This window comes from Triticum aestivum, chromosome 7B (genome assembly GCF_018294505.1).
Source record: "Triticum aestivum cultivar Chinese Spring chromosome 7B, IWGSC CS RefSeq v2.1, whole genome shotgun sequence".
Lineage (NCBI taxonomy): Eukaryota > Viridiplantae > Streptophyta > Magnoliopsida > Poales > Poaceae > Triticum > Triticum aestivum.
Window position 1 is genome coordinate 171,423,898 of NC_057813.1, and position 72,089 is coordinate 171,495,986.

A 72,089-nucleotide genomic window follows, 5' to 3' on the forward strand; every position below is an offset into this window, starting at 1 on the left:
GGTCACATCGCAACAAGCACAAGCGCCGCATTAACGGCCACAGTACTGAGGATACGACAGTTAATGCCGGATTCAGAGGCTCTAAACCCGGTCAATAGAAGAAGCCATTCAGAAGAAACCCTCCGGGCCCATCCAGTTTAGACCGGATACTCGATCGCTCGTGCCAGATACACGGCACCCCTGAACAACTGGCCAACCACACCAACAGGGATTGTTGGGTGTTCAAGCAGGCAGACAAGTTAAGTGCCAAAACCAGAGACAAGGGGCTGCATAGCGATGACGAGGAGGAGCCCCGGCCGCTGAACAACAGAGGACAGAAGGGCTTCCCCCCGCAAGTGCGGATGGTGAACATGATATACGCAACCCATATCCCCAAAAGGGAGCGGAAGCATGCTCTCAAGGACGTCTATGTGTTGGAGCCAGTCGCCCCAAAGTTCAACCCATGGTCCTCCTGCCCGATCACTTTTGATCGAAGGGACCACCGCACTAGCATTCGTCACGGCGGATTCGCCGCATTGGTCCTAGACCCAATCATTGACAGATTTCACCTCACTAGAGTCCTCAAGGACGGCGGCAGCAGCCTGAACCTGCTTTATCAGGATACAGTGCGAAAAATGGGTATAGATCCGTCAAGGATTAAACCCACAAAGACAACCTTTAAAGGCGTCATACCAGGTGTAGAAGCCAGCTGTACAGGCTCGGTTACACTCGAACTGGTCTTCGGATCCCTGGATAATTTCCGAAGCGAAGAGTTAATCTTCGACATAGTCCCATTCCGCAGTGGCTATCACGCCCTGCTTGGATGAACCGCATTCACAAAATTCAATGCAGTGCCGCACTACGCATATCTCAAGCTCAAGATGCCAGGCCCTCACGGAGTCATTACGGTAAATGGAAACACCAAACGCTCTCTCCGAACAGAGGAGCACATAGCGGCCCTGGCGGCGGAAGTATAGAGTAGCCTCTCAAGGCAATTCTCCAATCCGGGTGTTAAACGTCCGGACAACGTCAAGCGCGCCTGAAGTAACCTACAACAAAACCGGCTAGCACGTTCCGAGCAAGCATAGCTGTGCGGCCCCAACCCCAGCCCTCGCCAGATGGTGATATTGGTAATACGATGGGCATGAGGGGAGGGGCACAACCACGGCACGCCCAGAATGCGGCTCAACCGCACTTAGGGGCTCCCTATTCTGCCGTTTCCTTTTTTATATACTTTTAGGACCCAACTATTCGGAAGGCATGTCCGACAATACGCTCGCCGAACACACGATGCAACAGCCAGGGAGAGAACAAGCCGCGTCAAATGTCCAGGTGGTCTCTATAACGAGCTAAATACCTGTTTTACTTAAAGTCCCGCAGCTTGCCCCTGGAGGGGGACATGTCAAATAACCCCATCTCTTTCTTATCGCACTATTTGTATCGTTCTTCTTTCATAGCAGCCCTTTTTAATAAACAATACATAGCTCTTATCTATTATTGTTTTCATCTATTTTTATACAAATATGTTCAGTCATGACATTATGCAACCGTACACTTTGGTACGACCAATACACCAGGGGCTTAAGCACCCCATAACATGGTGTGAGAAGACCGAACAGTCTCATGAGTGTGGCACCCCGAACATACAACACTATATGCATCGGCTCCGTATCATGTCTTGGGTCAATAGTTGGGTTTGCCCGGCTCCCATGTTTTGGTACCTTACGTTCCGCAATGTTGGCTAAGGTAGCGCTGGGAGAACTACTGCGATTGTGCGCCAGTTGAGCTGGGTTAACACCTCAGTAGAGAAAGCTAAAACTGACCGTCATGATAGTGCGAGAGACCGGTCGCTGTTCGTGAGGTTTTTCGAGTCCGTAAAGACTTATGCCGCTTAGAGCGAGGAGCCGGATTTATCTGGCCTAGGCATGGATAGCGCCCCGAACTTGGTCTTCCGAATACTAGGGGCTTCGCCAAAATTTAAAATTATAGAATTCTATGGCTAAATGAGAGTGATAAAGCATTATAAGTCGGATGGCCTTGTTCGTTGTGTTGAGCGCCTCCCTAGATGGACCCAAGAATGGGAACAAGAGTGCTCAGGTTTATCCCGAACACCCCAGCACTCATGGCATGGGGGTAGAAGCCGACGACTTGCATCTCTCAGATTTGATAAACGGCCGCACAGAAGGTAATATTTTAAATTAACAAGCATTGCTTAGCGCATATGAACAAAGTTTTCAGCGTACAGGATAACAGATGCGAGTCTACTCAAAAATTACATCTTTGGAGCATTCACCCGCTATAAGGCGGGCACCCTTCAGGACGCCCTTATAATACATCTTGGGTGTACGATACTCCTTGCCCGGCGGTGGCGCGTCCGTCAAAAGCTTCTCAGCGTCCAGCTTGCCCCAGTGCACTTTAGCACGGGCAAGGGCCCGACGGGCACCTTCAATACAGACGGAGCGCTTGATGACTTCAATCCATGGACAAGCGTCCACTAGCCGCCGCACCAAACCGAAGTAGCTCCCAGGCATGGCTTCTCTAGGCCACAGCCGAACTATGAGGGCCTTCATGGCCTGTTCAGCAACCTTGTGGAGCTCGACCAGCTGCTTCAGCTGGTCGCTCAGGGGCACCAGATGTCCGGCCTCAGCATATTGAGACCAGAACACCTTTTCCATCGAGCTCCCCTCCTCGGCTCGGTAGAACGCGGCTACATCAGACACACTACGGGGCAGATCGGCGAACGCTCCTGGAGAGCTCCGGATTCGGGTAAGTAATAGATAATTTACTTTTATATTCTTGCTTTTCATAAAGAATGCCTTACCCGCCGCTATCTTGTTTATCGCCTCGATCTCCTGGAGGGCCTTCTGGGCTTTGGCCTTAGCGGTTTTGGCACTCTCAAGAGCCAAGGCGAGCTCGGACTCTCGAGTCTTCGAGTCACGCTCCAAACTCTCGTGTTTCTCCACGAGAGCCTGGAGCTCTTGCCACACCTCCGCCACCCGCACCTCCTGCTTATCTCGCTCGGTGCGCTCCAAGGCCGCACTGCTTTCGGCCTTGGACACCGCCTCCTTCAGGGTCACCACCTCGGTCGTGGCCCCTGCAACATTCACGTTAGTCCTGTCATTATTTGCAACCAGGTATTTCTATATACATTTACATACGGTATTACATACCCTCCTTGTCCTCGAGCTGCTTCTTGGCACGGCTGAACTCGTTCTCGGACCGCTCGAGGCTCCCCTTCAATGCACTGACCTCCGCAGTCAGTGCGGCAGAGGTCAGCACTGAATGGAAAGGGTAGATCCTTATCCCCTTATATGGGCGGCCGAAACTACAAGCCCCCACCGGCCTAATAAAACTCGCTTATCTCCCAAGTGCCACGGTTAATGGCGCGGTTGGGTTACCCACGCCCATATTGATGAGAATCCCAGAATAAGGGGACACGATCTCTGCTTTGACAAGACGTGCCAAGGAAACTGCCTCGCTAAACGCGCCGAGGAGGAACAGTAAAATGATTTGAATAAAGGCTTGGCCGTGGCGTGATGTCACACCGCAGAATACATCAGCAAATTAGATTTGTGCAAATATTATTCTCTCTACGGTGGTATGTGGAACTTATTTTGCAGAGCCGGAGACTATCCTTGTGTTCAACATCTTCTATGAAGTATTCGGAGGAGGAACCTGCCTTGCAATGCCGAAGACAACTTGCACGCCGGACTCATTGTCATTGAAGCCTGGTTCAGGGGCTACTGAGGGAGTCCTAGATTAGGGGGTGTCCGGATGGCCGGACTATGACCTTTGGCCGGACTCCCGGACTATGAAGATACAAGATTGAAGACTTCGTCCCGTGTCCGGATAGGACTTTCCTTGGCGTGGAAGGCAAGCTTGGCGATATGATATGAAGATCTCCTCCCATTGTAACTGACTCTGTGTAACCCTAGCCCTCTCCGGTGTCTATATAAACCGGAGAGTTTTAGTCTGTAGGACGAAGAACAATGATACCATAGGCTAGCTTCTAGGGTTTAGCCTCTCTGATCTCGTGGTAGATCAACTCTTGTACTACCCATATCATCAATATTCATCAAGTAGGAGTAGGGTTTTACCTCCATCGAGAGGGCCCGAACCTGGGTAAAAACATCGTGTCCCTTGTCTCCTGTTACCATCCGCCTAGACGGACAGTTCGGGACCCCCTACCCGAGATCCACCGGTTTTGACACCGACAATCCCTCTACATCATGTCGTCTTGCCTAATGCGTTACTCCGTTCTTATGAACTTAATACTCTAGGTGCATGCTGGATAGCGGTCGTTGTGTGGAGTAATAGTAGTAGATGCAGAATCGTTTCGGTCTACTTGACACGGACGTGATGCCTATATTCATGATCATTGCCTTAGATATCATCATAACTATGCAATTTTATATCAATTGCTCAGCAGTAATTTGTTCACCCACCGTAATACATGCTATCATGAGAGAAGCCACTAGTGAAATCTATGGCCCCCGGGTCTACTTTATATCATATAAGTTTCCAATCTACAATTCTAGTTTACTATTTATTTTGCAATCTTTATTTTACAATATATACAACAAAAATACCAAAAATATTTATCTTATTATCTTTATGAGATCTCACTTTTGCAAGTGGCCGTGAAGGGATTGACAACCATTTATCGCATTGGTTGCAAGGTTCTTGATTGTTTGTGCAGGTACTAGGCGACTTGCATGTAGTCTCCTACTGGATTGATACCTTGATTCTCAAAATTGAGGTAAATACTTACGCTACTTTGCTGCATCACCCTTTTCTCTTCAAGGGAAAACCAACGCATGCTCAAGATGTAGCAAGAAGGATTTCTGGCGCTGTTGCCGGGGAGATCTACGCCAAGTCAAGACATACCAGGTCCCCATCACAAATTCTTATCCCTCACATTACATTATTTATCATTTGCCTCTCGTTTTCCTCTCCCCCACTTCACCTTTGCCATTTTATTCGCACTTTTTCTTTCACCTCTTTTCGCTTGCCTCTTGTGTGTTCGTGTGTTAGATCATTTATTTCGCCGTCATGGCTAGCTCCTTCTCCCTTCCTTCGTCCCCCGATTTTGAAGTCCTCCACTTCAAACAAAGACAAGGAGAAAACTTAAAAGATGCTTGGTATAGGATGATAGAATCCTATCATAGTTGCACTATAGAGGGAGATTTCAAGATTTTACTTCGCAAATTTTATGTTGGGCTAACCATATCCCATAGACAACTCCTTGATTTTGCCGCTAAAGGGAATTTTATTGAAGTTGATCCTAGTATTGCTTATGAAATTATAGATGGGATGGTAGGAGTACTTCCCCCACAAAAGGGACCTCACCATACTCAAGAAGGAACCCGAATCTTAGAGAAATTATGCGAATTGCAAAAATCTATTGAACCTCTTAAAAATGTTGGTGGGAACCTTAACCGCATGAATACATTGATTACACTTTGCAATAAGCGGTTGGATGATCTAGATCTAAAAATCTCTGAGCATGATGGAAAACGTAAGGAACCTCCCGGATCCGAGCATAACTCCATTAAAAAGATAAACACCAAAGATGACAATACCTAGATCTATTCTTGTTTTTATGCCTAGCTAGGGGCGTTAAACGATAGCGCATGTTGGGAGGCAACCCAATTTTATTTTTGTTCCTTGCTTTTTGTTCCTGTTTAGTAATAAATAATTCATCTATCCTCGGTTTAGATGTGGTTTTATGTTTTAATTAATGTTTGTGCCAAGTAGAACCGTTGGGAAGACTTGGGTGAAGTCTTTGCGATCTTGCTGTAAAAAACAGAAACTTTTGCGCTCACGAGATTAGATGCCATTTTTTTTACTGGAGAGTGATTTTAGGTTGATTCTTTTTGCAGATGATGAATATAAAAATTCTTCAGGTCAACCATTTTATTTCAGATTTTTTGGAGTTACAGAAGTATACATCTGATACAGATTGATACAGACTGTTCTGTTTTTGACATATTCTGTTTTTCGAGTGTTGTTTGCTTATTTTGATGAATCTATGGCTAGTATCGGGGGGTATGAACCATAGAGAAGTCGGAATACAGTAGGTTTAACACCAATATAAATAAAGAATGAGTTAATTACAGTACCTTAAGGTGGTGATTCCTTTTCTTATACTAACGGAGCTCATGAGATTTTCTGTTTGAGTTTTGTGTTGTGAAGTTTTCAAGTTTTTGGGTAAAGATTTGATGGATTTTGGAACAAGGAGTGGAAAGAGCCTAATATTGGGGGTGCCCAAGGCACCCCAAGGTAAAATTCAGGGACAACCAAAAGCCTAAGCTTGGGGATGCCCCGGAAGGCATCCCCTCTTTCGTCTTCGTCTATCGGTAACTTTACTTGAGGCTATATTTTTATTCACCACATGATATGTGTTTTGCTTGGAGCGTCTTGTATGATTTGAGTCTTTTCTTTTTAGTTTACCACAATCATCCTTGCTGTACACACCTTTTGGGAGAGACACACATGAATCGAAATTTATTAGAATACTCTATGTGCTTCACTTATATCTTTTGAGCTAGATAATTTTGCTCTGGTGCTTCACTTATACCTTTTTAGAGCACGGTTGTGGTTTTATTTTATAGAAATTATTGATCTCTCATGCTTCACTTATATTATTTTGAGAGTCTTTTAGAACAGCATGGTAATTTGCTTTGGCTATGAAATTAGTCCTAATATGATATGCATCCAAGATGGGTATAGTAAAAACTTTCATATAGAGTGCATTAAATACTATGAGATGTTTGATACTTGATAGTTGTTTTGAGATATAAAGGTCGTAATATTAGAGTCATGCTAGTTGGGTAATTATGGAATTGAGAAATACTTGTGTTGAGGATTGCAAGTCCCGTAGCATGCATGTATGGTAAACGTTGTGTGACAAATTTGATGCATGGGGTGTTCCTTGATTGCTTTCCTTATGAGTGGTGGTCGGGGACGAGCGATGGTCTTCTCCTACCAATCTATCCCTCTAGGAGCATGCGCATAGTGCTTTGTTTTGATGACTTGTAGATTTTTGTAATAAGTATGTGAGTTCTTTATGACTAATGTTGAGTCCATGGACTATACGCACTCTCACCCTTTCATCATTGCCAGCCTCTTCGGTACCGTGTGAGGGAGTCCTGTATTAGGGGGTATCCGGACAGCCGGACTATATACATCGTCCGGACTATTGAAGCATGAAGATACAAGATTCAAGACTCTGGCCCGTGTCCGGATGGGACTCTCCTTTGCGTGGGAGAAAGCTTGGCGATCCGGATATTATATTTCCTTCCTTGTAACCGACTCCATGTAAACCCTAGCCCTCTCCGGTGTCTATATAAACCGGAGAGGATGGTCCTTAGAAGGCCGATCACATTTACAATCATACCTTCATAGGCTAGCTTCTAGGGTTTAGCCTCTATGATCTCGTGGTAGATCTACTCTTGTAATACTCATATCTTCAATATTAATCAAGCAGGAAGTAGGGTTTTACCTCCATCGAGAGGGCCCGAACCTGGGTAAACATTGTGTCCCTTGCTTCCTGTTACCATCGGCCTAAGACGCACAGACCGGGACCCCCTACCCGAGATCCGCCGATATTGACACCGACACAGACACCATGCATTGCCCTTTCTCACCTTGAGAGTTGTTGCAAACTTCGCCGGTGCATCCAAACCCCGTGATATGATATACTATATCACACATAAGCCTCCTTATATCTTCCTAAAAACATCCACCATACCTTCCTATTATGGCATTTCCATAGCAATTCTGAGATATATTGCCATGCAACTTTCCACTGATCCGTTTATTATGGTAGATCTACTCTTGTATTACTCATATCTTCAATATTAATCAAGCAAGAAGTAGGGTTTTACCTCCATCGAGAGGTCCCAAACCTAGGTAAACATTTTGTCCCTTGCTTCCTGTTACCATCAGCCTAAGACGCACAGATCGGGACCCCCTACCCGAGATCCGCCGGTTTTCACACAGACATTGGTTCTTTCATTGAGAGCTCCTCTGTGTCGTCGTTTCGAGGCCTAATGGCATCTTTAATTGCCAACAACACGGTTGGCGAGACTTTTCACCCCGAACAGATCTTTTTGTTCGACGGCTTCGCACTGCGGGCCAATTCGCTTGGTCATCTGGAGCAGATCGACAGCTACGCCCCTGGCCACCAGATCAGGTTCAGAAACTTGAAGTACACGGCAGACATTCGCGGAGACTTGATCTTCGACGGATTCGGGCCTGTGCCAGGAGTGCCAGACAGTCACGACGAGCACGGCCTAGACCTGCTGTCGAACAATGCTCGGGACATCATCCCTGCAGTAGCCCCGGATCTAAATCCAGAACAGGTTGTGTTGCCCAAGGACGGAGGGGTGGACCCCACCCCGCAGGCCACATACTCATCGGCGGTGGAGCCGAACACAGGTCTCACCTCCGCGGAGGCCTGCTACCCCGCCCCCCCAGACTCGTATCCGGTTGTTGGTTCCGGTCCGCATACCCTCGAGCCAGCCAAGCCAGGTTGGGCTCCGGTAATGGAGTTTACCGCTGCGGACATCTTTCAGCACTCGCCCTTTGGCGACATGCTGAACTCATTAAAGTCTCTCTCTTTGTCAGGAGGCTCTGGGCCGAACTATGTCCGGCTTTCGTGGGAAGCAGGCGACGAAGGAATTTGCTGCCCACCCACCACCCACTTCATTGCCACGGTCGATGATTTAACCGACGTGCTTGACTTCGACTCCAAAGACATCGACGGTATGGACGACAATGCAGGAGACACACAGGAGCCACCGCCCACAGGGCGGTGGACAGCCACCTCTTCATACGATATATATATGGTGGACACTCCGAAAGAAACAAATGGCGATGAGGCAATGGAGGATAACCCCTCCAAGAAGAAAGCAAAACATGGGTGTCACCAGCGCCCCACCAAGCCCCGCCAAGGCAATACCGGCACCTGAGAGGAAAACAATCCGGATGGTGCCGAAGATGAATACAACCCCGATCAGCCCGCCTTCGAGCAGGCCGAGCAAGAGGATGGGCAGGACAGCCCAGATGAACAGGCGACGGGCGGGTATCCGAAGGAAGACAACTACATGCCCCCCTCTGAAGACGAGATTAGCCTCAGCGACAACGAGTTCGGCGTGCTTGAGGACCCCGCGGAGCAGGAGCGCTTCAAGCGTCGGCTTATTGCCACTTCGAGGAGCCTGAAGAAGAAGCAGCAACAGCTTCAAGCTGATCAAGATCTGCTCACAGACAGATGGACGGAAGTCCTGACAGCCGAGGAATATGGACTCGAGCGCCACACGGCCGACTGGCCGCCTCGAGGTCGGGATAAAACGGCATATCAGCCCGAATACCAGCCTGCACCCCCGCGCCAGTTTACTACGGCCCGGGGCAATACTCAGGACCTGCGTGATAGATTGGATAGCACTGTAGGACAACCAAGATCGATCTACGGATCACGGGGGCGCGCTGCAGCACATGACGATGACCGTCATACAAGATACACTAACAGTAAATCCGGCAGGCCCGAACACAACCAGCCAGATTTGGCCGGACTGCGTCACGACATAGCCCAGCACAAAGGCACCACACACCCCCTATGCTTCACTGATGAAGTGATGGATCATGAATTCCCAGAAGGGTTCGAACCCGTAAACATCGAATCATATGATGGCACAACAGACCCCGCGGTATGGATTGAAGACTTCCTTCTCCACATCCACATGGCCCGTGGAGATGATCTACATGCCATCAAGTATCTTCCCCTTAAGCTCAAGGGACCCACCCGACACTGGCTTAACAGCCTGCCAGCAAATTCCATTGGCAGTTGGGAAAACCTGGAAGACGCATTCCTTGACAACTTCCAAGGCACATATGTGCGACCTCCGGACGCCGATGACTTGAGCCACATCACTCAACAGCCCAGAGAATCAACCAGGAAATTCTGGACCCGGTTCCTAACTAAAAAGAACCAAATAGTTGACTGTCTGGACGCCGAATCCCTGGCGGCCTTCAAGCATAATATTCGCGATGAGTGGCTCGCCCGACACCTCAGCCAACAGAAACCCAAGTCCAGGGCAGCTCTCACGACACTAATGACCCGCTTTTGCACGGGTGAGGACAGCTGGTTGGCTCGCAGCAGCACTACGCCACATTCTGGCACGTCAGATGTCCGTGACAATAATGGCAAGCTACGGCGCAACAAACACAAGCGACGAAACAATGGCGACAACACCAAAGACACGGCAGTCAATGCCGGATTCAGTGGATCTAAATCCGGTCAGTGGAAGAAGCCATTCAAAAGAAACAATCAGGGACCGTCTAGTCTAGATCGTATACTGGAGCGCTCGTGCCAAATTCATGGCACCCCGGACAAGACAGCCAACCACACCAATAGAGACTGCTGGGTATTTAAACAGGGCGGCAAAATAAACACCGAAAACAAGGACAAGGGGCTGCACATCGACGATGACGAGGAGCCCCGGCGTCCGAACACGGGGGGACAGAAGAAATCCCCCCCCAAGGTGAAAACGGTCAACATGTTCTACGCCACTCACATCCCCAAGCGGGAACGGAAGCGAGCACTATGGGACGTCTATGCGATGGAGCCAGTCGTCCCCAAACTCAACCCATGGTCAGCTTGTCCGATCACCTTTGATCGTAGGGATCATCCTACTAGCATCCATCACGGCGGCTCGGCCGCATTGGTCTTAGACCCAATCATCGACAGATTCCACCTCACGCGAGTCCTTATGGACGGCGGCAGCAGCCTGAACCTACTTTACCAGGACACAGTGTGCAAAATGGGCATCGATCCTTCAAGGATCAAGCCCACCAAAACCACCTTTAAAGGTGTAATTCCTGGAGTAGAGGCCCGTTGTACAGGCTCTATAACATTGGAAGTGGTCTTCGGATCTCCGGACAACTTCCGAAGCAAGGAGTTAATCTTCGATATCGTCCCTTTCCGTAGTGGTTACCACGCACTGCTCGGGAGAACCGCATTTGCTAGATTCAATGCGGTACCACACTATGCATACCTCAAGCTCAAGATGCCAGGCCCGCGCGGGGTTATAACAGTCAACGGAAACATGGACTGCTCTCTCCGTACAGAAGAGCATACTGCAACCCTCACGGCAGAAGTACAATGCGGCCTCCTCCGGCAAACCTCCAATCCGGCGATGACAACCTCAAGCACCATCAAGCGAGTCCGGAGCACCCCGCAACAGGACCACCAGGCACGCCAAGAGCACGACTAGCAGTCCGGCCTCCGCTCAAAGCCCATCAAAGAAGCATTTGTGCCACGCGTACACAATTACGCACTTAAAATACCATGGGCACACGCAGAGGCGCATCAGTGGCTCAGTCAATAGTACAGTATCACCGCCACGTACCTTCGTAACCTTTCCTTTCACCTTTCAGGACATTGCTTTAGTGCAGCCTCTCCAGAAGAGCCGGATTGTCGAACTTACATAGGAGAGAAAATCAAAGAGGCAACAGGCTTTGCACACAGAAGGAAATACCCAGGTGAAATCTATTTACGATTGTTATACCTGCTTTATCTATCTGTACGTAGCCTGCCCCCGGATAGGGTATGTCAAATAATCCTATTTATCTCCGCTTAATGCAGTCATTGTAAACATACACTTAAACATATTATTCATCAATGGGAGATCATATATAGCGTCAGCTTATTATTCTTATTTGAGCATTTTTTTCTTACAAATGTATTTTTAATATTGCATCCGTACACCTTGGTACGTTCAGTTTGCCAGGGGCTTCTTATGGCACCCCATAATACGGCACAAGTCCCAACACTTTCAACAGTGCGACACCCCGAACTTATAGCATTATATGCATCAGCTCCGAATCATGTCTTGGGTCTACAATTGGGATAGCCCGGCTCCCTTGTTTTGGTGCCTTATGTTCCGTTATATCGGCTAAGGAAGCGCAGGGAGAACTACTGCGATTGTGTCCCGGTTCTTCCGGATGAGCACCTCAGTAGAGAAAGCCGAAAACTGATCCACGTGATGTGGCGAGAGTTGGTCGCTGTTCTAGAGGTCTTAAAATCCTTAAAGATTTTTCCGCTTTAGGCGATAATTCGGCTTCGTCCGATCTAGGCGTATATAGCGCTCCAATTCGGCCTTCCGGATTCTAGGGGCTTCGCCGAAATTTAAAATTGAAGACTTCTATGGCTAAGTGAAGATTATAAAGCCGCATAGTCCGATTGCCTTGTTCGCTACGCCGGACACCTCCTTAAGGGACCAAACATTTGGATAAAGAGTGTCCGGGTTTTCCACGAACACCCCAGTACTAGTTACATGGGGGCGGAAGCCGACGACTGGCCTACTTTCAGAATTTTATAAACAGCCGCACAGAAGGTAATATTTTAAATAACAAAAGTGCTACATAGTGCAAGTAACTTCGTCCTTAAATTACAAACATGACAGAAGTGAATTCATTGTAAAATTATGTCCTTAGTACATTCATCGGCCATGAGGCGAGCGCCCTTCATAACGCCATCATAATACTTCTCCAGATAGCGATGCGCCTTGCCCTCCGACGGCCCGTCCTTCACCAGCTTCTCCGCATCCAGCTTGTCCCAATGCACCTTCGCACGGGCAAAGGCCCGGCGGGCACCCTCAATGCAAACGGATCGCTTGATGACTTCCAGTCACGCATAGGCATTCACCATCTGCTTGATCAGGCCGAAGTAGCTGGTGGGCAGGGGCTCACCAGGCCACATCCGGACTATGAAATCCTTCATAGCCACTTCGGCCGCCCTGTGGAGTTCGACCAACTGCTTCAGTTGGTCACTCAAAGGCGTTCGATGTTAGGCCCCAGCATACTGGGACCAGAACAGCTTCTCCGTTGAGCTCCCATCTTGAGCACGGTAGAACTCCGCGGCGTCTGATATGCTGCATGGCAGATCTGTGAATGCCCCTGGAGAGCTCTGGACTCGGGTAAGTAAAAGAAACGCCTCCTCCACATGTTTGCTTTGCATAAAGAGTTTCTTACCCGCCGCTATCTTTTTGGCCTCCTGGATCTCCTGCTGTGCCTTATCAGCTTCGGCCTTGGAGTCTTTTATACTTGCAAGGGCCTTCATAAGCTCGCCCTCTTTCGCCTTAAGCTCATGCTCCACGGCCTCGAACCTCTTGCTGAGATCCTAGAGCTCTTGTTGTACCTCTCCCACTCTCGCATCTTGCTTTTCGCGCTCTTTGCATTCTAAGGCCGCCTTGTGTTCGGCCTCGGACAACGCTTTCTTGAGAGACGCCACTTCGGTGGTGGCCTCTGTTATCAAATCACGATGCTTCATTGTTAGAATAACCAATTTTATCTATCCTTAATTATATGAGAAAGGGGAATCATTCACCTTTGCTCTCTTCGAGCTGCCTCCGCGTGAGGTCGAGCTCTCCCTGCGCCTGCTCCAGGTCCTGTTTTAGTCTGGCGATCTAGGCCGTACGGACCGCAGCGGCAAGCAGCACAGCCTGCCTATTCACATTCAAACTTATTGTTAGACTCCTGCGGATTATAATTGACCCTCCATTTGGTTTTTCCTTCCGAACACCAAATAGAGTATCAGGGGCTACTACCTATCGGGTGGTAATTTCACACATTTTTATTACTTACCTCAAAGCCTGTCAGGAGGCTGGTGCAGGCTTCGGTTAGTCCGCTCTTGGCGGACGAAACCTTCTGAATCACCGCACTCATAAGAGTACGGTGCTCTTCATCTATGGAAGCGCCGCGAAGCGCTTCCAGCAGACAATTCGGTGCCTCGGGCGCAACGGAAGTCCTCGACACAGATGGCTCTCCCTCCCTAATGAGGGGCTGCCCGCCTGAGTCCGGAACCATTGAAGGCTCCAAAACAGTGTTCGGTTGAGAGCCCGGCCTACTGTGGCTCTCATCAACACGGTCCGCGGGGATCTTGAACCCCGCATGTCCGACGTCTGGAATGCCGCCTTGGGACGCCTCCAGAGCCACCTCCCCCGCTCTGGGAGCCTTTGGGATAACACCTCCGTGTCATTTGCAGGCTGAGAAGTAGTGGCTGTCGGGAGCGAGTTCATCGCCGAATCGCTCAAGGACCCATCCGAAGACGACGCCTCGGGATGGACCCTGGCCAGACTGCATACAAGTTCGGCATTATAACAAAACTATGAAGCAAAATTACGATAGAGTGCGGATACTTACGATCGCACTACGTGCTTCTTCCTGGGCAGCCACCCCTCCTCGCTATCAGCAGCCGTGGCAGAGTAGTCCGGAAGGGACGCCTTTCCCTTCTTGGACGTCCCAGCCTCCCCCTCCAGGGCAGCCTTCCTCTTTTTCTCCCCCCCAATACGGGGAGGTGGAGTTTCTTCTTGTTTCCCCCCACCTCCGTGGGAGGAATTTGCCTCATCGTTATCGGACGACGAGGGTATGACGGCCTTGCGCCGGGGGGCCTCTCTTGGCCCCCTGGTCCGCCCTCTCAGGCCCCTCGTCCTTTCCGAATGGGGCGGCCTCCTCTTCTTCTTCTTCCCCTTCGGGGAGGAGTGTGCCTTGTCGTCTTTGGACGAGGCTTTTGGCGCAACCTTACATCGGAGACCCTTTTGGATCCCCGGGGCCTTCTTATCGGCCTTCTTCTCCGGCCCCTTGTAGGGCGCCGGGACCAGCATCTCCGTCAGGAGAGCATTAGCTGGGCTTTCTGGCAGCGGAGCCGGACAGTCAATCTGCTCCGCTGTCTCCACATAATCCTGAACAAATATGAACAATTACTTAAGGTTCCCCCATGAATATATTGGGAAGAACCGAATCCGGTGGCAGCCTGAGAACCCACCTGACTAGGAGGCCGCGCGACATGGAGCCCACGGTCCTCAGATATGGGAGAGGTACTTCGGAGGCCTTGAAAAACGCCTTCCATAGGTTTTTGTGCTTCATGCCGTAGAGCGTCTGAAGCGTCTGGTGTTCGGCCGAGACGAACTCCCACAGATTGAATGCCCGCCTTTGGCATGGCAGAATTCGGCAAATGAGCATGACCTGGATCACGTTGACAAGCTTGATGGTCTTGTCCTTCATGCCCTTGATGCAGTTTTGGAGTCCGGTCAGCTCTGTAGATTCGCCCCAGGACAGGCCCTTCTGTTCCCAGGAGGTGAGCCGCATGGGGGTTCCGGATCGGAACTCGGGGGCCGCCGCCCAGTTGGCGTCGCGTGGCTCGATGATGTAGAACCACCCCGACTGCCACCCTTCACGGTTTCCGCAAAGGATCTGTCAAGCCAGGTAACATTGGGCATCTTGCCCACCATGGCTCCTCCGCACTCCGCTTGCTGGCCGCTTACGATCTTCGGCTTCACGCAGAAGATTTGTAGCCACAAGACGAAATGGGGCTTGATGCGGAGCAAGGCCTCGCATACGACGATGAACGCCGAGATGTTGAGGACGAAGTTCGGGGCTAGATCATGGAAAGCTAGCCCGTAGTAGAACATGAGCCCGCGGACGAAGGGGTGCAGTGGAAACCCCAGTCCACGGACGAAGTGGGCGAGAAACACGCCCCTGTCGTGGGGTCCTGGAGTTAGAATGACCTGCCCATCGTTTGGTAGCCGGTGCGCTATGTCTGCGGCCAAGTATTCGGCCGCCCAAAGATTCGCGATATTCTTCTCCTTCACAGTGGAAGCCACCCACTTACCTCCTGCTCCGGACATGTTTAACTGTGCGGAGAAGACTTGGACTAGGGCGATGCAGCTCGAGGAGGCAAGAGTGGGCAAAGAAGGAAGAAGGTGTGGGTAAAAATGGGGAACTCTTATTCCTTTATAGAGGCGACGGAAGCGGTGTGCCTCCCCACTTGCCCGTTGGGAATCGCCTACTTCCCAAGCGCCACGATTGATGGCACGGTGGGATTACCCATACCCGTATTGACGAGAATCCCGTGATAAGGGGACACGATCTCTGCTTTGACAAGATGTGTCAAGGAAACCGCCTCGCAATACGCGTTGTGGTTGGTTGTGGGAAAACGGTTCGAATAACGACCTGACCGTAATGACATATCACGTCGTCTAAAAAGTTGTCAGTGGAAGTATCATTCTCTCTATGGTGGTATGTGAAGATCATTTTGCAGATCCGGACACGGTCTACGTGTTCCATAACACAACCTTGGAGTATTCGGAAGGAGGAACCCGCCTTGCAATGTCGAAGACAAGACTGCGCGCCGGACTCATCGTCATTGAAGCCTAGTTCAGGGGCTACTGAGGCAGTCCTGGATTAGGGGGTATCCAGACAGCCGGACTATATACATCATCCAGACTATTGAAGCGTGAAGATACAAGATTCAAGACTCTGGCCCGTGTCCAGATGGGACTCTCCTTTGTGTGGGAGACAAGCTTGGCGATTCAGATATTATATTTCCTTCCTTGTAACCGACTCCATGTAAACCCTAGCCCTCTCCGGTGTCTATATAAACCGGAGAGGATGGTCCTTAGAAGACCGATCACATTTACAATCATACCTTCATAGGCTAGCTTCTAGGGTTTAGCCTCTATGATCTCGTGGTAGATCTACTCTTGTAATACTCATATCTTCAATATTAATCAAGCAGGAAGTAGGGTTTTACCTCCATCGAGAGGGCCCGAACCTGGGTAAACATTGTGTCCCTTGCTTCCTGTTACCATCGGCCTAAGACGCACAGACCGGGACCCCCTACCCGAGATCCGCCGATATTGACACCGACACCGACACCATGCATTGCCCTTTCTCACCTTGAGAGTTGTTGCAAACTTCGCCGGTGCATCCAAACCCCGTGATATGATATACTATATCACACATAAGCCTCCTTATATCTTCCTAAAAACATCCACCATACCTTCCTATTATGGCATTTCCATAGCAATTCTGAGATATATTGCCATGCAACTTTCCACCGATCCGTTTATTATGACACGATCCATCATTGTCATATTGCTTTGCATGATCATGTAGTTGACATCGTATTTGTGTCAAAGCCACGTTCATAATTCTTTCATACATGTCACTCTTGATTCATTGCACATCCCAGTACACCTCCGGAGGCATTCACATAGAGTCATATTTTGTTCTAAGTATCGAGTTGTAATTATTGATTTGTAAGTAAATAAAAGTGTGATGATTTTCATTATTAGAGCATTTTCCCATGTGAGGAAAGTATGATGGAGACTATGATTCCCACACAAGTCAATATGAGACTCCGGACGAAAAAAGAGAGGCCAAAGAAGCCCCCCAAAAAAGGGAGGCCAAAGAAGCCCAAATAAAAGAAATGAGAGAAAAAGAGAGAAGGGACAATGTTACTATCCTTTTTCCACACTTGTGCTTCAAAGTAGCACCATGAGCTTCATGATAGAAAGTCTCTTATTTTGCCACTTTCATATACTAGTGGGAATTTTTCATTATAGAACTTGGCTTGTATATTCTAATGATGGGCTTCCTCAAAATTCATTAGGTCTTCATGCGCAAGCAAGTTGGATGCACGCCCACTTAGTTTCTTTTGTTGAGCTTTCATATATTTATAGCTCTAGTGCATCCGTTGCATGGCAATCCCTACTCCTCGCATTGACATCAATTGATGGGCATCTCCATAGCCCATTGATTAGCCGCGTCAATGTAAGACTTTCTCTTTTTTTTGATCTTCTCACACAACCTCCATCATCATATGCTATTCCACCCATATTGCTATGTCCATGGCTCGCGCTCATATATTGCGTGAAAGTTGAAAAGGTTTGAAAAGGCTAAGTATGAAACACTTGCTTGGCTTGTCATTGGGGTTGTGCATGATGGGAGCATTTTGTGTGACGAAAATGAAGCATGGCCAAACTATATGATTTTGTAGGGATAAGCTTTCTTTGGCTATGTTATTTTGATAAGACATAGTTGCTTGGTTAGCATGCTTAAGTATTATTATTTTTATGTCAATATTAAACTTTTGTCTAGAATCTTTTGGATCTAAACATTCATGCCACAATAAAGAGAATTAAATTGAAAATTATGTTAGGTAGCATTCCACATCAAAAATTCTGTTTTTATCATTTACCTAATCGAGGACGAGCAGGAATTAAGCTTGCAGATGCTTGATACGTCTCCAACGTATCTATAATTTTTGATTGTTCCATGCTATTATATTATCAATTTTGGATGTTTAATGGGCTTTAATATGCTATTTTATATTATTTTTGGGACTAACCTATTCACCGAAGGCCGAGTGCAAATTGCTGTTTTTTTGCCTATTTCAGTGTTTCGCAGAAAAGGAATATCAAATGGAATCCAAACAGAATGAAACCTTCGCGCGGATCTTTCTTGAAACAAACACAATCCAGGAGACTTGGAGTGGAAGTCAGAGACGCAACAAGGCGGCCACGAGGCAGGAGACTGCACCCAGGGGTTAGGCGCGCCCCCACCCTCATGGCCCCCTTGTAGCTCCACCCTACTTCTTTCGCCTATATATACTCTTATACCCTGAAAACATCGAGGGGAGCCACAAAACCACTTTTCCACTGCCGCAACCTTTTGTACCCATGAGATCCCATCTTGGGGCCTTTTCCGATGATCTTCCGGAGGGGGATTCGATCACGAAGGGCTTCTACATCAACACCATAGCCTCTCCGATGATGTGTGAGTAGTTTACCATAGACCTTCGGGTCCACAGTTATTAGCTAGATGGCTTCTTCTCTCTCTTTGGATCTCAATACAAAGTTCTCCTCGATGTTCTTGGAGATCTATTCGTTGTAATACTCTTTTTCCGTGTGTTTGCCAAGATCCGATGAATTGTGGGTTTATGAATTTGATTATCTATGAATATTATTTGGTTCTTCTCTGAATTATTATATGCATGATTTGATATCTTTGCAAGTCTCTTCGAATTACCGGTTTAGTTTGGCCTACTAGATTGATCTTTCTTGCAATAGGAGAAGTGCTTAGCTTTGGGTTCAATCTTGCGGTGCTAGATCCGAGTGACAGAAAGGGAACCGACACGTATTGTATTGTTGCCATCGAGGATAAAAAGATGGGGTTTATATCATATTGCTTGAGTTTATCCCTCTACATCATGTCATCTTGCCTAATGCGTTACTCCGTTCTTATGAACTTAATACTCTAGATGCATGTGGATAGCGGTCGACGTGTGGAGTAATAGTAGTAGATGCAGAATCGTTTCAGTCTACTTGACACAGACATGATGCCTATATTCATGACCATTGCCTTAGATATCATCATAACTATTCACTTTTCTATCAATTGCTCGGCAGTAATTTGTTCACCCACCGTTATACATGCTATCATGAGAGAAGACACTAGTGAAACCTATGGCCCCGAGTCTACTTTATATCATATAAGTTTCCAATCTACAATTCTAGTTTACTATTTATTTTCAATCTTTATTTTCCAATCTATACAAAAAAATACCAAAAATATTTATCTTATTATCTTTATGAGATCTCACTTTTGCAAGTGGCCGTGAAGGGATTGATAACCCCTTTATCGCATTGGTTGCAAGGTTCTTGATTATTTGTGCAGGTACTAGGCAACTTGCGTGTAGTCTCCTACTGGATTGATACCATGTTCTCAAAACTGAGGGAAATACTTACGCTACTTTGCTGCATCACCCTTTCCTCTTCAAGGGAAAACCAATGCATGCTCAAGAGGTAGCACTCCCCCTCTACCTTCTTGTAATGGATTGAGTTTTCCCTTTAAAGTTACCTTATCAGATTGAGTCTTTAAGGATTTGAGAACACTTGATGTATGTCTTGCGTGGGATACTTGTGGTGACAATGGGGTATTCTATTGATTCACTTGGTGAATGTTTTGGTGATCAACTTGCGGGTTCCGTGACCTTGGAAACTATGCTAGGGGTTGGCACACGTTTTCGTCTTGACTCTCTGGTAGAAACTTTGGGGCACTCTTTGAAGTTCTTTGTGTTGGTTGAATAGATGAATCTGAGATTGTGTGATGCATATCGTATAATCATACCCGCGGATACTTGTGGTGACATTAGGGTTTTGGTTGATTTGTGTCTTAAGGTGTTATTTTACTACGAACTCTAGGGCTGTTTGTGACATTTATAGGAATAGCCCAATGGATTGATTGGAAAGAATAAGTTTGAGGTGGTTTCATACCCTACAATAATCTGTTTGTTTGTTCTCCACTATTAGTGACTTTGGAGTGACTCTTTGTTGCATGTTGAGGGATAGTTATATGATGTAACGATGTTATCCCTGTTGAGAGAACTTGCACTAGTGAAAGTATGAACCCTAGGCCTTGTTTCGAAGCATTGCAATACCGTTTGTGCTCACTTTTATTATTAGTTACCTTGCTGTTTTTATATTTTCAGATTACAAAAACCTATTGATGACCCACAAGTATATGGGATCTATCGTAGTCCTTTCGATAAGTAAGAGTGTCGAACCCAACGAGGAGCAGAAGGAAATGGCAAGCGGTTTTCAGTAGGTATTCTCTGCAAGCACTGAAATTGTAGGTAACAGATAGTTTTGTGATAAGATAATTTGTAACGGGTAACAAGCAATGAAAGTAAATAAGGTGCAGAAAGGTGGCCCAATCCTTTTTGTAGCAAAGGATAAGCCTGGACAATTTATTATAATGGGAATTATCGTCAAGCTAGTTTTCATCACGCTCATATGATTGGCGTTCGGTACTTTGATAATTTGATATGTGGGTGGACCGGTGCTTGGGTACTGCCCTTTCTTGGACAAGCATCCCACTTATGATTAACCCCTATTGCAAGCATCCACAACTACAAAAGAAGTATTAAGGTAAACCTAACCATAGCATGAAACTAGTGGATCCAAATCATCCCCTTACCAAGCAACGCATAAACTAGGGTTTAAGCTTCTGTCACTCTAGCAACCCATCATCTACTTATTACTTCCCGATGCCTTCCTCTAGGACCAAATAATGGTGAAGTGTCATGTAGTCGACGTTCACACAACACCACTAGAGGAGAGACAACATACATCTCATCAAAATATCGAACGAATACCAAATTCACATGACTACTAATAGCAAGACTTCTCCCATGTCCTCAGGAACAAACGTAACTACTCACAAAGCATATTCATGTTCATAATCAGAGGAGTATTAATATGCATTAAGGATCTGAACATATGATCTTCCACCAAGTAAACCAATTAGCATCAACTACAAGGAGTAATCAACACTACTAGCAACCGACAGGTACCAATTTGTTGTTTTGATACAAGATTGGATACAAGAGATGAAGTAGGGTTTTGAGAGGAGATGGTGCTGGTGAAGATGTTGATAGAGATTGACCCCCTCCCGACGAGAGGATCGTTGCAGATGACGATGATGATGATTTCCCCCTCCCGGAAGGAAGTTTCCCCGGCAGAACAGCTCCTCCGGAGCCCTAGATTGGTTCCGCCTCGTGGCGGCGGAGTTTCATCCCGTAAGCTTGCTTATGATTTTTTCCAGGGTAAAAGCCTTCATATAGCAGAAGATGGGCACCGGAGAGCCACTAGGGGGCCCAGGAGACAGGGGCGCGCCCAGTAGGGGGGGCGCCCCCACCCTCCTGGCCAGGGTGTGGGCCCCCTCTGGTATTTTCTTCACTCAATAATTCTTATTAATTCCAAAAGTGACTTCTGTGGAGTTTCAGGATTTTCGGAGCTATGCAGAATAGGTTTCCAATATTTGCTCCTTTTCCAGCCAGAATCCCAGCTGCCGGCATTCTCCCTCTTCATGATAAACCTTGTAAAATAAGAGAGAATAGCCATAAGTATTGTGACATAATGTGTAATAACAACCCATAATGCAATAAATATTGATATAAAAGTATGATGCAAAATGGACGTATCAACTCCCCCAAGCTTAGAGCTCGCTTGTCCTCAGGCGGAAGCCGAAATCGAAAAATATGTCCACATGTTTAGAGATAGAGGTGTCGATAAAAATAAAATACGGTCATGAGGGCATCATGATCATTCTTATAATAGCATATATAGATTTTGTCCTATGATTTCTTATGCTCAAGTAACAATCTATTCACAATGTCAAGTATGGTTCAGAAACTTCATTAAGAACTAGCAAACTATAATCTCAGTCATTGAGGCAATTGGAATTTATCATAACATCGAAAATAGTCAAGAATAGAGCTTTTCAGCAAGTCCACATACTCAACTATCATATAGTCTTCTACAATTGCTAACACTCACGCAATACTTATGGTTATAGAGTTTTAATCGGACACTGAGAAAGATAGGGGCTTATAGTTTAGCCTCCCAACGTATTCACCTTTGGGTGATGTCAACAATAATAGTTCATGCTAACTTACATCCAATTGGATATATATATATTAGTATCTTTCCAACACGAGGTGCTTGCCAAAGGATAAAATGAAAAAGGGAAAGGTGAAGATCACCTTGACTCTTGCATAATGTAAAGACATAAAGTAAAAGATAGGCCCTTGGCAGAGGGAAGCAGAGGTTGTCATGTGCTTTTAGGGTTGGATGCACAAAATCTTAATGCAAAATAACATCACTTTATATTGCCACTTGTGATATGAACCTTTATTATGCAGTCCATCGCTTTTATTACTTCCATATCACACGATCTTATAAAGCTTATTTTCTCCGCACTAATAAGCCATACATATTTAGAGAGCAATTTTTATTGCTTGCAACATGACAACTTACTTGAAGGATCTTACTCAATCCATAGGTAGGTATGGTGGACTCTCATGGCAAAACTGGGTTTAAGGATATCTGGAAGCACAAGTAGTATCTCTACTTGGTGCAAGGAATTTTTGGCTAGCATGAGGGGGAAAGGCAAGCTCAACATGTTCGGAAGATCCATGACAATATACTTTAACTGAGATGTGAGAAAACATAAACCATTACGTTGTCTTCCTTGTCCAACATCAACTATTTAGCATGTCATACTTAATGAGTGCTCACAATCATAAAAGATGTCCAAGATAGTATATTTATATGTGAAAACTCTCCTTCCTTATTTCTTCCTATTAATTGCAATGATGACCAAAACTACGTTTGTCAACTCTCAACAACTTTTATGCCTCATACTCTTTATATGTGAAGTCATTACTATCCATAAGATCAATATGAACTCTTTTATTTCCTTTTTATTCTTTCTATTTTCTCAAGATCATAGCAGGATAGCAAAGCCCTTGACTCAACACTTATCTTTATTATAGATAGCTCACGGGCTCGATTACATAGAAGGGATCCCAAAACTCAAAACTAATTCATACAAAAAATTTAATCTACTATATCAAGGTATTACTAAAAGGATCGAACTAAGTAAAATGGTAAAGATAGGAGTGTGATGGTGATACGATACCGGGGCGCCTCCCCCAAGCTTGGCAGTTGCCAAGGGGAGTGCCCATACCCATGTAATTATGTCCTCGGAGGTGGTGAAGAAGGAGTTGTTGATGATGTAGGCTTGTCATCCATCTTCCAAGGCATAGGCTCACCATCATACAAGGATGATTGAGTCTCCGGGATCCTCAAATCTGTAGCCAAACTCATCCTCTTGAATCTATATTCATACTCACAGTTTTGGTTTTGCAGGTCATAGATCTGGGCTTGGAGGTGCTCGATTTTCTCTTGAAGCTTGAAGATGGTCTCCCCAATGATCTTGGCATCCAGCTTGTGGTTGTTGGTGAACTCCGCGATCATCATCTGGTTGGCCTTGAGTCCACACTCCACCATCCCTTGGCACTTGAAAACTTGTTGCTCCATGGCTTTGAGCTTTGTCTCCACGCTTCCGGTAAGCCTTGGTCCCTCCACATCACGGATGTGCAGCACCCCCTCAGGCATCTCAATGGTTTGAGGGTGTTGCAGCACCTCCGCAAGATAAGGGTTGATAACCCTCTCGAAAAACTTGTCCTTGGGAGCACTTGGAGACGTCATGATGCTCTAGATCTGTCAGAAAAACAGCTCAAAACGAAAACAGAAGATTTTTGCGTGATACGGTGGTCAAAACCTTCGGGAGATTATATAATGAATTTTTACCGACCAAAAGAAGTAACATGCAAGAAAACGGAGTCTGGGAGGCACACAAGGTGCCCACGAGACAGGGGGGCGCACCCTCCACCCTCGTGGAGGCCTCGTGTCCTTCCCGAATTACTTCTTGCTTTCCAAAATTCTTAAATATTCCAAAACGGAGAAAAATTGCCATTAGAATTGTTTTGGAGTCGGTTTACTTACCGTACCACATACCTATTCCTTTTCGGAGTCTGAAAACGTTCTGGAAAGTGTCCCTTATGTATTCCTCCGGGGTTACGGTTTCAATAATATTAGTTTCAACATTGATAGGATTACCTGAAATATAATGTTTGATTCTTTGACCGTTCACCACCCTCGGACTTGTGCTTTCGAAGTTGTTGATTTTTATGGCGCCAGAACAATAGACCTCCTCGATAACGTAAGGACCTTCCCATTTAGAGAGAAGTTTTCCTGCAAAAAATCTTAAACGAGAGTTGAATAGTAACACATAATCACCTACGTTAAATTCACGCTTTTGTATTCTTTTGTCATGCCATCTTTTAACTTTTTCTTTGAACAGCTTGGCATTCTCATAGGCTTGGGTTATCCATTCATCAAGTGAGCTAATATCAAATAACCTCTTCTCACCGGCAAGTTTGAAGTCATAGTTGAGCTCTTTAATAGCCCAATATGCTTTATGTTCAAGTTCGAGAGGTAAGTGACATGCTTTTCCATAAACCATCTTATACGGAGACATACCCATAGGATTTTTATATGCAGTTCTATAGGCCCATAATGCATCATCAAGTTTCTTGGACCAATTCTTTCTAGATCTATTGACAGTCTTTTGCAAAATTAATTTGAGCTCTCTATTGCTCAACTCTACTTGACCACTAGACTAAGGGTGATAAGGAAATGCAATTCTATGATTAACATCATACTTAGCAAGCATTTTACGAAAAGCACCATGAATAAAATGTGAACCACCATCAGTCATAAGATATCTAGGGACTCCAAACCTCGGAAAAATAACTTCTTTAAGCATCTTAATAGAGGTGTTATGATCAGCACTACTAGTTGGGATAGCTTCTACCCACTTAGTAACGTAATCAACAACAACTAAAATATGTGTGTAACCATTAGAGGTAGGAAAAGCTCCCATATAATCAAAGCCCCAAATGTCAAATGGTTCAATAACAAGAGAATAATTCATAGGCATTTCTTGACGTCTACTAATATTACCAATTCTTTGACATTCATCACAAGACAAGACAAACTTACGAGCATCTTTGAAGAGAGTAGGCCAATAAAAACCGGATTGCAATACCTTATGTGCAGTTCTATCTCCAGCGTGGTGTCCTCCATATGGTTCGAAGTGACGCTTGCGTAGGATCTGTTCCTGTTCATGCTCAGGTACACAACGTCTAATAACACCATCTAGTCCTTCTTTATAAAGGTGTGGGTCATCCCAGAAGTAATGTCTTAAATCATAAAAGAACTTTTTATTTTACTGGTATGTGAAACTAGGTGGTATAAATTTAGCAACAATGTAATTAGCATAATCAGCATACCAAGGAGCAGTACGAGAAGCATTGATGACCGCTAATTTTTCATCAAGAAAGCTATCATCAATAGGAAGTGGGTCATCAAGAACATTCTCTAACCTAGACAAGTTGTCTGCAACGGGGTTCTCAGCTCCCTTTCTATCAATAATATGCAAATCAAATTCTTGGAGCAAGAGAACCCATCTAATAAGTCTAGGCTTAGCATCTTTCTTTTCCATAAGATATTTAATAGTAGCATGATCGGTGTGAATAGTAACTTTAGAATCAACAATATAAGGTCTGAACTTATCACATGCAAATACGACTGCTAAGAACTCTTTTTCAGTAGTAGCATAATTTCTCTGGGTAGTATCAAGAGTTTTACTAGCATACTGGATAACATTCAATTTCTTATCAACTCTTTTCCCTAGAACAACACCAACATCATAATCACTAGCATTACACATAATTTCAAAGGGTAAATTCCAATCAGGTGGCTGAACAATAGGTGAAGTGATCAAAGATTTCTTAAGTATTTCAAATGCTTCTACACAATCATCGTCAAAGACAAAAGGAATATCTTTTTGCAATAAATTGGTCAGAGGCCTAGAGATTTTAGAAAAGTCCTTAATGAATCTCCTATAAAAACTGGCATGACCAAAGAAACTTCTTATACCTTTAATGTCCTTGGGACATGACATCTTTTCAATAGCATCAACTTTAGCTTTATCAACTTCAACACCTTTCTTAGAAATCTTATGCCGCAAGACAATGCCTTCATTAACCATAAAGTGGCACTTTTCCCAATTCAAGACGAGACTAGTGTCTTCACATCTCTGCAAAAATCGATCAAGGTTGCTCAAGCAATCATCAAAAGAGTATCCATAAACAGAGAAATCATCCATGAATACCTCACAAATCTTTTCACAAAAGTCAGAGAATATAGCCATCATGCATCTTTGAAAGGTAGAAGGTGCATTACATAAACCAAAAGGCATACGTCTATAAGCAAAGGTACCGAAAGGGCAAGTAAAAGTAGTTTTTGATTGATCCTCCGCTGACACAGGTATTTGAGAGAAACCAGAATAACCATCTAGAAAGCAGAAATGTGTATGTTTGAACAGTCTTTCTACATTTGATCAATAAAAGGTAAAGGGTAATGATCTTTCTTAGTAGCTTTATTTAATTTACGGAAATCAATTACCATCCTATAACCTGTAATAATTCTTTGCAGGATCAATTCATCTTTATCATTAGGAACGAGAGTAATACCTCCCTTTTTAGGAACGCAATGGACATGACTTACCCAATCACTATCAGCAACGGGATAAATTATACCTGCCTCAAGGAGCTTTAGTATATCCTTTCTTACCACTTCTTTCATCTTAGGATTTAACCGTCGTTGAGGATCTCTAACTGGTTTGGCATCTTTCTCCAATTTAATTTTGTGTTGGCATGGAGTAGGACTAATGCCCTTAAGATCATCTAGAGAATATCCAATAGTAGCACAATGCTTCTTCAGAGTTTTCAATAATCTTTCCTCTTCTTGCTCTGAAAGGTTAGCACTAATAATAACAGGATATATTTTATTTTCATCAAGATAAGCATATTTAAGATTATTGGGTAATGGTTTGAGCTCAAACACGGGATCACCCTTGGGTGGAGGGGGATCCCCTAGGATTTCAACAGGCAAGTTGTGTTCCAGAATAGGACCCTGTTGAAGGAATACTTCATCTATTTCCCTTCTTTCATTCATAAACATATCATTTTCATGGTCTAGCAAATATTGTTCTAACAGATCAGTAGGAGGCACGACAATAGAAGCAAGACCAATAATCTCATCCTTACTAGGTGATTCTTTATCATGAGGTTGTCTACGAAATTTAGCAAAATTAAACTCATGAGACATATCCCCTAAGCCAATTGTAACAATATCCTTTTCACAATCAATCCTAGCATTAACAGTATTCAAGAAGGGTCTACCAAATATAATTGGACAAAAGTCATCTTGTGGGGAACCAAGAACAAGAAAATTAGTAGGATATTTAACTTTCCCACACAAGACTTCAACATCTCTAACAATCCCAACTGGTGAAATAGTATCTCTATCGGTAAGCTTAATAGTAACATCAATACCTTCCAACTCAGCGGGTGCGATATCATGCATAATTTCTTTATATGAGGAAATAAGTATTGCACTAGCACTAGCACCCATATCACATAATCCATGATAACAATGATCTCCTATTTTAATAGAAATAACATACATGCCTACAACGGGTCTATGTATCTTAGCATCGGGTCTAGCAATATTAGCAGTTTCACCACAGAAGTAAATAACATGCCCATCTATATTATCATCCAAGAGATCTTTAACCATAGAAATATTAGGTTCAACTTTTATTTGCTCAGGGGGTGTATAAGTTCTAGTATTACTCTTACAAACAACAGTTGAAGCTTTAGCATGATCCTTTATCCTAACAGGAAAAGGTGGTTTCTCAACATAAGTAGTAGGAACAATAGGATCATTATAAGTGATAGTCTTTTCTTCAACTATAATAGGTGCAACTACTTTTACTTTAGTGGGAGGATTATATTTAAACCACTTCTCCTTAGGGAGATCAACGTTAGCAGCAAAAGATTCACAAAAAGCAGCTACTATCTCAGAGTCAAGTCCATATTTAGCGCTAAATCCACGAAAAGCATCATCATCCATAAAAGATTTAACACAATCAAACTTAGGTGTTATACCTGACTCCTTACCATCATCAGAACCCCAATCTTCAAAGTTGCATTTAATTCTTTCCAATAAATCCCACTTGAATTCAGTAGTCTTCAACATATAAGAACCAACACAGGAAGTATCAAGTATGGTGCGATCATTGAGAGAAAGCCGAGCATAATTTTTTTGAATAATCATATCTCTTGAGAGCTCATGATTGGGGCATGAATATAACATTGACTTAAGCCTCCCCCAAGCTTGAGCAATGCTTTCTCCTTCGTGAGGCCAGAAATTATATATGTAATTACGATCGCGATGAACAAGATGCACAGGATAGAACTTCTGGTGAAATTCCAACTTCAATCGTTTATAGTTCCAAGATCCGGTATAATCACATAGCCTATACCATGTCAATGCATCTCCCTTCAAAGATAAAGGGAAGACCTTCCTTTTGACAACATCATCGGGAATACCTGCAAGCTTAAATAATCCACAAACTTCATCCACAAAGATAAGGTGTAAATCGGAATGCAATGTTCCATCTCCTGCAAATGGATTAGCTAGCAGTTTCTCTATCATACCGAAGGAATCTCAAAGTAACCATTTTCAGTAGGTTCAGTAGGTTGAGGAGCAACTCTTTTCTCTACTGGTCGGGGAGAAGACACCCCGAACAAGCCCCTCAAAGGATTAGTTTTCATAATAACAAGTGACAGAAAATTTCAGCACACTATATAAATCTTTCCTTACCAAGTTCCACTCACCAAAGGCGCTTCACTCCCGTCAACGGTGCCAGAAAAGAGTCTTGATGACCCACAAGTATAGGGGATCTATCGTAGTCCTTTCGATAATTAAGAGTGTCGAACCCAACAAGGAGCAGAAGGAAATTACAAGCGGTTTTCAGTAAGTTATTCTCTGCAAGCACTGAAATTGTAGGTAACAGATAGTTTTGTGATAAGATAATTTGTAGCGGGTAACAAGCAATGAAAGTAAATAAGGTGCAGCAAGGTGGCCCAATCCTTTTTGTAGCAAAGGACAAGCCTGGACAATTTCTTATAATGAGAAAAGCGCTCCCGAGGACACATGAGAATTATCGTCAAGCTAGTTTTCAGCACGCTCATATGATTCGCGTTTGGTACTTTGATAATTTGATATGTGGGTGGACCGGTGCTTGGGTACTGCCCTTTCTTGGACAAGCATTCCACTTATGATTAAACCCTATTGCAAGCATCCGCAACTACAAAATAAGTATTAAGGTAAACCTAACCATAGCATGAAACTAGTGGATCCAAATCAGCCCCTTACGAAGCAACACATAAACTAGGGTTTAAGCTTCTATCACTCTAGCAACCCATCATCTACTTATTACTTCCCAATGCCTTCCTCTAGGCCCAAATAATGGTTAAGTGTCATGTAGTCTACGTTCACATAACACCACTAGAGGAGAGACAACATACATCTCATCAAAATATCGAACGAATACCAAATTCACATGACTACTAATAGCAAGGCTTCTCCCATGTCCTCAGGAACAAACGTAACTACTCACAAAGCATATTCATGTTCATAATCAGAGGAGTATTAATATGCATTAAGGATCTGAACATATGATCTTCCACCAAGTAAACCAATTAGCATCAACTACAAGGAGTAATCAACACTACTAGCAACCCACAAGTACCAATTTGTGGTTTTGATACAAGATTGGATACAAGAGATGAACTAGGGTATTGAGAGGAGATGGTGCTGGTGAAGATGTTGATGGAGATTGACCCCCTCCCAAGGAGAGGATCGTTGGTGATGACGATGATGATGATTTCCCGCTCCCGGAGGGAAGTTTCCCCGGCAGAACAGCTCCGCCTGAGCCCTAGATTGGTTCCACCAAGGTTCCACCTCGTGGCGGCGGAGTTTTTTCCCGTAAGCTTGCTTATGATTTTTTCTAGGTTAAAAGCCTTCATATAGCAGAAGATGGGCACCGGAGGGCCACCATGGGGCCCAGGAGACAGGGAGCATGCCCAGTAGGGGGGCACCCCCACCCTCCTGGCCAGGGTGTGGGCCCCTCTAGTATTTTCTTTGCTCAATAACTCTTATTAATTCAAAAAGTGACATCCGTGGAGTTTCAGGATTTTTGGAGCTGTGCAGAATAGGTTTCCAATATTTGCTCCTTTTCCAGCCAGAATCCCAGCTGCCGGCATTCTCCCTCTTCATAATAAACCTTGTAAAATAAGAGAGAATAGCCATAAGTATTGTGACATAATGTGTAATAACAGCCCATAATGCAATAAATATTGATATAAAAGCATGATGCAAAATGGACGTATCACCTATATCTACCATCCATATTGCACTTGTATCACCATCTCTTCGCTGAACTAGTGCACCTATACAATTTACCATTGTATTGGGTGTGTTGGGAACACAAGAGACTCTTTGCTATTTGGTTGCAGGGTTGTTTGAGAGAGACCATCTTCATCCTATGCCTCCCACGGATTGATAAACCTTAGGTCATCCACTTAAGGGAAATTTGCTACTGTCCTACAAACCTCTGCAGTTGGAGGCCCAACAACGTCTACAAGAAGAAGGTTGTGTAGTAGACATCACTCACTATACTACGTTTATCTTCATTCCACTGCTGGGTTCCGAGAGATTTCAAGTTTCTGAAAGAAATATTAAATCTCCCATTCACCCCCTCTGATAGACATACTTCATTCCTATAGGAAGGTTACGGATATAAATAGCCACCCCGCTCCAACGTTGATCATTGGCTGCTCTGCTTGAGATTCCGAGAAGATTGATTAAGCACTCCTCTCGAGATATTTTAGTTTAAGATCCACAAAGAGAAAATCAAGAATAGAAACTTAGACAGTGTCTGGGCATCATAGTATATCCGAGTTAAGTTATTGTACCTATTACTCTTGAGAGTTTTACACTCTCTAGAAGGATAGGTGTCAGCTTGAGTGTCGACGAGTAATTGTCTTCACCAAGCAAAGTCTTCAGCAACCAAGACAAATTGTGGTTCATGAAGAACTATCGAAGGTTCAGAGATCAGTGACAAGTATCTACCCCGAGTGAAGTCAACCGAAGTCTGATTAGCTTCAGGTTGAAGGAGAATAGGATGAAGAGAGGTTTGCTCCTGTGTTCAATCAAAAGTCCCTCCAACCAGATGTAACTCTTTTGAAGAAGAGTGAACTAGTCTACCAGATCTCCTATCACCATCGAGCCCACTGGTTCATTCTACTCTACTGTAATACCTTCAGTAGTTTACTTTCAGTGCTCTGTGTGCCAACTGTTTTCCATGATCATGTATTTGTAGTGTAGTTGTTCTTAGTCTCGGTTATTGTCTCTGTTGTGTGAGCTACTCATTCTCTCATACTCCCTTCATTTTTATTTACTCCACATATTAGCTTTGTCTAAGTCAAACTTTATCAACTTTGACCAAATTTATTGAAAACAACCTAAACTTTCATAATAACAAATATATATGGTATGCAAATATATTGAATGATGATTCTAATGGTATTGATTTGGTATTGTGGCTGTTAATATTTTTTTTACAAACTTGGTCAAAGTTTACGAAGTTTGACTCGAGACAAAGCTAATATGCAAAGTAAATAAAAATGGAGGGAGTAATTAATTTTGTGGTTAGCATCTCTTGTTCTGCCCTCACATGTTGTTCGGTCATCTATGTTATTTATCCTAATACCTTTTTGTGCTACCATCGTCATAGTGAAAGTCTTGTGCTACTATACTGAGAAGATCATCATATCTTTCCTTGAAAAGATTTGCTTAGTTTATTTGTATGTATTATCTTTTGATTGTGCTCTGTCTGTTTCTCTTGAGTACTTTGTCTACTTAGTCTATTCCGCTCTAGTAATTAGTTTTGATTCGAAGTTTCGAAAGAAATTTTGGATCTCCCATTCACCCCCTCTTGTCGATATAATCTCTATCCTAACAATATACGTGTGTGTGTTAGAGAGGAGAAGTCTCTAATCTATGCTCCATTTATTCGGGCACTAATGAGGAGGTGTATCATGCCAGGTACATTGCTTAGTATCGTATTGCAGTCTCTAAGCCTTTTGCTAATTGGAACCTGCGTGCTCCTAATCCATATGCGCCTCCCAAGAAGGGGCGCCACCCCAAGGCCAGAGGATAGTGCCACTTATACTACTGGGTGCTGTTCCACCACTCATATTCTATGTGGGAAATCTCCCATGTGTCTGCTCAGATAGTTTTCACTAGGGAGGTGAAGAAGTCGTTGTTCAAGTATATTGGGAATCTCTTCAAGATGTGCCAGTCCATTCATAGCTGTTAGATCAATGACATCAACAGAGGCAAGATGTACAAGCGCCACAAGAAGACGGATTCGCCAGCTGCAGGGATGCACACTAAGCCAGGTTCCGTGGACAAGGACAGTGTGGCCACCACATGGTCCAACCCGCTAGAGGGTCGGTGTTTTGATGATGATGATGATGATGCTTCGAGCACCCCACCGCTTGTCTAGTTTTCTCTAGTGTCACCTTTTCCCTTTTTAGCATCTTCATGACAAAGAGGGAGAAGAGTTCTATTTAGGATCATCTGTAGTTGAGATCACAAGCCTTGTTCTTATTGGTCGTGTTTCTATTGGTTAGGACATTTTTACTATTCCATCATGTGGTGTGAACTAGTTCTTATTTATGTGTGTGAGACCTGGTTTTCTTATTAAGTTATGAGTCTATGCTTTGCTTAACTTCCATATGATGTCATATGTCATATCTATTTATCCTTGTCTCACATTATGTTTTGCTCACCACACCTCTTGCATGTGATCTAAGCACCATTCTTTTTCTTGTTTGATCACATGTCAACCTTTTCTGCAATGAATTCTTTAGTTGGTGCTATTCTCACACATCGCTAGACATTTCTATTGATCTATGGGGAGCATTCTATGCATGTGCTTGTGGCATAATGAAGCAAATTCGTATCTTTTTGCACACACCTGGGGGAGCTCTTTTGATCAATAATTTTTCATGGCTTGTCTTATTGATTATACCTTTTGCCATGCTCTAACCATAGTGTCATCAATACACCAAAAAGGGGGAGATTGAAAGTGCATTTTGCACTTAATGGTATTTTGGTGTGATGGCATTATGGTTAATGGACCTAATAACAGTTGCTAAGGTTTATCTCAGGTTATTGGTTCCTTGTAAGTTTATCGTGGATATGGTTGACTCCCCTCTTGAAAAAGACCAAATGCGTGTTTTTCTGGCAACTCGAAGGTTTTTCGTTTCGGTTTGATTTGAGTCATAGGACCGCACTATTAAGAGGTGTCAAGGCGGATGAATTTGGTGTGGGAACACTGGAACACTCTAACATATACACTAGCCCACCTGCACCTACCACAAGGAAGTACCAATCCATCCATTTATTTAGTGATGGTGTGGAGTGTCCATATAGCCATGTGCCCAAAGTAGCAGGACACCCCATGCGCATGGTGTAGTGGTTTTCTCTATGGACAACCAATGCGCCTGGGTTCCATGACCCCCATGCGCATGGTGTTGAAGACCCCATGCGTACGAGGTGTCCAGTAGGTCACGCGCTACCCTGCGTGCAAGGAGTACTTTTTTGCTTTCTGGACACCTCGTGCGCATGGGGCTGATTAAGCCCATGCACACGGGGTCCAGCGGGCAGAATAGCCTCCCCCACCTTTCATTATAAAAGGAGATCTTCCACCTCTAACCATAACCCTTTTCCTTGTTGAGATCCACCATTGCCAAATCTTGATTTGCTTGTTCCTCTCAACCCCCTCACTCAAACTTGTTAAAACTTTGGGGATTGAGGCAAGGCCCGATGTACACTTTGGCCAAATTAATTCATGTTCCCCACAAGATTTATTCACCATTGACTTATTACTCTTGGAGATTGGGATCTTAGGTGGTTAGGGTTCCTCCAGAGGCGTCCTTGCTTGTGGTGTGCTCTGAAATGCATGTAAATGTGTGGTGGTCACTTTCGAGATCAACCTAAGTGATTTGAGGCTCATCCATTGGGGGTGAATCAAAGAGAATACGGTGAGCCTCCCATGGCATTCCAGAAGCCTTGGCTTCGGCACTGCTCAAATGTAGATTAGCACTTCCCCAAGGAAGTGTGAATTTGGGGACAAAATCCGCGTCATGTACTCACTTGTGGTTAATCCTTTCCTGCACTTTAATTCTCCTTGTATGCTCGTGGGGTTTATAATTATGTTGTTGCCTAGCTTACTTTGCTTTGACCTTGATTGCCATATAGGATTGTTCATCTAGTTGCATATCCAGAGAATTCTATTAATCTATTTTTCCCTAAAATCGACAACTTAGCTTAAAATGTGTAGTCTCCAATTCACCACCTCTAGTCGACTATATCGATCCTTTTACCAGGCTTCTCCCAGCCGTCCACTTGCGGCATCACCTGGGATGGCTCCTCCACCCTATGTGGCACAATGCCTCCCAAGGACCAGCGGGAGGATCCAGGTCACTCTGAGAGGCCTAGACTAGAGACCACCGGATGCTGACGTGGAAAGGCTGAAGAAATCGATGCTAGCCTGGCCGAACTAGAGGCCATGGCAACCAAGGGGGATCGAAGGTAGACATACTTGGTGTTTCTTAAAAAAAGGACTGCAATATCTGGCGGACATCAGATCAGAAGGCACCCACCAGCAAACAACTCGTTCGATAGGACATGGACGATCGAGCAAATCTTTTTAGTTTGCTACAGGAGTGTTTCTGTGCGACCCCCAAGTTGGCCTAGATACTTATGGTGGAGGAAAAAAAGTGTAGGCCCAAATAGTTGATATTTTGAGAAAAATTGCTGTCAACCAAAAATGAAATATCTTTTGATACTCAAAAAGGCGTAGAGAGCATAATTTACAAAATGAAAACAAAAAACTGCCATGGTAGATTACCAAAAAAATAGTTACATGGCAACAAGGCCAAAGTAAATGTAAAAAAACAACAACAAAAAAACCGTGGTCCAAATTGCAGACAAAAGAAGATCATGCATGTCAAATATGCATATTAATTAGAAAAGACATACAAGGATTTTGCCATGCCATATATTTTCATTTGCAAAAACACATAAAAATCACACATAGGAACTTGGCATGATCCAAATAAATAAATAATATTGCCATGCTCTCAATAATTAAAAATTCCATGCTCTTATAATAATAAAGTTGCTATCTTGTTAGTAATAAAATTGCCAAGTGCAAAAGTAGAAAAATAAATTCCAAAATTGGCATGAAAATAATTGATAAAAATTTCCAAAGCTTGCCATGGTAGCATTGCAAAAAAGACTAAATTCGCCATGTTTGGAAGTAAAAAATGTTATAAATTTGATTTTGTTTTCTAAATTTTCCCATGTGTACAAAACAAACTTGTCATGTGAAAATTTAGAAAAAATGTTTAAAATTTGCCAGGTGGCAAGTTAAAAATATGATAAATCTGCCATTCTTTTTTTGAAAAATTGCCATGTATCGAAAACCATAATTTACATATTTTTACCACCCTGTAAAAGTAAAAATATAATAAAAGGAGGATCTGGGATTCAATCACGGGCCTCCCACTTGAAGGCTTTACACAGTAGCCAATCGGGTGGGCGGCTCTGCTTGGTTAGGAAAGCATACGCGCAGCTTTTATGCCCTTCTTACAAGTTTCAAACGTGATGTGGCAAGGCATCTTGTGCTAAGATCCGTGCATGTGATGTGGTGGCAGGGTAGAGCGTTCGCGGAACTTGCTACAAATATGACGTTCCGCAATAGTATATTATCTCCCAAAATAAAAGGTAACATAGGATTTTGTGGGTCATTATACAAAATGTACTGTATTATGTAGACTTAACATGGTTTTATAGTACGATTACTTCATATTTATTTTCGGATGGTTATTTAGGAGCCTTGTATAAGCTGAACGTGTAGAGTTTATCGTAAACTAAGGACCTGTTCGGCAACCCTCTAGCCCCCTCAGATCCTCAACTCCTCAGCTCAACTCCTCCGCCCAACTCCTCGTTGAAAAAACCCAGAGTTCAGAAACGTTTGGCAGCACAGCTTCGCGATCGGGAGCACTGGCGTGGGCTGGCAGCTGATTCGGCTTTGATCTGGCCCAGCTCGAGTGATAAGCTGCAGCGAACCGGTACGCTTGATCACTTGGCGGTGGCATGCAGCTGTAATTCCAGTCAACTCTCGCTCCTTTGATTTTTGAGAGCAGCAGATGTCTAGCTCCTCAGCTCCTCGTAAAATACAGTACGCTTCGCTCCCAGCTCTTTTTTCTTTAACTCCGGGAGTTAACCCGTTCGGCACAGCTCCAAAGCTGGAGTTGATGGAGTTGGGAGCTGGAGAGCAACCGAACAGGCTCTAAACACTGTTATCATTCGCAAAAAATAACTAAACACTGTTATTACTTACTCCCTCCGTTCCAAAATAGATGACTCAACTTTGTACTAACTCTAGTATAAAGTTGAGTCATCTATTTTGGAACGGAGGGAGTACTTATTAGGTTGACAATGTATTGGCATAAGCAATGCGCATGTCTGTTGCTTCCATGTGAGTCCACCAAACGGTAGGAATTCTTCTTGGCAAAAGTAGTCCAACTCTGAAAAGCAAATCAGTCGTGTCCGACGTAGCTTTGCAGATCAAAAGCTAGCACCATCCATGTCGCCCTAATCGTATAGTATCAAGCAGCACGAATCGTAAAGCTATAGCCTCCAGATCTTGCTGGAAGGCTCGAGAGCCCAGCCGATCCGTCCAGAACCTTCTAAACCCGTTTCCCCATCCCCTCCCCCAAGAAAGCTCCCCGCTCCCGGTTTACAAAACCCCCTCCATTTCCCACCCCGTCTCGCTCACCACAAGAATCCAAAATCATCACGCAGAAGAGAGAGAGAGAGGGGGGGAAAGGAGAGAGAAAGAGAAAGAAGAGAGAGAGAGAGAGAGAGAGAGAGACCATGGCTTCCGCCGTCGCTTGCAAGGCCGCCGCGCCGGCCGGCCTCCTCAAGTCCGGTGCTCCCGTGGCCTTCTGCGCGCCCCACTCCCCCGCCGTCAACGCCGCCCGCCGCCCGTACAACACCCAGGTCAAGGAGGTCAACCGCTACGACGACGACGACGACGACTACAGCGGCCGCGACCTCGTCATCCCCAGCTTCTTCTCGCAGGGTATGCATCCGTTCCGTTCCCCACCTGTGGCGCCCCGTTTCTTTGCGTTCGTTCTCAAGTCTCAACATCGCGAGTCAAATCAACCTTCTGATGAGCTTTTGCCGTCCTTGATGTTGATTCTGCAGACGTGCTCGACCCGCTCGGCGCGCCGACCAGCATGGCCCGTCTGCTGTCTATGATGGAGGACGTTGCAACTCAGACCGGCCTCTCCTCCACTGCCGGGGCGTCGCGGCTCGGACGCTGGGTGGCCAAGGAGGACGACGACGCGGTGTACCTCAAGGTGCCGATGCCCGGGCTGACCAAGGAGCACGTGACGGTGCGCGCGGACAAGAACATCCTGGTGATCAAGGGCGAGGGCGAGAAGCAGCCCTGGGACGGCGACGACGACTCCGCGGTGCCGAGGTAGAACCGCCACATCGAGATGCCCGCTGACGCGTACAAGTTGGACAAGATCAAGGCCGAGATGAAGAATGGCGTGCTCTGGGTGACCCTGCTCAAGGTGAAGGAGGACGAGCGCAAGGACGTGTTCCATGTCAAGGTCGAGTAGGTAGTGGTAGTGGTAGTGCTCATGCAGGATGGCCGGCGCGAGAGTGTGAGAGACGCCTTGTTGATCTGGTCATGTTTGGTGTCTTTCTTCCTTGTTTTGCTTCATTGATCGTCTTGGATCGAGTTGGTAGTGGTCTGGTGGTGAAGTTGGTCGCGAAGCCTGTTATTTTCCTCTAGTTTGGCATATGACGAACTTACATTGGTGGTGAAATTGGTCATGAAATTCTGTTGATTTCCTCAATTTGGCATATGATGAACTGATTTGGTAGTGAATTTGGTCATGAAAGCTTGTTGATCTCCTTAAGTGTGGCGTGCTGGACTAATTTAGTGGTAAAATTGGTCGTGAACTTTGTTGATTGTCTCAAATTTGGCCTGATGAGCTGCATTGATTATCTTAAGCTAGTCTCGCCTGTCTATCCTTTCTCGTTCTTGATCTGTATTGCTTTAAGCTTTCTGTAAAAAGCTGGGATTCATGCCTACTCTCTGAGAAATTGATTGAACTCCTCGAGTTTGACGTCATGGAGTTGGTGAACGGGCAGTTACTGATTGATGATTTTTGCTTGCTTTTCCGTCATGGAGTCTGTTAATTTTTGCTTGCTTTTTCCTTGAGTTTAACTTCTTGTAAGAACTGTAAATATTCCAGTTTGTAGTTGTCACATGAGATAGGCGTTAGTTTCTTTATCTGCTGCTTCGTTGATTTTCTCAAGTTTAATGTGATTAACTGATTTTTTATGTGGTTAACTGATTTGTTGGTTCCCTGAATGTTTTGTGTTTCTCCTCTGTGTTTACTTCTCGTAAGAACAGTAACCCGTTTCAGTATGTAGTTGTAGCGTTATCGTGCGAACAGCCATATGGGAGTTGCGGTTCCCTGAATGTTTTGTTTATCTCATGCTTTGTGATTTTACTTTACTTTCTGTTTTATGCTTTGTGATTTTCTAGCTGACAAGTTGACCAGAATTGCGGTATGCAGGATGAAAAGGCAACTACTCAATGCACACAAAGAAAACTTCTGTTCCAATAATTGGTTTTCAGTTTTACCCCAAAAATGTTTTCGGGATGCTTAGTTTTGCCTTTCTTCTATTAAATCATTGCGCTTTGGTCGTGTGCGTGAGATACATTCTAAGGTTTTTCTCTTGGGTAGTCATTGCATGGGCCTTATGAACATGTCACAAGTGGGATCCACCTAAAAGGAAAAAAAAGAAGGAAAAAAGGTGAATAAATTGTCGCTCACCGTCCACTTGATCCTCTTTCGTCCTCCTTTCGGCTAGCACGGTGAGCTCGTCGCCTCTGCCATGGCCCTCCTTTCTACCTCCACACTGCCCACTTGTCTCGAAGTCTATGCTCGACCCTATAGTCCAAACGAGTGTCGACAACCACATAATCTGACGACTCTTCATTCGGCCCATGAGGAGGTGCAACGACAACACGGAGCAAGCCCCATCCAGAGTCACCCTGCGGTAGCTTGCCTAGGCGATGAGTCCAGACATGGAGGATAGCTCGTGACTCCATCAACAAGAAGAGAAGGGAGAGGTGTGTGTTACTGGTCTACCTTCTTTGTCGCTGCCGCTACAAAATGAAAGAAGATTTTACTAGCACCTTGAGTTACCTCAACATCCTAACCTAAACAGCAACGGTAATATGCTTCATGGCCAATCATGGTACAAATGCGAGCGGGGCCTCCTCTCAACATTCACGAAGGCTATTAACTTGAACATAAGAACAATATATGTGATCACTTAATGGAAATTAATTCTTATCGCGTTCATCCATATTCCCGAGAATAAGTACAACTACTCAAACATAATGGCGGGAAACATAGAGGAGAGGGTCAAGTTACAAGCCGACATCGGGCCTGGGAAGAGAGAAGGCATGGCGTCGCTGGTGGAGATGATGGTGACGAAGGCAACGTCGATGGAGATGGCGGTGATGGAGGCGGCACGGTGGAGATGGCACTGGCCTAAAGGCCGGTGCGTGTGGTGGCAGAGGCTCCCCTTCTTACTTCTTGTATTCACCCTTGTTATTCTATCGAGGTCGGTTTGGAGTAGCAATGGAGGTGTTGTGATTTGATCTTGGATGAATGAGGGCCTCATGCCAACAGCTAGGGTTGAAGGTATATATAAGGGGTTTCTTCGGTTATCCTCCGTAGATGTGAGTTCCTCCTCCTTCATCCAAGGGCTGTAGGGGAGCCAAATCCTCTTTCAAAACTGTAACACCGTTGTAATTAAGCTACAATGATTTCCCTCTAATTATGCCAAGTCATCATTGTTTTGCAAAGCTTAATTGACACTTGTCCTAAATAACAAACAAATTCAAATTCAAATTATTGCAAGGAAAAAATATTATTTCTTCAAATAGAGAAACAAAAATGTCGATAATATTACAAATAATCCCTAAATAATTATGTTAAGGAAAACAAAACCACCCAATTACCCAAATTTACCCTAGCATCGATTAAACAGGGCCAACAAAAACTATTTAAGCCAATTAAATATATGAAAAATTAAACGTTTGCAAATGACCTGAAACTTTGTGTGCCTTCTCAAAATGTTGCATTGTAATTAGATGACAAGTTTCATAGTATTTAACTAAATGCATTTAGTGGCTTAACTAAATGTAAAACAGAAAAGAAAACAGAAAAAAGAAAAAGGAAAGGAAATAACCTACTGCACTAGTAGGCCTTGAGTGCACACCACCCCCCTTCTTCCTCCTGTTCACCGAGGTTCGTTGGACGCGTCCGCGGTGTCCTGGGCACCGATAGCCACGTGGCAGCCATCCACAGTCTCCCCGCGTGGATAACGTCATCCCCGTAACCGTTGGTCATGCTGGGCGTTCGGGTTTACCCAAAATTCGGGTCAGTTATATCGGTTTATAAGATTTTGGGTTTTCAAAATCAATACCCGAAATTTGTCTAATTGTTTTATACCTGACAATTCGGGTATCCGCAAAATCAGGTTCGGGTAATCCTGAATTGCCCGAAATAAATACAAGAACAGAAGAACCATGGTGCATCGCGACGCGAGGAGGCACAGTGTGCAGCGGCTGGAGTTTGGCTGGAGAAGGAAGTCGTCGGGCGAGGTGGACTACACCTACGGAGGAGGTGGAGCTTGCTTGCTGCAATCGCAAAGGACAACGGTTAGAGGCCAACCAACGCACGAGGTGCTCCCTGCAATGGTTGGTGTTGCAGCCGGGTGGTGTGCACACAGGTGCGTGGAGTCGGCACGTGGCTGGTCAAATATGGCGCGGAGTGGAGGCGTACGAGGGCAACTGCTGTCCGATCTAGTGCCCCGGTTTTTCGGGTTCAGGTAATTCGGGTTCGTGTTTTTTGGGTATCGGGTTTTATGCCCATCGTGACCCCCGGACAAACCCTAGGCCACTTCCTCCTCTCCTCTCTCCCCTCTCTCTCGATCTCGAGCCCTCCTGCCATCGTCGTCGCCATGGCTGAGGTCGTTATTGTGGCCACCGTCGTCCCCGCACCCTAGATCCTTGTTTGCGAGCTGCGACGTCATCCCCTACACCCTCTACATTGCCGACTTTGAGCTCTACACCACCACATCAACCAGATCGAGCTCTTCTCCTACGTTTGGTCGTCATAGTGAACAACTTCAACCCGTCACCGTTTGCTGCTCTGAAACCCCCAACAAGCAACCGTGACCTCCCTCGATGAGCGTCGAGTCTTCCACTCTGTTTCCCCCTTGATTCGTTGTCACTAGTCGCCGTTGCCATGCAGTCGTCACTTCTGTCCTTCTCAAAGTTGTATGACCATGCAGTCGTGCTCAGCGCACCTCCAGGAAGCCGAAGCCCCCTCTAGATCATCATCCCCTGCCTCCTAGTGCCGAACCTGAGCTTGCCCATGCTCCGACCGCCGCCTCTGCTCGACGCCGGTGTCGTTGCAGACCACCCCAGCCACCGTTGTTTGCTCTGTTGGACGCGCGCGAGCACCAGCGTTCAAACCCGCCTAGCCACGCTCCAAATGGTGGCCCATATCAAATTTCTGATGAAGTTCGGTGCTCGTCGCCAAAATTTTGGTCGCCAGGGCGCGCATCGCCGCCTTTGAACTCCGGCTGGGCCACTGACATGCGGGCTCGGGCCATTATATTAGGCACTAATCCAGCCACTAACATCCACTGACTTATGGCCCCACAACTATACAACTTAATTAACCCCTGAGACACTGACAATAGGGCTCCACCTCCCTATTTAATAACCTAAACACTATTAAAATAAGTAGTCATTGACCAGTGGGACCCGCTGGTCAAGTTTGACCAGTAATAGTCAAACTATTTTTTTGTTGACTGGGCTTCTGACTCAGCTTAGTGGACCCACTTGTCAGCCTCTCTAGCACTCAGCTGGGTGCACTTTCTGGGTACACTTAGCAATTTGTCCAATTATTATTGTGAATTAAAATAAATACTAAAATTCTAGAAATTCAATTAAACTTTGCAAACTCATAGAAAATTATCTATAACCGAGATGAAAATAATTTATACATGAAAACTGATCAAAAAAATAAAATAAGGAATCTAAATATGCCATTTGCAGGCATGACAAACCACTCTAATATGATGAATCATGATATTTTGCATCCAGATCAATACATGAATAGTGTTTAAATTTGGGGAATATTTCCCCACTTCAATTAAAATGTCTAATAATGCATGAGAGCACATCATCATCACATTTTTCCATGACATGCATTTTGTGCTGCATTTCATTGCTGCTATTTATTTTGTTCCTGCACCTGCTTCTTCTAGGCAAGCAAACCCCCTTGATCAATCTGATATCGCCAATTCTTTCTCTCTACTTCCTGTATTAGGTATTGTCACCACTATTGTGTAGTAGATCCTACTAAGATGCATAGCCTGATTTTGCCACTAGATATAAATGCTTTACCTGTTAGCCTAGCATGCCTAGCTTAGCTATGCTGGTATTCCATTAGTTAGCCCTACGCCCTTCTTCGTGTTGCTATGCTAGATTATTGGGTTGTGATCCCCTTTGGGCGACGATCACCGATATGCTTTACACTACTACATTACAACGTTACATTTATGTTTGATATGGGATTGAAGCGAAGGTGGTACCATACCGTAAGAGATGGACTTGAGTCCCGAAAAAAAAGATGGACTTGAGTCCCGATAGCTCCTGAGTGATGCGTACGGGAACCCAACAGATATCCACAGGATGATGGTGAGGCTGGTACCATCCCCGCATGTTTAAAGTTGGCAAAAATGACAAGGTAGGAAGAGACCATCCAGGATGAGGTGGGCCTGGGCATTAGTCGTTGATGACGGATAATAAAATAATACCACTAACGGGATTTGGGTATTTGAACTAAGACTGACACTGACTTATACGCACTAACCGTTGCATGGGATAATGGTTTATGGGGCCATCAGCGTGGTTTAGTTCCTAACGAAAGCTCTGTCAGATGTCCAATTCAAAGAGGCGGCACAGTAGAAAACAGATATCCTCCAGATGAGGTGAGGCTACAACTCTGCTCGCAATGTGCAGGATCATTAATGGTGAGCGACCGAATAGTCCTTTGTGCTTAGGATGTAGACCGGCGTGTGACCTCTCTAGAGACCTGAGGTAGGACTTCAGCTTGTCGATTCTCTGAGGTCGGGCATGACCCGCAACAAGGTGTGTCCTACTAGGGAAATTGAGCATATCGGGTTATGTGGTGCACCCCTGCAGGAAAGAAAAAACTATTCAGATAGCCGCGTCCACAGTAACGGATGGTTGGAGATGTATCCCGATCTTATACTAATTGAACCAGATACTTGATAAAACACACCCACCTTATATGTCTATACAAGTTGAACTAGATACTAAGTATGATACAACAACTCAATAAATATGGAATGCCCATGGATCTTTTCTCGTAAGGAGCCGAGGAAGCATTTCAGGGTATGGTATTATTGTATTATCGACTTATACTTGTGTATGCTTGTACTCTTTATTTGTTGTAAGAAGCTTCGTTCCTCTTCTAATGCTCCAAGATGATGGCACTTGTGATACATGGAGCTTTTCCTCCTTTATTCTAGCATTTCTGCAATTTAGTCCACATATATTACCTCACTCTTTGATACCAATACATATGTAGTATAGATCTGATGTATGTCTTGAGATTACTTTGGACGAGTACGCATTGCTTCTTTTCTATTCTTTTCCTTCAACCTGGTTGCTACATTCAGATGGTAGCACTGAGGATGGAGGTGGTTCCGAGGGTTCTTACTACGTGGAGATAGACGCCGACGAGTAGTTTTGAGGTCCCAGGCAGGAGGCATGCGCCTTTTGATCTAGTGTCGTTGTTATGCTCCTCGTTTCGTAAGGTCAAACTTGTTTGACTTGTGAGTACCGGACTTAACTTGCTATATGTGGTGTTGTATTATGTGTCCTCGTGGCCTTGGTTTGTGGTACATCTCCAACGTATCTATAATTTTTTATTGTTTCATGCTGTTATATTATCGTTCTTGGATGTTTTATAATGATTTTATATTATTTTTTGGTACTAACCTATTGACATAGTGCCAAGTGCCAGTTACTGTTTCTGCATGTTTTTTACATCACAGGAAATCAATACCAAACGGAGTCCAAACGCAGCGAAACTTTTTGTGGATTTTTTTGGACCAAAAGACAACCAATGGGCCAACGAAGCACCTGGGGGGAGCTCCGAGGGGAGCACAACCCACCAGGGCGCGCCAAGAGGCCCAGGCGCGCCCTGGTGGGTTGTGCCCACCTCAGGTGCCCCTGGACCGCCTCTTTACTCTATAAATACCACAATATTCTAGAAACCCTAGGGGAGTATGAAAGGATCGAGATGGACCTAGAGGGGGGTGAATAGGTACAATTACAAATTTTAATTATTACTTAGCAATTTTAGGCAATAATGCGGAATATGAAAGTGAGCCTAACAATTGCAAGTGTGATGCTAAGGGCTAAGCAAGACAAACAAGTAACACAAGTATGTAAGTAAGCAAGCACAATATGATATAAGTAAGAGCTAAGAGACAAGTAACCACAAGTAGAGAGTTAGAGTTAGGGATAACCGCAACTCCAGGAGACGAGGATGTATGCCGATGTTCACATCCTTGGAGGGAAGCTACGTCACCATTAGAGAGGTGGATGTTACCACGAAGGCACACAAACGCCATGAAGGCTCACCCTATTCTCCCTTTGAGACAACACCACGGAGGCGTTTCTCAACCACTAGTGGTAGACCTTGGGGTGGTCTCCAAACCCTCACAAACTTTTTCGAGGGTAATCACAAAGGTCGATTCCTCTCCGAAAGACTCCTACTGCCTAGGAGTCTCCAACCTCCAAGAGTAATAAGAACGATGAGGAAAAAGCTGAAGACTTGCTCAAATCACGAATTCCTCTGGTGCAAAGAAAGGGGAAGGAGTGGATCTATCACTTGATCGGACAACTTCTCTCAAATCCCTTGGGGATCTAAGATTTCGTGTGGAGAAGTGAGAGAGAGAGAGAGTGAAATGTGTTCTAGGGTTTGTTCAAAGTGAATGGTCAAACCTCTACCATGGGGAAGAAGGTCTATATATAGTGCGAGCACAAATATGGCCGTTGTAGTGTAATAGAACGGGCAGGCCGGACATCCGGGCTAGGGGCCGGACATCCAGCCTAGCAAGTTACGAGGAACACAACAGAAGCAGAACAGAAAATAGAGGGGCCAGACATCCGGGGACAAAGGCCAGACATCCGGCGTATCAGGAAGGCCCGGACATCCGGCAGATGGCCGGACATCCGGCGCGATCACTAAAAGGTTACAGAACCTCATTTTTGGCATGGTTAGTAGAGGCCGGACATCCGAGATAGGGCCCGGACATCCGGCGCATCAGGAAGGCCCGGACATCCGCCATGGAACCTGAAACCTTCTGGACATGAAGAGGGATAAGGCCGGACATACAGGGCAAGAGCCAGATATCCGGGGGGCGGCCTGGACATCCTGCATGAGGCCCGAACATCCGGCACTCCCGGGGGCAGAATAAGCCAGAGAGTAGTGATAGATCAAATGAATTATGGAAAGGAGATATGTTTTCCAGAGCAAGTCTTTTACTAACCCTATCGATCCCCTCTTAATAGTGCGGGATCCTATACTCAAGGAAACAAAATATGAAATCATTTTAATACTTCATCCTTGAGTGAAACCACTTCTATGCTCTTGAGCCACACACTTTGATGCATCGGGGACCAACACCTGATATTTACTTGACAGCCATTGTTAGTCCCCTACATGTATATTGTCATCAACAACAAATCATGATGTAAAGGCATGATTGAACTTTTGATCTCCCCCTTTTTGTTTGTTGATGACAATCATACATGTAGTATCAGAGATGCAATAAACAATTTTAGCATTGACAATCATGAGAGCAAATGTACAAAATATGTCTATGTTTCTATTTACTTTTGGCTCCCCCTCATTGTGTGCATGATATGAATATGTTAGAATGCACAACAAGAGATATAAATGTGAGAGACATGCACATATGAAACTACCATAACGCATAGACTACAAACATTTCATAGCCACAAGATAATAACATAAGTACCATAAGTACCATAGGTTCATAGACACAAGATAATAACGTAAGTACCATAAGTACCATAGGTTCATAGCCACAAGATAATAACATAAGTACCATAAGTACCATAGGTAGCAACATAATATCATAGTCTCACAATAACAAGTTTGAATATAGCTAACACATCATAGCATGACCATACTAAGATACTACTTCTGCCCCTTTGACAGCAACAAGTAAAAAGAGGCGAAGAACTAAACAGACTCTGTCACTCCTGGCGGAAGTCATCAGCATCATCAAAGAACTCGGGGTACTCGACATGAGAAGGGAATCCGAATGTGGAAGAGGACGGAGCTTCGGGAATCGGATCGTCATCACTCACAGGACTCCCACGATCACGAATGTGTTGCTTGAGGTGATTCTTGGAGATGATGAGGCACTTCTGAACATCATGATTCTGCTGAGAACTGAAAGTAATTGCCTTCATGATAGCAGACTGAGCCTTACCCAAGAATGAGGCAAAATAGCTGTCGGTGTCAAAACCGGCGGATCTTGGGTAGGGGGTCCCGAACTGTGCATCTAGGCGGATGGTAACAGGAGACAAGGGACACGATGTTTTTACCCAGGTTCGGGCCCTCTCGATGGAGGTAAAACCCTACTCCTGCTTGATTAATATTGATGATATGGGTAGTACAAGAGTAGATCTACCATGAGATCAGAGAGGCTAAACCCTAGAAGCTAGCCTATGGTATGATTGTTGTTCGTCCTACGGACTAAAACCCTCCGGTTTATATAGACACCGGAGAGGGCTAGGGTTACACAGAGTCGGTTACAATGGGAGGAGATCTACATATCCGTATCGCCAAGCTTGCCTTCCACGCCAAGGAAAGTCCCATCCGGACACGGGATGAAGTCTTCAATCTTGTATGTTCATAGTCCAGGAGTCCGGCCAAAGGTCATAGTCCGGCCATCCGGACACCCCCTAATCTGGGACTCCCTCAGTAGCCCCCGAACCAGGCTTCAATGACGATGAGTCCGGCACACAGATTTGTCTTCGGCATTGCAAGGTGGGTTCTTCTTCAAATTCCATATACCTGTTGAATAATGTCCAGCTTCTGGTGAATGTTGCGCTTCTTGCCTTCTGCGCCCAATTATGGCCATCTTCCATGTGTCAAACGAATGCGAAAAGCCAGGGTGTTTTTTGCAGGGGAAGTCCTTGAGGCAGAGGGCCGAGCCCGCGGCGGCTAGCCAACAAGGGCCATCGAGGCCCAGCGGGCTAAAAAGAAGTGCGGACCGGATCGAGACGCCGGTGCAATGGTACGACATGCAATTTTAATGCCCAGGGTTTATGCCCTCAAGGCATACTAACGCTCATGCTCTCTTCAGGAAGAAGAGCGCCCACCGGGCTATATTCACCGGCCAGGCTTCAAGGCCGGGTCCGGAAGCGGAGGCGAACACGGGGCGCGCACCGGACGCTCCTTGGACAGAGGGTGCGGACGGGCTGTCTGCCACCAATTCCGAGGTGGAGAGTGCCATGAACCACAGGCGTCGCCGGACTGTTCTTCGTGACGCTTGTTTTTCCCAAGAGGCGTTGGACGCCTTTAATATGGGAGATGCGTACCTCCGTGCCGCTCAAAATGGTCTAGGCAGAGCCACAGAGCAGTATGTAAAAGACATACGGGTGAGAAAATTTGATGGTTATATATGTCAGTAGCCCCCGAGACTTGAAACAGTTAGAATAACTGATTTAAGGATCATTTGTTATGCAGGATCTTACAGAAAAGAATACCCAACTGTCCCAGGAGCTGGAAGAGTGCAAAGCCCAACTTGAGGCCGCACTAGCCGCAAAGGGAAGGCCAAGGAGACCCCCTCTAGTAATATATGCGTCGAAAGATAAGTATGTTGTGAAGTGCGGCATGTGTGCAATTCTGACAATAAGAGTGCAGATGGCGCCGGAGTGGATCCGGACAAGCAGCAACTCTTGCGCAAGTTAAAGGCCGGCGAGAGCGTGCTTACGAGGGTGAGGCAAGAGAAGAACAAGCTTCAAGATGCCAACACCCAGCTAGGCGAGGAACTAAAGGATGTTCGTGCTCAGCTGTCGGACTCTGTAAAGGAGAATCAGTGGCTTCGACGCGACATTTTTAGTAAGTGCTTGAACGAACTTTCGAAAAAGAGTTCGACGAGGAAGTCGATTGACAGAGATATGTCTGTAGGTATGCTAACAGGTCGACCTGCAGAGGAAATGCCCGTTTCTACGGGTGACCTTCTTCCCGAGCTATCACAACTGCACGAACGAGTTCGGCAGGTGATGCAAGGCGTCGCCCAGGCTTTGTGGCCATCCGTCTCCATGCCCGAAGGCCTTGGAGAGCTTGCAGAGAAGCTGAAGGGAGCGCAGCGGCGCTTCCGATTATGGAAGATATCGGCCTGCCGTCAAGGCGCCAGGGAGGCCTGGGCCATGGTGAAGACGCGGTACACGAAGGCTGACCCAAACCACATGGCCGAGGTCGGACCTGTGGGGCCCGATGGGAAGGAGATCCTTGTCAGTTTAGTGTACGGCTAGGTAGAGCTGGCCACCAAGTATTCCCAACAGGACTGTAAATTAGACAGCCTGTTGGATGGTATCGAAGAAGAATATACCCAGTAAAATTTACTATGTAATTTAAGATGACATGTGAAATGCCTTCTAGCCGGATTGTAGATCGTTTGTCATTGCAAACCTTTTCGCTTTGACCTCTGGACCCAATAGTCCGGAGTGTGTCCGAATACCCTCTCGGTTATGTAAGAACTGGGGCATGCGTGGAGACTAGGCGTAGGGGTCATTAGTGCTTTAACAGACAAGTGCCCAACTAGTTATCTTATATTACATGGTTAGTAAGAAACATCTTCCAGGGAGAATAGTTTCGTTAGGGGTTCCTTTCCCTGGGAGGCATGCCCTAAAGTGCATGTCCGGACTGCGAAAAAAGCAGAAAAGCGTCTGGGGGTGGATAAATAAATGAGTGAGAAATCATCTTTTAGTTCACCGACCGACTATTCCCTTAAGAACGCTAGCTTTCGGCTTCACCCAGTCTGAGGTACACATCCGGCTGACCCGGCAGTAACAATCGCAGAGGTGCTCCCTTTACCACCTAGCCGAACAATCGGGAACGTAGGGGTAAGCACAGGAGCCAGGCAACCCAGCTTGGCCAAAACTTAAGTCATATCGATGCATATAATGGTGAATAAAAGGTACATGCGGAAGTGTGACAGATGTGTTGGGCATGAGGCCCGTATAAACAAGCTTCTGATAAAGAACCCCCAGGTATAATGAGCGCGAGTAGCGCGTCAATTGTGTGCGAACAATGCTCAAGCGAGCCCTTAAAGGCTTGTAAGAGAAAGGGAGGGAGAAGGAGAGAAATATTAAGATAGCTAATGTGTAAAAAATAGAAAGAGGAAGGAGACGAACACAGAGTCTGGCGCTAGGCGTAGAATCTCCGTAGCTGTGCTGCGTTCCATGGGTTCGGCTCGAGTCGGTTATCCGATGCATTTCGCAGACGGTACGCTCCACCAGTCAGGACTTGGTCGATTATGAAAGGACCTTCCCATTTGGGCTTGAGTTTGTCCTTTTTCTTGTCCGGCAGGTATAGAACTAATTCGCCAACATTGTAAGTTTTGGCCCGTACTTCTCTGCTTTGATATCTTCGAGCCTGCTGTTGATAGAATGCGGAACGGGCTTTTGCCACGTCGCGCTCCTCCTCCAATGCGTCCAAACTGTCCTGCCGATCGAGTTTGGCTTCTCTTTCTTCGTACATGCACACGCGAGGTGAGTCATGAATTATGTCGCAGGGCAGGACTGCCTCTGCGCCGTATACCATAAAGAATGGTGTGAATCCGGTAGTGCGATTCGGCGTGGTCCGCAGCCCCCAGAGTACAGAGTCGAGCTCCTCTACCCAGTGCGTGTTAGATTCCTTGAGGGACCGCACTAATCTGGGTTTGATACCGCTCATGATTAGACCATTTGCTCGCTTGACTTGACCGTTAGTTTGTGGGTGATGAACTGAAGCGTAGTTGAGCTTGATGCCCATGTTTTTGCACCAGAGTTTAACCTCGTTGGCCATAAAGTTCATGCCATTGTCAGTGATGATGCTGTGGGGGATGCCGTAATGGTGTACGACCCCTGATATGAAGTCTATCACCGGTCCGGATTCGGCCGTCTTAACAGGCTTGGCCTCTATCCATTTGGTGAATTTTTCCACCATGACCAGTAGGTATTTTTGCTTGTGGGTTCCTCCTTTAAGGGGTCCAACCATGTCAAGCCCCCAGACCGCAAGGGGCCAGGTGATGGGTATAGTTTGGAGGGCGGTGGGTGGCTTGTGGCTTTGGTTAGCAAATAATTGGCAACTGACGCATCGTTGGACTAAGTCCTGAGCATCTGCCCGGGCCGTCGGCCAATAAAATCCAGTACGGAAGGCCTTGCTTACAAGGGCCCGGGCTGCGGCGTGGTACCCGCCGAGTCCGGCATGAATTTCAGCCAGAAGGTTCTGCCCTTCCTCTTCGGAGATACACCTTTGAAGGACTCCGGTGGTGCTTTTCTTATAAAGCTCTCCTTCGTGGACTTTATAGGATTTAGATCACCGCACTATGCAGCGTGCCTCGTTTTGGTCCTCAGGGAGTCCCTGCCTAGTTAAGTAGGCTAAGAATGGTTCTGTCCACGGGGCAATGACCGCCATTATTACGTGGGCTGAGGATGTTACTTCGTTGGCAGAGCCTCCCGTTGTGTCAGAATGTTCGGTGTTAGGTGGTGCGGCTGGGTCCGGGTTGTTATTTCCGGATTCCCCTTCCCATTATACGGATGGCTTGAATAGCCTCTCCAAGAAAATTTTGGGGTGGACTGCATCACGCTTTGCGCCGATGCGTGCCAAGACGTCTGCTGCTTGATTGTTTTCCCGGGCTATATGGTGAAATTCGAGCCCTTCGAACCGAGCTGACATTTTTAGGACGGCGTTGCGATAAGCTGCCATTTTCGGATCCTTAGCATCAAAATCTCCATTTATTTGGGATATCGTGAGGTTCGAATCCCCACGCACCTCTAGGCGTTGGATGCCCATGGAGACTGCCATCCGGAGACCGTGTAGAAGGGCCTCGTATTCAGCTGCATTGTTAGAGTCCGTATACATTATCTGGAGTACATATTGAACGGTATCTCCTGTTGGGGACGTCAGAACGACGCCAGCCCCCAGACCCGCTAACATTTTGGAGCCGTCGAAGTGCATGAATCCAGTTGGAATATGTGCCGTACTCTTTAGGGAGTTCGGCTTCAGTCCATTCGGCGACAAAGTCAGCCAAAACTTGCGACTTGATAGCTCGCCGTGGCTTATAGGTTATGTCGAACGGGAGGAGCTCAATGGCCCATTTGGTAATCTGGCCCATCGCGTCGCGGTTGTTTATAATGTCGTTAAGAGGTACTTCGGAGGCTATTGTTATTGAACACTCTTGAAAGTAGTGTCGTAGCTTCCGAGATGCCATGAACACCGCGTACGCTATCTTTTGATAATGCGGGTACCGTGACTTGCATGGAGTGAGGACAGTGGACACGTAGTAAACTGGTTTTTGAAGGGGGAATTTGTGTCCGTCCGTTTCTCATTCGACGACGAGCACTGCGCTTACAACTTGATGTGTTGCCGCAATGTATAATAGCATTGGTTCGCCAATGTTGGGCGCGACCAGGACTGGGTTTGTTGCCAATATGGCTTTTATTTCTTCGAGTCCGGCCGTGGCGGCATCCGTCCACTCGAAGTGTTCGGTGCGTTGGAGGAGGCGATAAAGGGGTAATGCCTTTTCTCCCAAGCGGGAGATGAAGCGGCTTAGAGCCGCCACACATCCAATCAATTTTTGTATTTGCTTGAGGTCATTTGGAATATCCAATTGTGACAGAGCTCGGATCTTGGCTGGGTTTGCTTCAATTCCTCTACCGGATACAATGAAGCCCAAGAGCTTTCCGGCTGGCACGCCGAAAACGCATTTTTCTGGGTTAAGCTTGATGTCATATGTTCGGAGGCTATCGAATGTGTGCCTCAAGTCGTCTACTAGAGTTTCGACATGCTTGGTTTTGACGACCACGTCATCTACGTATGCTTCAACTGTTTTTCCGATCTGGTTTGCCAGACATGTATGAATCATGCGCTGATATGTTGCACCGGCGTTTTTGAGCCCAAAGGGCATTGTGTTGAAGCAGAATGGGCCATATGGGGTGATGAATGCCGTTGAGGCTTGGTCTGGCTCTGCCATCTTAATTTGATGGTAGCCGGAGTATGCGTCGAGAAAACACAATGAATCGTGTCCTGCGGTAGCGTCGATGATTTGATCGATGTGGGGGAGGGGGAAGGGATCCTTTGGGCAAGCCTTGTTGAGGTCCTTGAAATCGATGCATAGGCGCCAGGATTTGTCCTTCTTTGGTACCATCACCAGGTTCGCTAGCTAGTCCGGATGTTTTATATCTCTGATGAATCCGGCCTCCAGTAGTTTGGCTAGCTCCTCTCCCATGGCTTGTCTCTTAGGTTCAAAGAAACGCCGAAGAGCCTGCTTAACAGGCTTGAATCCTTTTAGGATATTTAGGCTGTGCTCGGCTAGCGTGCGTGGGATTCCTGGCATGTCTGAAGGGTGCCACGCAAAAATGTCCAAATTTTCGCTAGGAATTCTCGTAGTGCAGCGTGTACATCAGGGTTTAATTGCGCCCCAATGGAGGCCTTTTTTGTAGGGTCCGTTGGATGGACTTGGAATTTGACTATTTCGTCCGCCGGCTTAAAGGAGGTGGACTTGGATCTTTTATCGAGTATCACGTCGTCCCTGTTCACCGTGGAGCGCAGCGCAGTCAGTTCTTCGGCCGCTAGGGCTTCGGATAGTGCCTCAAGGGCTAGTGCGGCTGTCTTGTTTTCGGCGCGGAGTGCTATGTCCGGGTCACTAGCAAGAGTGATGATTCCGTTGGGTCCGGGCATTTTGAGCTTCATGTACCCGTAATGGGGTATAGCTTGAAAAATTGTGAATGCATCTCGCCCTAGCAGAGCGTGGTATCCGCTACTGAACGGGGCCACTTGAAATGTGACCTCCTCAGACCTGTAATTATCCGGCGTGCCGAACACCACATCCAGTGTGATTTTTCCTGTACAGCACGCTTCCCAACTGGGGATTATGCCTCTAAAGGTTGTGTTGCTTCGCTCAATGCGGTTCCAGTCTATTTCCATTTTTCGAAGGGTTTCCTCGTAAATGAGGTTCAATCCGCTGCCACCGTCCATGAGTACCTTGGTCAGTCGAAAGCTGTCCACTATTGGACTGAGGACCAATGCGGCTGGTGCTTGGGCTGTTCGAAATTTAGGTTCATCATTGACATTAAAGGTAATAGCCGTGTCACTCCATGGGTTTATTGTTGCTACCTGGTAGACTTCGGTAAGGTTGCGGAGTGTTCGTTTCCGCATATTGTTTGATGCGAAAGTCTCGAAGACTGTTGATACCGTACTGGTATTCCTGGGCTGGTGCTCTGCGGATTCTTGGGTTAGAAGCTCCTCGCCACTTCTAGCCACCTGCCGGAGTATCCAACATGCCCTAAGGCTATGAGTTGGTGTGGCGCCCTCTGTACTATGAATTTTACAGGGTCCATTGAGCCATCCCTCCAGTACGGTTCCGTACCCTACAGAGGGTTTTTGCTTTTTTTTGTTTGCCCAGGTGCCTGGCGATAATGCACCCTTTTATTTTGGACTGGGGTTGTATTCAGGGCCGGATTGTCCCAGAATTTTATTTCGGTTTTCCGAACGCTTTCCGTCGCATAGTACTTTCGTACTATGGATGCTAAGTCGGCGAAGCATGTAATTTCACGGCGACTTATGGCGTTGAGGATTCCGATGTCCGTGCAATTATTCTAGAAGAATGAAATTGCATCCTCCTCGCGGCAGTCCTCTATCCTGTTCATAACCAGGAGGAATCTGGCCCAGTAATGGTGTACTGTTTCTGTGGGCTCTTGCCGAATTTTGGATAGATCCCTTATATCTGGGTGGGCGGGTGGATTTAAATCCGAAACCTCGCCCGGTTTGAGACCCGAGGGCCAAGGAGTTTTCGAACTCGGAAGCTTGGGTTCTTGGATGTTGTTCAATGAATCTAGCCCGCTGTCTGACTTTAGGTTCAGGGTTTGAGTGACGTCCTCCCCTCCGCGGGTATCCGGCTTGGAGGGATCGGGAATCCGGACATAACTAGTCCTTAAGATGGGTGATGTTTTGCCGCATTGTTCCTCCACCACTGCGACGTGGTGGGTGACCTGGGGAGAGTTAATCTCTCTCAGATTGGGTTTAAGCCCAATCTGATCGTAGTCTGTAGCGACTCTCAGGGCGGCGATGCGATCCAAGAGCTCGTTTAAGGAAGAGAGCTCCATCGAATCTAACTGCTCGACGAGTTCTGAGTTGACGTGGAGATTGCTTTCGATGACCCGAGAAGTCATCGTCGGCGCGGCGGCCGAACAGGCGGCCATAAGAAATCCGCCTAGCCGGAGAGTTTGGCCGATAGCCAAAGCTCCTTTAGCAACAGCGCCGTCCTTACAGACGGGACGAGGCATCCTTCCTGATGGCGACGGCACAGTGGAACTCTCAATGAATGCACCAATATCGGTGTCACAACCGGCGGATCTTGGGTAGGGGGTCCCGAACTGTGCGTCTAGGCGAATGGTAACAGGAGACAAGGGACACGATGTTTTTACCCAGGTTTGGGCCCTCTCGATGGAGGTAAAACCCTACTCCTACTTGATTAATATTGATGATACGGGTAGTACAAGAGTAGATCTACCACGAGATCAGAGAGGCTAAACCCTAGAAGCTAGCCTATGGTATGATTGTTGTTCTTCCTACGGACTAAAACCCTCCGGTTTATATAGACACCGGAGAGGGCTAGGGTTACACAGAGTCGGTTACAATGGGAGGAGATCTACATATCCGTATCGCCAAGCTTGCCTTCCACACCAAGGAAAGTCCCATCCGGACACGGGACAAAGTCTTCAATCTTGTATGTTCATAGTCCAGGAGTCCGGCCAAAGGTCATAGTCCGGCCATCCGGACACCCCCTAATCCGGGACTCCCTCAACAACCATGAGGAGCGGTAGAGGAAGATGGAGCAGAGGAACCAGTGGGCTGAGTCCCACTAGCAGACCTCCTAGGCTGAGTAGGAGCAGCGGGCTGAGTCTTATCCAGCACGCGCATATGAGGAGGAGGCGTCCAAATGGAGTGCACACCGGTCTTAACCACCTCAAAGGGAGTAGTGTGATCAATTAGAGCCTGAATAAATGGAGCTTGAGGGAACTAGCGCGACTGAATGAAGTTGCAAAGACGGATCTCATGCCAAATGAAATGGGCTGTGTCCAGAGGCATAGTGGGTTTGTCATGCATACAAACCATCAAGTCAATATAGTAGTTGCGAGCCCTTGGGCAATCTCCCTTCTTAGGATAGAGGGTGTGAAGCACACACTGATAGAGGATGTACTAAGGAGCATGGAAGATGGATACCTCATTGAGTGGATATCCACGTTCCTCTTCAGTGACCTGAGAGGTAGGCTTCAAAGAGGCAAGCAAGCATCAATCCCTTTGGGCTTATACTCTGGATCCATACTGTGAATGCAATGTCCAACTCCAGAGAGGCCCAAAATTTGAACAAACTGATCATAGGTGATACTCAGTGTAGTATCATCGGTCATCCATGTGAGAGTGTTGTCCGGACCAAAGGAACAAGTGGCATAGAACTTTAGAATGGCAGCTTCATTCCAATCACACATGAAGGTCATTGCAGGACCTAGAGTCATATCATCAATGATCTTGACCGGGTTGTTAGGGAACATGGCAGGATGATCACGCAGGAATTTGAGATCCAAGTATTTGTGAGGAGCAAGTCCTCGCCCATGGACGAAACTGGAATATAGATCAACGTGTTTTGAGAATCTTGAGCAACTCCGGCAACACCACTAACATCATCTGGATCGGATTCTTCTTGAGCAACCATTGCTTTCCCATCTCTCTTCTTGAGCTTGGAGTTCAGAGTATTTGGCAACTTCTTCTTGGGAAAGGTGTTGGGAAACCTTGCTTTATCTTTTCTCTTCTCATAAGGACACTCATTGGAGAAGTGGTTGGTTTCTTCACAGTTGTAGCATTTTCTCACTTTCTTCTTCTGGAATCTTCCTTTGAATTTTCCCGCGCTAAACTTCTGGACAAAGAGAGCCATGTCTTCATATGAAGGGCCCTCATCAGATTCAATATCATCACCATCTTCATAATCATCTTCTTCTTCTTCACTTTGCTTTTCTTCACATACATGCTTGGCCTTCAATGCAAGATTGATTTTGGATGTTGAGGTACCATGCATGGCAAGATGTTTTGTAGAATTTGCCTTTGACTCTTCAAATAGTTGGAAGGTGGATATGATGTCATCCAGAGTCATTTACTTGAATCCATGGTGTTGTCTTATGTCCCACACCATTTGATGATGATACGGAGCAAGAGTGTGAAGTAACTTATCCACGAGAAATCTCTTAGTCAAGTTGAATCCATCTTGTGTCTTGTCACATTCGCATGACTCGATGTTGGCAGAGAGAGTAATGAGACGCTCAAGAAGTTTCTTGGGATATTCACCTTTCTCCATACAAAAGTTTTGCAATTGCCCCTTGGCAATTTCATATTGAGCAAGCCGGAGAGTGGATGTACCAGTCTTGGTTCTCACAATGGTATCCCATAATTCCTTGGCACTTGTGACATGTATGTATGGTCTCCTTTGCTTGTCGTTCTTATGCATATGGTTGTTGTGTCATTGAGATTCTTGTCATATATCTCTCTTGGTGTAAGATTCTTTGGGTCAACAGCTTGGTAGCCATACTCCAAGATCTCCAACATCTAATAATTTCCATATCGAAAATGATCCTGCATAGCAACTCTCCACAAAGCAAAATCTGTAGTTTCATCAAGTAAAGTAGGTTCGCCTTGAGGGTTATACTTAGGTTTATCTATTTGAGGTCTTGCATAAAGCCAAGGAACACTGGAGTGTTCATTGCTAGGAGGTTGTTGGCCAATTGAAGGAGTAGGCACAGCTGGCCTCGAGGCCGCACCACCAGAAAGTGGTGTAAGCATCGTGGTTAGTCTGGCTAGCCTCATTTGGACCAAGGCCTCAAGAGAGGCATCATGCTCCTCCTTTTTCTTAGCAAGAGCTTGTTCCAGATCCTCTGAAGTGAAGGACTTGGCTTCCATGGAAGCCGCGCCCATATTCTTCGGATCTGCAACAAGGGGAGTCCCATCAGGTTCATCTTGCTCTAGGGCGGTTAAGCCACAAGAATAGAGCATGAGGCTCTGATACCAATTGAAAGGATCGAGATTGACCTAGAGGGGAGTGAATAGGTACAATTACAAATTTTAATTATTATTAGCAATTTTAGCAATAATTCGGAATATGAAAGTGAGCCTAACAATTGCAAGTGTGATGCTAAGGACTAAGCAAGACAAACAAATAAGACAAGTATGTAAGTAAGCAAGCACAATATGATTTATGTAAGAGCTAAGAGACAAGTAACCACAAGTAGAGACCTACGGTTAGGGATAACCACAACTCTGGGAGACGAGGATGTATGCCGATGTTCACTTCCTTGGAGGGAAGCTACATCACTGTTAGAGAGGTGGATGTTACCATGAAGGCACACAAACGCCATGAAGGCTCACCCTATTCTCCCTTTGGGACAACACCACGGAGGCGTTTCTCAAGCACTAGTGGTAGACCTTGGGGTGGTCTCCAGACCCTCACAAACTTTTCCGAGGGTAATCACAAAGGTCGATTCCTCTACGAAAGACTCCTACCGCCTAGGAGTCTCCAACCTCCAAGAGTAACAAGAACAATGGGAAAAAAGCTCAAGACTTGCTCAAATCGCGAATTCCTCTAGTACAAAGAAGGGGAAGGAGTGGTCTATCACTTGATCAGACAACTTCTCTCAAATCCCTTGGGGATCTAAGATTTGGTGTGGAGAAGTGAGAGAGAGAGTGAAATGTGTTCTAGGGTTTGTTCAAAGTGAATGGTCAACCCTCTCCCGTGGGGAAGAAGGGCTATATATAGTGCAAGCTCAAATATGGCCGTTATAGTGTAAGAGAACGGGCAGGCCGGACATCCGGGCTAGGGGCCGGACAGCCGGCCTGGCAAGTTAAAAGGAACAAAGTAGAAGCAGAACAAAAAATAGAGGGGCCAGACATCCGGGGGCGAAGCCCGGACATCCGGCGTATCAGGAAGGCCCGGACATCCGGTAGATGGCCGGACATCCGGTGCGATCCCTAAAAGGTTACATAACCTCATCTGTTCCACGGTTAGTAGAGGCCGGACATCCGGGATAGGGCCCGGACATTCGGGGAAACCCGGACATCTCGCGTGGAACCAGAAACCTTCTGGACATGAAGAGGGCTAAGGCTGGACATCCGGGGCATGAGACGGATATCTGGGGGGTGGCCCGGATATCCGGCACTCCCGGGGGCAGAATAAGCCAGAGAGTAGTGATAGATCAAATGAGTTATGGAAAGGAGATATTTTGGCAAGAGCAAGTCTTTTACTAACCCTATCGATCCCCTCTTAATAGTGCGGGATCCTATACTCAAGGAAACAAAATATGAAATCATTTTAATACTTCATCCTTGAGTGAAACCACTTTGTATGCTCTTGATCCACACACTTTGATGCACCGGGGACCAACACCCGAGATTTACTTGACAGCCATTGTTAGTCCCCTACATGTATATTGTCATCAACAACAAAACATGATGTAAAGGCATGATTGCACCTTCGGAGTCGATGAAAGTCAATTCCAGCCGCCGCAGAGTCCAGAACCACTAGATCCAATCTAGACACTATCACAGAGGGGTTCACCACTTCCATTGGTGCCTCTCCGATGATGTGTGAGTTGGAGATGATGGCTTCCTCTCTCTCGTATGATTCTCAATACAATTGTCTCTTGGAGATCCATATGATGTAACTCTTTTTGCGGTGTGTTTGTTGGGATCAGATGAAGTTTGAGTTTATGATTAGATCTATCTTTTTATCCATGAAAGTTATTTGAATCTTCCTTGATCTCTTGTAGGCATGATTTCTTATAGCCTCGTATTTCTTCTCCGATATTTGGGTTTGATTAGGCCAACTTGATCTATTTATCTTGCAATGGGAAGACGTGCTTTCTAGTGGGTTCGATCTTACGGTGCTTTATCCCAGTGACAGAAGGGGAACCGACACGTATGTATCGTTGCTACTAAGGATAAAACGATGGGGTCTATTTCTACATAAATAGATCTTATCTACATAGTGTCATCGTTCTTAGTGCATTACTCCGTTTCTCCTTGAACTTAATACATTAGATGCATGCTGGATAGCGGTCGATATGTGGAGTAATAGTAGTAGATGCAGGCAGGAGTCGGTCTAATAATCTTGGACGTGATGCCTATATAATGATCATTGCCTAGATATCATCCTGATTATTTGAAGTTCTATCAATTTCCCAAAAGTAATTTGTTTACCCACCATTTGCTATTTCTCTCGAGAGAAGCCACTAGTGAAACCTACGGCCCCTGAATCTCTTTCTCATATTATTTGCCTTTGCGATCTATTTTATTTGCCTTTTATTTTCAGATCTATTAAACCAAAAGTACAAATATACCTTGCAGCAATTTATTCTTATTTATTTTATTTGGCGTTCGATCTATCAATCTACTACAATTTATTCACGTCTGTATGACAATTTCTAGCGCTGTTACCCGAAAGGGAATGACAACCCCTTTAATACATCGGGTTGCGAGTATTTGTTATTTGTGTGCAGGTGTCGTTTACGTATTGTTGCTTGGTTCTCCTACTGTTTTGATAATCTTGGTCTCATCACTAAGGGAAATACCTACCGTCACTGTGCTGCATCATCCCTTCCTCTTTGGGGAAATACCGACATAGCTTCAAGCCGCATCAAAAGGAATTTTTGTCGCCGTTGCCAGGGAGAATCTTCAACATATACTAGATTCCTAATCACAAATCTCATCTCCTCGCAATTTACATTATTTTCCATTTGCCTCTCATTTTCCTATCCCACACTTCACAAAAATTTGCCATTTTATGCCCCCTCTTTTTCGTTCGCTGTTTTCTTGCCGGATCTGTTTTTGAGTGCAATCTTGTTGCGTAGTCATCATGACTCAAGAGAACACCAAGTTGTGTTATTTCTCAAATACCAGCAACAATGATTTCATTGGCACTCCGATTTCTCTTCCCGCCACTAGTGCAGAGTCTTGTGATATTAATACTGCTTCGCTGAAGCTTGTTACGAAAGATCAATTTTCCGGTACTCCTAATGAGGATGCCGCGTCCCATATTAATACCTTCGTGGAATTATGTGATATGCAAAAGAAAAAAGATGTGGACAATGATGTTATGAAGATGAAATTATTTCCGTTTTCTTTGTGTTATTCTGCAAAATTTTGGTTCTGTTCTTTGCCTCGCAATAGTATCGATTCTTGGAATAAGTGCAAAGATGTTGTTCTCATTATGTATTTTCCGCCTGCAAGAATTATTTCCCTTCGAACCCAGATCATGAATTTCGAGCAACTTGAACATGAGCATGTTGCACAATCTTGGAAAAGGATGAAAATGATGCTAAGGAATTGCCCAACTCATGGGTTAAATCTATGGATGATCATACAATTTTTTTTATGCGGGATTGAATTTTGTTTCTCATAATATTTTAGATTCCACCGCGGGTGGTACTTTTATGGAAATTACTTTTTGTGAAGCCACCAAATTTCTTGATAATATCATGGCAAATTATTCACAATGGCACACCGAAAGAGCTCCTACTAGTAAAAAAGTTAATTCGGGTGAAGAAATTTCTTCTTTGAGTGAAAAAGTTGATGTTCTTATGAAATTGGTTGCTGGTAGAAGTGCTCCTATTTATTTCAATGATATGCCTTTGTCTACTTTGATTGAGAAAAATAGTGATGTCGTAGATGTTAATTTTATCTCTCGAAATAATTTCAACAACAATGCTTATAGAGGTAATTTTAATCCTAGGCCTTTTTCTAGTAAATCCTCTAATAATTATGGTAATTCCTATGGAAATCCTTCTTATAATAATAATAGGAACACCTCTGATCTTGAGAATAATATTAAAGAATTTATCAACATGCAAAAAGTTTTCAACACTACCATAGAAGAAAAGTTGAATAAGATTGATGATTTGTCTAGAAGTGTTGATAGAATTTCTCATAATGAAGAAAATCTCAAGATGATTTTTTTGCCTAAGGTTTAGGAATCAATTAAATCTCTCTAAGTTTCCATGGATGAAAGTAAGAAAAGAACCGCTATGCTTAGAGCTAAAAGAGAATTATTAGAAAAAGTGTTTTCTAGTGATTACTTTTGTAAAAGTGATGAAGATCTTAAAATGATTGGTGTCTCTTCTATTGATTCCTTGTTTAGTAAAATTAAGATTGATGAAAAAGGGACAGGAGAAGATTCAACTTTAGCTAGAAGGCGTCCCGATATTTCGGAGGGTGAAAATCTTGTTGAGAAAATTGATGTAAGTGGGTTTGAAGAGGTCAAAACTTTAACTAGTGATGTGCCCACTCTTTTGGATTACAAAGACTTTAATTATGATAGTTGCTCTTTGATTTATTGTATTTCTTTGTTGCAATCCATGATAAATTCACCCCATGCTTATGAACAAAATAAAGCTTTTACTAAACATATTGTTGATGCTATGATGAAAGCTTTAGAAGAAAAGTTGGAATTAGAAGTTTCAATTCCTAGAAAATTACATGATGAATGGGAACCTACTATCAAAGTCAACATTCAAAATTCTGAGTGTTTTGCATTGTGTGACTTGGGTGCTAGTGTTTCTACAATTCCGAAATCTTTATGTGATATAGTTGGTCTTACCGATATTGAAGAATGTTCTTTAAATTTGCACTTGGCAGATTCGACTATTAAAAAGCCTATGGGAAGAATTAATGATGTTCTTATTCTTGCAAATAGGAATTATGTGCCCATAGATTTTATTGTTCTTGATATTGATTGTGTTTGGGAACGTAGCATGCAATTTCAAAAAAATTCCTACAATCACGCAAGATCTATCTAGGAGATGTATAGCAACAAGAGGGGGAGAGTGTGTCCATGTACCCTTGTAGACCGAAAGCGGAAGCATTAGCTTAACGCAGTTGATGTAGTCGAACGTCTTCGCGAACCAACCGATCAAGCACCGAACGTACAGCACCTCCGAGTTTTGCACACGTTCAGCTCGATGATGTCCCTCGAACTCTTGATCCAGCAAAGTGTTGAGGGAGAGTTTTGTCAGCACGACGGCATGGTGACGGTGATGGTGATGTGATCCGTGCAGGGCTTTGCCTAAGCACTACGACAATATGACCAGATGAGTAAACTGTGGAGCGGCGCTGTTGGGGATATAACTTATGGGTATAAACCGCCAAGGAGGGGCCGGTTTATCCTCAGAAAGGTTGCCAATATTGAAGCCCATGAAGTTATAGAAGATGGCGACTTATGAAGGAAACTTAACAAGGAAGCCCAAGGCCCAGAGGCGGGTTAGAGCCCATAGACATAAACCACCATAGGCGTATAACTTGTAATGTAAGGTAGGAAAGAATGGATACCGAGCCGGACATGTTTATGAACCGGCCTCGGGATCCTGTATACCGACGGGGCGTCAACCTGCGTATATAAAGGGACGACCCAGCGGCGGTTTAGTGACAAGAAACAACAACTCGAGAGCCAGGTTAGGCGGATTCGCTCCCTGGTTATCGAACCCTAGCAATTCCACCTCAAACTGGATTAGGCTTTTACCTTCACCGCAAGGGGCCGAACCAGTATAAACTCCCCGTGTCCTTTGTCCGGTTTAACCCCTTTAAGCTAATCTCGTTGTGATGGCTCCACGACTAAGTCCTCACACTAGGACATCTGACGTGATAATTCCACGACAGTTGAGCAAAGAGGCTCCAGCCTATTATCTTCTGATGTACATATTTTGACAATGTATATATTATGATCAATATAATAAACCGGCATGCCTGCTAAAGCGGGGCCTCTGTCGCGTTTCTCTTCAATGAGTTTTTGGTTACTTCGGGGTTTTTCTGCTTTATAAAGCGAAGTTATCATTACCCTTTGATCCAGCTTATTGGCTACAAAAAAAACACTTGGGGGCTTGCAACCCATGTTATGGGGACCAAAGAGAGTCTGTGGCAAAAAGCACAACTCAAACATAGGTACCCCTTGAGCACAGCTCAAAATATTTCTTGGGGGCTCTTTATGTTCTAAAGAAACAAAAGTTGTTTTAACCCTTGTGATAGGCTATAAAAGCCAGGCTTGGAAGCCAGGTGTATTCACCTAAAACCCCGGGTTATCCTGCCTGTACTCCGGAAGCTTCTCCATTAGGTAATCCTGATTGACCCGGTGAACTCTTAACAGTCAATCTTTTTCCAGCAAAGACCCAGAACTTGTTAAGGTTAAAATGCCGTTTGTCATGAGAGGGCACGGTTTACGGATAGCAAGGAGAAGCTTAGGCTGTTACAGCCGCCTTCCTTAAAACTTGGATAATTTGACATGTGTTGCTTGATGCACTCTGACCCCGCACACTCCTGATAAGTCTATCTTTAAATAAGAACTGAACTTATCTGGGTTAAAATGTCGAAGTGGTAGTGTGAGTGTTGTCTCACAGAAAGTGGGTACCTTCCAGTGGTTAATACTAGTTTCATTGAAGAAGATATTTTGGCTCGGCGGCCTATGAAAGCCTTGGATTTTTTCTCTTGATTTTGCTTTGAATGTCTTTTTGCAATTTTTCTCTTATGACACAAAAAATTTCATGGTTGAAAACCAAGTAAGGCTTATAAAGCTTCATGAGTCGTATATATGGCGATAAACCAGTGTTTATTAACCCGACCTGGTTTCTGACTACAAGTCACGAGTATGAGAGGAAGGTAATCCGGTTTTTATTAACCCAGCTTGGTATTAAACCAAAAATATACTTATTACACTAGCTTGATAAATCTGCAGTGAACACATATCACAGGTATGTTATATATGGTTATTTTCAGTCCTACGTCAGTTATAAACTATGTTATTGGGCATGATAACCCATCTAGCGGTAAACCGCCAAGATGCAATTTATCTGTTAAATGCAGGAACGGATTCTACAAAAAACAAAGTATCATGAGCAAACATAGCATTATCATAGCATGGCGGATTAACAGTGGCATGCAATATGCACGATGGCATATTAGATCCAAGAAGTTTTCAACTAGCCTATTACATGGCATTTTCATGCCCAAAAGAATAAGAGTTTTTAACAAAGTCTTGCAAAATGAAGAAGTTAAATCGACCTCCGGTTTATGCATCAGTGGCGGGCTGGCTTCACGGTTGCGGATCATCTTGCGCTGGTTCATCCTCCTCCTCTCTATCAAGTGGCTACAAGTCAGTGGTTGACCAATCGATCCTAGTTAAGGCTCTGAACACACCTTCATCACTTATAAGATTGGAGGGCTCAACTTCAGGGGCATAAGTATGCTTACGAATTGGTAGAATAAGAGTTGGAGTTTCGTAGCTCGGTGCATTAACCCTCTTGTTGTTGGCGTCATAAATCGACTGGTAAAACGAAAGACCAGTCTCTTCAGCCAACTTACTAGCCAACGGGCGCATCTCCCTCGTCAAAGCCCGAAGATCTTCATTGTCAAACTCTGACCCGTCCTCCTTGATGCTTGGATAGCCATTCCCTATGTCAGCCGGATCAAGATCAGATATCCACGCTTTAGCACGGGTCAGTGTGGTAAGGGCACCTCCCCTTGCAGCTGATCGCTTTAGCTCATAAAAACGAGCAGGCATCATCGACAACCTTTCTAAAGTATCTTTGATCAAGGTTGGGGGCGGTTTATTGTGAGAAGCTGTGCAGATAATCCGTTGTGCACTGGTATAGAGTTGCTCTATCAGTGTATAGGCAACCTTTAATTTCTTCTGCATATCGGAGCCCAGATGTGTAATGCGAGATCTTGCATCATCACAGACATCGGTAAACCGGCGATTTATGGAATAATGAAATTTCAAAGGTTGTGAAGAAGTTACTTGCCAAAGACGGCAACAGTCATAGCATTTATTTGTTGTTTTAAATTGGTTAACTCTTCCGCCACCGGTTTAAGGGTTGCGTCAACATCTTCAGCTTTGTTCAGCAAAGTTGCCTTTTCTGCATCCAGCCTAGACGCTCATTCTTGAAGCTTTCCTTTAGTTGTTCCATGGATGATAAAGCGCTAGTCAGCTCCTCTTTAGCCTTGGAAGTTTTTGCTTGCTGGGTCTTGATATTCTCCTCAAGGTCAGCGATTTGGGATTCTTTTTTGTCCAGCTCAGCCTGCAAGAGGTATTTTATGAGTTGACAGAACAAATTTTAAGTCCCAAGCACATAACAAGTTATACACTTGGCACTTGGGGGCAAATGCCTATTGCTTCTTATCAACAATATGGCAAAGTCCCAAAGCTCAATACAAGTATTACTCTTGGCACTTGGGGGCTAATGCCTATTTGCTCAAGTATAAAGTTGTGGATTTTTTCTTCAATGATAAACCGGTTTCCAAAGGTATTCAACAAGAAGTACGAGCCTTACAACATGAAGTCCCTGTTCATCTTGAAGAGATAAACCGGCCATTGAGGGCTACACAGGCGAAATTGAATAATTATTCTATGAAGTCCCGATTCATCTTGAAGAGATAAACCGGACCTTGAGGGCTACATAGGCAAAGTTGAAGAATCATTATTTTACGAAGTCCTGGTTTGAATGGGTATTATAAACCGGCCCTTGGGGATACTGGAGTTGATATTATAAAAACAGATTATAAGGAAAGAATACTTATGAAGAGTTCAACGGGATTTACCTCATATCGCTCCTTCATCATGTTCACTAAACCAGCTTTCAAGTCACGGTTTGTGTACAGACGGTTCAAAAACCCAGAATGAATGTCTTGGGTGCTGAGGTGAGCGTAGCTGTCCAAATCTGCCTTCCACTTGCCCTTACCAACAACAGTTTTTTCCTCTTTGGCGCTATGTTTGTACAAGGCTATGGGGTCGCCAGGGGAGGTGTAACCAACGCCAGTAACGACAACATCGTCATCGGCACCTTTAGCCGGGCTTGGCGGGTTATCAGCATGAGCCGATGGATCATTATCCATGTGCTCAACTTCAGTCGCTTGATCCGGCAATGGCGGGTCGTCAGGAGTATTTCCAACATCTGGGCGTGACGGTTCAGGAGTCTTTTCCGGTTCATCCCGAATGGGGTCTTCAGCCGGTTTGTTCATTTGGCCTTCTTCCTAGCTCTTGCTTTGGCCTTTGAAAATAATAAGTATGCATCAGAACAATGCAAAGATCAAAAATATAAAGGTATGACGGGTTAGTAAAACCTGCCCACCCAGGAACTATTTTAAGGGTTGGAAGCTTCGTCCCTGTTGATTCACCAGAAGATGAATGGGAGGTTCCCTGGTAATTCGAGTCAGACGGATTAAGAGGATATCAGAAATAACCCGCCCTGGGACAAGGTGTATCAGAAGTACAAGAGACCTCTTGGCGGCATTTATGATCCGGAGTGTTCGGTAAACCGGAGGAAGTAATTACTTGGCCGCTATGTCGGGTTGTGTGGCGAGCTTCATGCTGCTTTGTCTTCAAAAGAATGTGTGGATCCAAATAAGCTAGAGGGTGTGAAAATCTTACTTTCCGGATTGCTTGATGGGTTTTTGGTGTTGGCAGAGGATCTGAGTTGGAAGCTAGCAAGCACGTCACAGAAGAATTTTGATCCAGGAGGGCTAAACCCTCGACCCAGATGATCAATAAACACAATCACTTCTCCATCCTTGGGTTCAGGAGGATTCTCTGGACCGGGGACTCTCTAGTGGATGACTTCCTTTTTCGCTAAAGCGCCGGTTGCAATGCACCCATTCAGCTGCTCTTCCGTAACCCGAGAAGGAACCCAGTTGCAAGCATAAAATTGTTTGGCCATTTGTTAAACAAGACCTGAACGAAGATTGGTGCCCGTTTAAGAAATCATGATCAACTGCTAAAAGTAAAGGGGCAGGAAGTATTCAAGCATGAAAGTGTTATAAACTGGAGATATACATTATCAGCTTGTAGAGATAAGCAGTTGGCGGTTTAAAAGGGGACTAATGGTATACTGGCGGGTTATGATTCAAAAGTTAAACCGCCCGCACATCTGCCAATTTTCAGATCTATGAGTGAAAAATTGGTAAGTGTTGCAGAATCAAGTTTTACAGATTGATGCTATAATTTTGGATCTACAACAGTTCAAAAATGAAGAAAATTCTAAAACCCTAAGTTGTGACAGCGGAGCGGTTCATGTATTCAGATGGGATCTCTTGTAAAAGGGGAGGCCTTCAAATATTAAAAATGAGCGCTAAGCTCAGTACCGTGCACGATAAGCACTAGGCCTTGCATCAAAAACTACAAGATAGGGGAAGCAAAGAAGAATGGAGATGAACTATCGAAGAACTTGAGAAAGCCCTAATGCAGATCTACGGTAAGAGAAGGGGGAGACTCACTTAAGCTGTTGAATAGTGGTGAGGCGCGGATGAATTCTGGTGCGTTCAGGTCAATGCAGCGGCCAAGATTGGTGCAACGGTTGAAGGTCGACGGCGGCGGTACAGCTTGAAGCCTTGGGCGTCGCGAGGTTGACGATGAGCCGAAGAGGCACGGAGGGGGGAAAAAGAAAAAGGGACCCTTCGGTTCTATTTATAAGGTGGATGGATAAAGGACGAGCGCGGGAATCGAGGAGGCTAAAAAAGCGGATCTGTAGGCGTGCAGGTGCCTCGGTTTTCGAAGATTTATTAAAGAAAGGAGGATGTATTAAAAGATTTAGGTTCTTTGAAGAGTTAATGGCAAGTGATGTCACGGCAAGTTACCATGGTTTCAGAGGATGACGTCATCGCGAGTTATAAAAATCTTGTGAAGAAATCAAGGGGGGATTTTTTTTCTAAGTGTTGAAGATTGATGTGAACAAGTTCAATCAACCCTGGGCCTAATGTTGGGGATATAACTGATGGGTATAAACCACCCAGGAGGGGCCGATTTATCCTCAGAAAGGATGCCAATATTGAAGCCCATGAAGTTATAGAAGACGGTGACTTATGAAGGTAACTTAACAAGGAAGCCCGAGGCCCAGAGGCGGGTTAGGGCCCATAGACAGAAACCGCCATAGGCGTATAACTTTTAATGTAAGGTAGAAAAGAATAGATACCGCGCCGGACACGTTTATGAACCAGCCTCGGGATCCTATAGAACGACGGGGCGTCAACCTGTGTATATAAAGGGACGACCCGGCGGCGGTTTAGCGACAAGAAACAACAACTCGAGAGCCAGGTTACGTGGATTCGCTCCCTGGTTATCGAACCCTAGAAATTCCACCTCAAACTAGATTAGGCTTTTACCTTCACCGCAAGGGGCCGAACTAGTATAAACTCCCCGTGTCCTTTGTCCGATTTAACCCCTTTAAGCTAATCTTGTTGCGATGGCTCCACGACTAAGTCCTCACACTAGGACATCTGACGTGATAATTCCATGACAGGTGCGCCACACACGGCTAAGAACAATTGATGTGTTTTGGGGTGCCCCCTGCCCCCGTATATAAAGGAGGAGAGGGGAGGTGGCCGGCCCTAGGGGGCGCGCCAAGTGGGGGGAACCCACTAGGACTCCTAGTCCTAGTCGCCCCCCTTCCTTCCTTCGGAGGGGGAAAGGGGGAAGGGGAGGGAGAGGGGAAAGGGGGGCCGCGCCCCCTCCCCTTGTCCAATTCGGACTCCCCATGGGGGGCGCCACCCCTTGTGGGCTGCCCTCTCTCTCCCCTATGTCCCATAGAGGCCCATTACTTTCCCCGGGGGGTTCCGGTAACCCCTCGGTACTCCGATGAATATCTGAAACACTCTGAAACCATTCCGGTGTTCGAATACTATATTCCAGTATATCAATCTTTACCTCTCAGCCATTTCGAGACTCCTCGTCATGTCCGTGATCTCATCCGGTACTCTGAACAATCTTTGGTCATGAAAACACATAACTCATAATTCAAATCGTTATCGAACGTTAAGCGTGTGGACCCTACGGGTTCGATAACTATGTAGACATGATCGAGACACGTCTCTGATCAATAACCAACAGCAGAACCTGGATGCTCATATTGGTTCCTACATATTCTACGAAGATCTTTATCGATCAAACCGTAATGACAACATACGTCATTCCCTTTGTCATCGGTATGTTACTTGCCCGAGATTCGATCGTTAGTATCTTCATACCTAGTTCAATCTCGCTACCGGCAAGTCTCTTTACTCATTCCGTAATGCATCATCCCGCAACTAACTCATTAGTCACATTGCTGGCAAGGCTTATCATGATGTGCATTATTGAGAGGCCCAGAGATACCTCTTCGATACTCGGACTGACAAATCCTAATCTCAATCCATGCCAACCCAACAAACACCTTCAGAGACACCTGTAGAGCATCTTTGTAATCACCCAGTTACGTTGTGACGTTTGATAGCACACAAGGTGTTCCTCTGGTACTCGGGAGTTGCATAATCTCATAGTCAAAGGAATATGTATAAGTCATGAAGAAAGCAATAACACTAAACTTAATGATCATTATGCTAAGCTAATGGATGGGTCTTGTCCATCACATCATTCTCCTAATTATGTGATCACGTTCATCAAATGACAACACATGTCTATCGTCAGGAAACTTAACCATCTTTGATTAACGAGCTAGTGAAGTAGAGGCATACTAGGGACACTTTGTTTTGTCTATGTATTCACACATGTATCAAGTTTCCGGTTAATACAATTCTAGCATGAATAATAAACATTTATCATGATATAAGGAAATAAATAACAACTTCATTATTGCCTCTAGGGCATATTTCCTTCAGTCTCCCACTTGCACTAGAGTCAATAATCTGGATTACATTGTAATGAATCTAACACCCATGGAGTCTTGGTGCTGATCATGTTTTGCTCGTGGAAGAGGCTTAGTCAACGGGTCTGCAACATTCAGATCCTTATGTATTTTGCAAATCTCTATGTCTCCCTCCTTGACTTGATCATGGATGGAGTTGAAGCGTCTCTTGATGTATTGTGTTCTCTTGTGAAATCTGGATTCCTTTGCTTAGGCAATTGCTCCAGTATTGTCACAAAAGATTTACATTGGACCCGATGCACTAGGTATTACACCTAGATCGGATATGAACTCCTTCATACAGACTCCTTCATTTGCTGCTTCCGAAGCAGCTATGTACTCCGCTTCGCACGTAGATCCCGCCACGACGCTCTGCTTGGAACTGCACCAACTGACAACTCCACCATTCAATATAAATACATATCCAATTTGCGACTTAGAATCATTTGGATCAGTTTCAAACCTAGAATCGACGTAACTGTTTACGACGAGCTCTTTGCCACCCCCATAAACGAGAAACATATCCTTAGTCCTTTTCAGGTACTTCAGGATGTTCTTGACCGCTATCCAGTGATCCAGTCCTGGATTACTTTGGTACCTCCCTGCTAAACTTATAGCAAGGCACACATCAGGTCTGGTACACAACATTGTGTACATGATAGAACCTATGGCTGAGGCATAGGGAATGACTTTCATTTTCTCTCTATCTTCTGTAGTGGTCGGGCATTGAGTCTGACTCAACTTCACACCTTGTAACACAGGCAAGAACCCGTTCTTTGACTGATCCATTTTGAACTTCTTCAAAGTTTTATCAAGGTATACGCTTTGTGAAAGTCCAATTAAGCATCTTGATCTATCTCTATAGATCTTGATGCCCAATATATAAGCAGCTTCTCTGAGGTCTTTCATTAAAAAATTCTTATTCAAGTATCCTTTTATGCTATCCAGAAAATCTATATCATTTCGAATCAACAATATTTCATCCACATATAATATTACAAATGCTACAGAGCTCCCACTCACTTTCTTGTAAATATAGGCTTCTCCAAAAGTCTGTATAAAACCATATGCTTTCATCACACTATCAATGTGTATATTCCAACTCCGAGATGCTTGCACCAGTTCATAAATGGATCGCTGGAGCTTGCACACTTTGTTAGCACCTTTAGGGTCGACAAAACCTTCTGGTTGCATCATATACAACTCTTCTTTAAGAAATCAATTAAGGAATGCAGTTTTGACATCCATTTGCCAAATTTCATAATCATAGAATGCGACAATTGCTAACATGATTCGGACAGACTTAAGCATCGCTACGGGTGAGAAGGTCTCATCATAGTCAACTCCTTGAACTTGTCGAAAACCTTCCGCAACAAGTCGAGCTTTGTAGATAGTAACATTACCATCTGCGTCACTCTTCTTCTTGAGAATCCATTTATTCTCTATGGCTTGCCGATCATAGGGCAAGTCAACCAAAGTCCATACTTTGTTCTCATACATGGATCCCATCTCATATTTCATGGCCTCAAGCCATTTCATGGAATCTGGGCTCATCATCGCTTCCTCGTAGTTCGTAGCTTCGTCATGGTCTAGTAACATGACTTCCAGACCACAGGATTACCGTACCACTCTGGTGTGGAACGTACTCT

General features: G+C 45.0%; 1 pseudogene; it reads left to right on the forward strand.

Annotated features, from left to right (window-relative positions):
* Positions 1–37,067: 37,067 nt before the first annotated feature.
* Positions 37,068–38,198, forward strand: LOC123161714 (26.2 kDa heat shock protein, mitochondrial-like; annotated as a pseudogene).
* Positions 38,199–72,089: the final 33,891 nt, after the last annotated feature.